The following is a 72,089-nucleotide window of genomic DNA, read 5'->3' on the forward strand; positions in this document are numbered from 1 at the left end:
ATTTGCTTGTTTTAAGTTAATGCCATATATGCTTTGAGATAAAGACACTTGCAATTGCAAAATTTGCTTTGTTGGAATGAGGAAGCAACAGTTGTGAAAGACAGCTTTACAAGCTAATGCTATGAAATCAACCACAAAGTTTGACAAGAGAGCCCACAGGGGTGAAGAGAACGTTTCAACACCATCATGAGGTAATGCAGAGGAAGGCCATAAAGAAGAAACGGAAGAGTGCGAGACGCAGACAGCAACGTAAGCGACAGAGGAAAGACCACCACTTTATGAGTCACAGAGACTGAGACACCTACAACAGGAAGACTGGATCATACAAGACACTGAGGAATGTGATGATTACAGGTTACCCAAAAAGTAGTATAAAAGGTCTGAGTAAACCACTCTTCAGATGCTGTCTGCATTATGTGTGAAGGACACTCCAATATTGCTGCTTAGAGTTTGATGATAGAACTTGTAATTTAGCTTATTGTTGCTATTGCCTCCCGTGAGACTTTACTTTTATCTACAAACTGAGCCACAAGGGAGTCTTCTACACCATTCCTGAAGGTGAGAGCTTTATGGATTAACCTGAATAATCATAGGGTTAAAGGTGTACGATAATAGGACACACCGAGTAACAACTAGGAAGCATTTTTAGTGTACTCGGGTAGTTGTGCCAGAACATTTTTTCCAGCTTAAACTACCCTTTTTTGACATTGATTGAGTAAACCTTTGAGTGTTTAATTATTGGAGCTGAACTCTTGTCTGAGTTAGACCCTCACAAACGTTTACTCACTTTTGATTATATCTCAGCTATGTTCTCCATCAGATCAACAGCGTTTGGAGTGTTTTTACGGTGGAGTTGATGGCCGTGGGAAACGTTCTCCTTTGACTTCTCTGTGGAAAAAGAGACACAAAGCAACGGGCCAAGTTCTGTCATAAATGTGAGTTGTTCAGTATTTATCGCTTGTTTATTGAACTATTTTATTAAAGCAATGTCATACTAGCAGTTGTGCTGTGATACTGAATATTAAGAACAACAGCATACTTATGATATTGTTTAAATGAAAGATTTTATGGGCAGAGGAATTTCAATGTTTATTTTTAAAAAGTTCTTTAATATATGTGACCCTGGACCACAAAACCAGTCATAAGGGTTCATTTTTTCGAAATTGAGATTTATGCATCACCTGAAGCTGAATAAATAATCTCTCCATTGATGTATGGTTTGTTATGATCGGACAATATTTGGCCGAGACACAACTATTTGAAAATATGGAATCTGAGGGGAGCAAATCGCCTTTAAAGTTGTTCAAATTAAGTTCTTAGCAATGCATATTACTAATCAAAAATGAAGTTTTAATATATTTACCGTAAGAAATTCACTAAATATCTTCATGGAACATGATCTTTACTTAATATCCTAATCATTTTTGGCATAAAACAAAAATCGATCATTTTGACCCATACAATGTATTGTTGGCTATTGCTACAAATATACCCCAGTGACTTAAGACTGCTTTTGTGCTCCAGGGTCACATATGTGGTTTTTAATGAATAATGTATTTTAAGCAGTTTAGAGGGATAGTTCAACTAAAAATGCTTATTCTGTCATCATTCATTAAAGGATTAGTTCACTTTTAAAAAAACTTTTGCTGATAATTTACTCACCCCCATGTCATCCAAGATGTCCATGTCTTTCTTTCTTCAGTCGAAAAGAAATTAAGGTTTTTGATGAAAACATTTCTCCATATAATGGACTTCAATGGGACCCAAACGGTTCAAGGTCCAAATGACAGTTTCAGTGCAGCTTCAAAGGGCTTTAAACGATACCAGATGATGAATAAGGGTCTTATCTAGCGAAACGATCAGTCATTTCAAAAATAAATAAAAAAGTTTAAGTTTTATAAGCACAAATGCTCGCCTTGCTCTGTTCTGTGATGCGCGTTCGTGACGTCACGTAATACGCAATGACGTTGAAAAGGTCACGGTTGACTTAGGCGGAAGTACCGAGTCAGTGTTTACAAATGTGCGGAAGAAGGACCATATACACATATTCAAATGTCTTTGTGTCAGTTTATGGTTTAAAATGCCCATTTCGTGTGCGTATCCTGGGTGTTTTAATATTAAAAAGCCTACTGACTCGGTACTTCCGCCTACCTCAACCGTGACCTTTTCAACGTAATTGCGTATTACGTGACGTCACGAACGCGCATCACAGAACAGAGCAAGGCGAGCATTTGTGCTTATAAAACTTAAACTTTTTTATTTATTTTTGAAAAGACCGATCGTTTCGCTAGATAAGAGCCTTATTCATCGTCTGGTATCGTTTAAAGCCCTTTGAAGCTGCACTGAAACTGTCATTTGGACCTTGAACCGTTTGGGTCCCATTGAAGTTCATTATATGGAGAAATATTTTCATCAAAAACCTTAATTTCTTTTCGACTGAAGAAAGAAAGACATGGACATCTTGGATGACATGGGGGTGAGTAAATTATCAGCAAAAGTTTTTTTTAAACTAATCCTTTAACCCTCAAACCTGTAAGACTTTCCTTCACATTCAGAACTCAACTGAAGACATATTTAATGAAATCTGAGAGATTTCTGTCCCTCCACTGACAGTCAACAGAGGTCATAAAGAAACCCAGATGGTTTAGTCTGCATCTTCTGAAGAGATTTGATTGATCATGTTTATGAATCAGCGCACACAGTAGTCATGGCAAACAGAAGCTCAAGCACACTTGCTTGTCATTGGAGAATCGATGAGGATCATTCTTGTTTGAGATCCGTAAGAACCAACGAGGTTCTGTTTGTGTTCGCTGATCAGTGTAAATATGGGAATAAAAGCCTAAATTAAATGTTCATCATATAAAGGGATCAAATCTCTTCTGAAAACTTGGACTAAACCTCTCCATTCATATGAATAAGTTTTTGAAGCATCAAACTGGCGTTGCGTTGACTGTCCGTGGAGGGACAGAAGTCTCAGAATTCATTCAAATATCTTCATCTGTGTTCAGAAGATGGACAATTGTTCAGGTTTGAAACAACATGAGGTGAGTAAATGATGACACAATGTTCATTTTTGGGTGAACTATCCCACATGCCCCATTTGAATGGCAACATTTAGACAGAAGAAACATGTCAGGGCATCTGCTTTTACAAATAATACAATTTTATAATGAGAAATTGAAGCATTTCTTACCTATTGAAACTAATGATTGGTTTGTTATTTAGTGCTTCCTCAGGAATTTGTGAAGCAATGGCACAACATAACATCAGCATCAATGACTCAACTGGATCAGAAGAGGATTTTCGCTTTAGGGAGTCGATGGAATTAAGTTGGAAAAACGATTATGCAGAACTTGTGTTTATCCGTGTCCTTTCAGTCATTGAGATTCCAATCATGATCTTAACTCTGATTGGCTTGTGTTTCCTCATCAAATCTCGGCCTGTTGCTTCAGTTTTTGTTGGTAATTTGATACTTTCAGATCTCATACAGATCATTTGTTTGTTAATAGCAGCAGCAACGACCTCTTCGACGCTTCATCTGAGTGCTGCATATTACTGTTCTTTGATTGTGGGTCTGTATTTTATGGCATGTGTGGCTTTTGAACGATATCTTCTGGTTTCTCATCCTATCTGGTACAGATCTCACCATTCACTCAAACTGTCCTGTTTTATTTCTGTGATCGTCTGGTTTGTTCCTCTGATCCTTGCAATAACATGCCGCAGTTTTTTTGATTTTAATACTCTACACATGTGTATAGCGTGTTTCATTCCCTGCCCCATAATCATTCTCTGTTTTGTTGGCACTTGGCGAGGTCTTTCTCGCTCAATATCACTGACTGCTCTTCAGCGCAAATTCATTTTGGGCAGTTTGTTCCTGGTGCTGTTGACATACACATTTCTCATTCTCCCTTTTGTGATTATGGTATTTCTGCCATATGTTCATATAAAATCTAACAACTATGCACGATTGCCCCTGTATGTGAATCCACTTGCTGACTGTATGCTGTACATGTTCATAAGGCCTGATGTTCGTAATATGATGAAGTCTTTTCGCAGCTGTTTTAGACTTCAGAGTTTGAATCACAACCAGGATGAACCGCTGTAGTGAATCCACAGAACAACTGCACTGCTTTAGTGTGCTGTATTTCAGTGTCAATTTTTACATCGCAAGAACAATTAATTTCTAGTTTAATGCTATTATGATATTTACGCTTGTTCGCTGATTTTCCCTATGCATGTACATTTCCCGTGCTCATTTTAGAGAAAAAATTGCAATATTAAAGGGATAGTTCACTCAAAATGAAAATGTAATTTATGTCAATAATCGAAACATTTTTGGGGGTAAACTATCCCTGTCTCAGGTCTCCTGATGTTAAGTGCATGATTAAAGAGGAGTATATTAGAGGTGTACTAAGTGAACTTTATAAAAGTATAAAATATTAAGCAGCACTAGAAAATGACATGGCAATCTGAAGAGTTTGATAAGCAGGTAGCTGTAATACTACTGTGTGTTTTTGTAGAAGTGTGTTGTATAGATGACTGTATTGTTTTTGTATATTAAAGAGCTTACTGTTGATAGTATGAAGTGTGTGAACACACGTACAGTTCACCATGTATTTTTCTCAAGTCAGGTATGCATCTTACTCTTAGATTCATCTTTGAGATTTTGATGTTTTGATGTCTTTGAATTGGCTGTATAATTGGCATAATACATATTTACCTGACTGATAATAAATTGTTTCATTTGTGTTTATTCTGACTTACTCTGAGATTATTGACTCTAGTTAATTAAATCTATAACACTACAAATCTGTGCTCAGGTTAGTAACAGACTAAAGTTATGTTTTAGAGCTCTGGCTAACACGTTGGCATTAGTTATGTATACTGAGACTGTAAAGGCTATTTGGTTCTTCCGTTTAGAACAGTGGTTCTCAAACCTGTCCTGGGGACTCTACTAATGAGCTGATGAGTTGAATCAGGTGTGTTCAATGAGGGAGACGTACAAAATATATTGTGGTTGGGGGTCCCCAGGGGCCTGTACCATGAAGCCGGATTAGGTGGCTAGCCAGCTATGTTTCAGCTTAGTTTCCGCCAACCCTGGGTTTTAGGTACTATGAAAGTAGCTCGGCTTTAATCGGTGTTCGTTGCCATGGTATCTTACGCTGCACGGCTAACCTGCTCCGGGGCAGGTTATGTTCTGGATTCGAGATCTCAGACTGAAGTTTGACCAATCAGCTTGTGAGCAAAGAAACATATAGGTGACGTAACTAATTCCCAGCGTCTGTTCTCTGTTGCAATGGCTTCACCTTTTCTCCCAAATCCTGTGGACATCTCCGCGCAAATTGTTAGACGAGCACCTCGTAGAGAAAGAGTTTTTAGGGACAGACAAAATCCATTTGACTTTCCTGATCCTTACTTGTATGAAAGATACAGATTTTCCGCGGAAGGAATGTCTTATCTTTGTGAACTTCTTGAGCCGCACATAACAAATGTGACTCGTCGAAGCCATGCCCTTACTGTACCGCAAATGGTATGTATTGCGTTGCGGTTTTTTGCAAGTGGTACATACTTGTATGCGGTCGGGGATGCAGAGAATCTAGGGAAAAACACAGTCTGTCGAACCATTCGAAAGGTGGTCCTCGCTCTTCAGGGGTACATAAATAGCTTCATTGTGTTCCCTGGACATTTATCGACCATGTCCATAAAAGAGGGCTTTTATAAAATTGCCGGTAAGATATCTTGATAGGGTGACATCACATGAACAAATTTAACATTTCACACTCATTTTTTTTCTTCTTCAAAAAAGCATATTTCACTCTTAGAAATCTATTATACAGTAGTCTGCAGTAGCTACCTGTTAAGAATGATTTTAAATATATATTTTTAATTCCTATGATAGGATTCCCTAGAGTCATAGGAGCAATAGACTGCACACATGTTGCAATCTCCACAGTTTTTGGAGAACATGAGGCAGATTATGTGAACAGAAAGTCCTTTCACAGCCTTAATGTTCAGGTAGGGCTACTATATAGCCTATGTGAAGTGATTTTTATTTGCATTGAGATCAATCTTTAAATAAATAGTAACTAACAGGACAATTATTTACTGTACATTTCATCTGCAGATGACTTGTGATCATGAATGCATGATCACAAGTTTGGATGCCAAATGGCCTGGCTCAGTGCATGACTCACGAATTTTCCATGAGTCTATTTTGTGTCAGCGCTTTGAGGAAGGCAAGTTCTATTTGGTACAGTACACTTTAAAGTTTTAATTTTAATAGCAAAACTTACACAATTTTCCCCTTTTCTGTTCTATGACAGGGCTTTTTGATGGCCTGTTGGTAGGAGATCGAGGTTATGCATGCCAGAGGTTTTTGCTAACCCCCTATCCTGACCCTCAGACAGGGCCACAAAACCGCTTCGATGTGGCCCTCAGTAAAACCAGGGTCAAGATCGAGATGACCTTTGGCATCCTAAAGGCACGTTTCAACTGCCTTAGGCGCTTAAGAGTGTCACCAGAGCGGGCATCACAGATAGTCGCTGCATGTGCCATTCTGCATAATATAGCCACTATCAGAAAGGAGCGATTACCACCACAAAACCAGCTTCTCCCTGATGAAATTGACCCCATCACACTTGACCATCCAGCTGGCACAGCTGTCAGAGATGCAATCACAACACAATATTTTACTTAATAAAAGCACACTGACACTGCAGATATGTCTCAAACTGTTTTATTGGTCATCATGTGGCTAGGGGGAAAGAAAGAGAGCAAGAAAAATTACATTAATAAACATTCATAGTGTTCATACTAAAGGGTTACTTGGTTAAAAAAAGTTCACATACTGAGATCTGTTTTTTCCAGCTGTTTGATCTCCAATTTAATTTTTTTAATTTGGAGCCTCCTCAGCTCACAGTCCAGCTCCTTCAGTGTGCAGTCTAGTTCGAGGCTCCTTTTGTACAGGGCCCTGACTGAGTCTGTTTCCACCTGAAACAATTCCACCACAAACAATCATTACACGTTTTCTGGAGGTTGATCAAATCACAAAAAGTGGCATGACTTTCTACAAACACAGGACTGACTGTAAATTATGTCAAGGGTTTAAAGCATTACCTTGTTCACATTCCTTCTATAGCCCATTGAGGTAGAGGCCTCAGTTTCTGGGGCAGGTTGTGAAAAATCCTACAAAAGAGATGTGCAAGGGCCAGTCACTTAATTATGACATTCAAATGTGTGCCATAATAAAAAGCTCAGTGCATTCACCTCAGCAACGGTCTCAGAACACACAGACAGAGTGTCTTCATCGTTTGGTTCACCCTAATAAATAAAAGGCCAATGTAAAGCATAACTGTTATAAAGAAGGTTATGTTTGGTGTTCTGTCTGCTGCATACTGACCTCTGTGTGGGAGACTGTGTGCATGTGTGCTGGCTTCAACAGGGACACTGTATTTCCCTCTACTGCAGAACAGAGTCAGCCATATTTAACTTTTTTAAAACATTAGTAATGCATTGTGCACACATACCCAGTGTCACTTGCTTAGAGGAGCCAGCACCAGGGTCAGACTGTACAGCACATGCAATCCCATCCATAATCGGCCGCCCCTTATTGTTGCTCAGAGCCAACTCCTCCGCCAGTGTAATCTTGAGGAGGTGGCCCTCCCCCAGTTTTCCTAATTTCACATTTTTTTCTGTTTGCTGCAAACAAGTGTTTGTGATTAAATGTTCAAAAAAATAATAAAAGGTTATGGTAAATACTCACCACTTTGAATTATATTTTTATATTTTGTCTTGATCTGCTGCCAAGAACGTTTGGAGTTGGGGTTGCATCTAAAAATCAATGAATATCAATGTTTCTTAGGATGTAATAGCCTATACATTCACATTTTACATACATCTACAATATATATATATATATATATCTCAACACGAATACATTTTCATTTTAGCATTTAATATATTTTTAATATGATTAGCCTACATAAATGTACATTAATTGTTTAACCTACGCATTAACGCAATCAGCAATCTTCCTCCAAGATTGTTCTCTTGCTTTGGCAGCAGATACAGTGTTACTGCGTGCTTGAAAAATACTTCTATATTCTTCATATTTCTGAAGAATTATCTCTTGCTCCTCCGCTGAAAAGTATATAGCTCTCGCTCTATCCATATCGAACGCGATTGGTTGTTCAGTGTCGACGTCACTCTTTTATGTGCACGCGCGTGTGCATTAATCATAGCTTAAGGATCAAAGCCTGAGTTGACAGAGAAAGTTGAGGATCAGCTTCATGGTACCAACAAAGCCGGATTGGACTGGTTTGGTTTTGTCGACTCAAAACTAATCCTGTAACCCTGAGTTTGTTCAGCCACCATCATGGTACAGGCCCCAGGACAGGTTTGGGAACCACTAGTTTAGGACAACAGTGTGTTGTTGTTGAACCTAAATTCGGGTCAACCTCAACCTCTGATTATTGTAAAATTATTCTAGCTAAGTGTACGTGGGCAATCGCAGCATGATTATATAAAGTCACAATAGAGGAAGTTAAGTTGGTCAGCTTGGTTCTATAGTAATGGTCATGACCTCTGCTTAGATATTGTTTGAACTTAATGAACTAGATCTATGGGGACTAATAAAAGTATTTTACAATGAGCTAAGTATTGCACGAGCCGTCTAGGATATTAGTCAATTGCCTCTGTCTAATGACCAAGACTGACGAGTTTGTGAATGAGATCCGTATGTATGAGACTCAAGTGTTATAGGAATAAGATTAATGAGAGAAATAGAATAATCAAAAATAATTCAAAATGAACAAACTAATTGACATTTCAACCTAAATTTGAGGTCATAATAAAATGAAGTCAGATTATAATTGAACCTAAATTGAATAACTTTGCACACTGAAAAGACCGAACACACAGGAAGCCTTCCTCCACGATTCGTGTAGACTTTACACGATATTAATAAACAAATGAATGATTAATTAGGTGAAGCTGTGCTCTTGAATTTGTCATCGCATCTTACATCCTATGCAGTGTGGTGTGGTTAATTATTATTCCTCATTATTGTCTATACATTATTTTATTAATTTAAATAACATATTATCTTAATATAGTTTTAAAACGTATTATAATATTACACCACCCAATTATGTATTTATTCTCGTCCATCTAATTCTCGTTTTCAGTGCAGGCTTGTTTAGCTTATATTGACCGTTATGAAAAGTGATTAGAGCGGATTGAATGTAAAACAACAGGACAAAAATATAGTTCATGACTAGACATAATCACTTCATGACTCTAGACACTTCTTCGTGAACACAGTGGCATAATACAGAGAAATAATATGTTCGTTAGCCATATCAAAACCGTAGGCATGTGCGTGGGTAAGATTTACCCGCTGGAGGTTTTAGGTATACTGCGACCCCTAGCAGTGAAATGATAAAGAAACAATGGTCCTTATATACTTTGTGTGTCTCCCTGCCGCATCATAGAGTCTGTTTCCGAGAACTTGAGCTTTCTTTGATAGAGTGCAGCCTTCCAGCTCCATGACTATCTTCTGCAGTACCTCGAAGCTATATTTCATTTCAGGTGGTTAGCTGAGATTCAGAGCATACATTAAACCAGAAAGCATTGCCATAGCTAATGCAAAGTTATCCAAGCTTTGCGAGATATTCTGGCCTTCAAGGACAATCCTGACATTCTCCGATCTGTCATGAAGTTTGAGAATGTAGATTCCCAAGGTGGTCTCCTCAGTGGATTTGTCGGAGGAAGGCTATCAGCAGCCTGCAGAATGCACAGGCAAAATAAGATTCAACAGAACACTGGGCACGGCTCTGGGAATATCACAACAGGTGTAATTTCAGTCATTTAATAATGTAGATACAGTACCATGAAAATATCGACTTCTATATAACGAGAACCAGACAAGTCAAAAACAGTCCAAGAAAGAAGATGGCTGATCACAGATTGCTGTCAGACCTCAGTTCTAGGACTTTGAGTGGCAGTCCTACAATTTTAGATCCAAGATATTCAATTGTTCAATTTATGGCATGCAGAGGATAATCACAGAATGGTTTGCTTGATCTGTGGTCTAGCACAGTTTAAAGGGAGAGATCAATTCTCATGTGCTTCTGTGTGAGCACTCGGTGAATTGCATGAAGTGATGATCACTGTAGTGTAGCCAATCACAGACGTATCTGTTGAGCCCGTGAACACAGTGGCCAATCAGCGGTGTTTATCTGCTCAAATCTTAGAGGGAAATGGACATATTTCAGTACCGACTGGTACTTCTGACAACACATTAGTTTGTTGACTGGTCTGACTGAGTAGCTGCTGGACTTTTCTAGTGCTTTCTCTCCAGCGCTGTAATGAAAATTGAGCTTGCAACCTTAAGGCTTATTGTAATTACTACAAAAATGTTTTTTAAAGGGATAATTCATCCCAAAAATTTAAATTTGCTGTTGATGTACTCGCCCTCAGGCCATCTGAGAGTGTTCAGTTGATCAGTAAAGAAAATTGAGCTCAAACCATGTTTTTTTCCCTGGTTCATATAATGCAAGTCAGGTCAAGTCATGTTCTTTTCAAGAGTCAAAAAACATACAGACAAAACACAATTAATAAATGGATAAATAAATTAGAGTTTCCTTATTTTTAATTAATCATTATTTGTTTAATATTGGCCAAAAAAAAACTAAAAATTGTCATTCATTCAATTTGTTCAAACATCTGGACCTTGAGTGTATAAGTTGCATAAGAGTTGTATAAGTGTGTAAGAGTACTGACTTAAACTACTGTATGTTTGGAGTGGGTTTTTTTTGTTTTGTTTTTTTGTAATACCTGTATGCTATTTGTTGAAGGTGATGGACGATTCAAGATGGCTGTGGATCAGGAAATTGATAATGATCACATCTCACCGATTGTGGCCCTGAGCTACACCTTCTCTTTGTGTTTTAAACATCAAATACTCCAAAGAGATTTCACTTTCCCTGGAATTTATTCAAAGTTAAGCCACACATTGGTATGAAATGTTGAGTATAGAGTATGTTGTTGTGTTGCTATTTTACAAGTGATATTGAATCTTGCTTCTCTCAGGGTTAAATCTTAAGCATTATTAAGCAAGGCAATTGATCATTTAATCAGTGCTTGACATTACAGTGATGGTTCACCCAAAAAATAAGATTTTCATCATTTGCTCTCATTCATGTTGTCCCAAGCCTGTACGAGTTTCTTTCTTCTGAGCACAAAAGATGATATTTTGAAGAATGCTGATAACTGATGGCAGCCATTGACTTCCATCCAACTGTTTGCAACATTCTTAAAAATATTTTTTTGTTTTCAACAGAAGAATGAAATTCAGGTTTCAAATAACATGAGAGAGAATAAATGATTGCAGAATTTAGATTTTTAGGTGAACTACACCTTCAAGCCTTAAAACAGTGTTTCTCAACTGGTGGACCGTTCTTAGCGGGTCACGGAGTGTACAGAGAAACATCAACAACTAAAAATTCTAAATATTTCTCACGTGAGACTTTTATTTTGAAAGACCTTTCAAGTTATATTTCAACATCATACAATAACTTGTGCTGTATATCTTTTCTTTCTCTTTTTTTTGTCTTAGCATCACCCAGCAACCTGAGGAAACTTCTGAAATTCTGGGTTGGATGGGAAGTTGTGCCATGCATCCTCAAGCTGGAAGCTGTTCAGTCCACTGGACCAAACCAGTTACCAAAGGCATACCCTTGTGAAGAGCGCATCCGCCTGCCAGATCACTATACCTCCCTCTCAGCTCTCACAGCTGACATGATGGTACATCTGCAATAACTTTAACTAGTGCCCACTCACTTATAAACAAGATGTCTGAACTTGTAGCCTTAATGAGATATAATCGAGACTTCAAGAGGACGAACTTGTTTTGTATTACTGAAACATTGCTAACGGAGGAGATTGATGACATAAACCTTGAGGGATATTCGTTAATTCGACTGGACCGTGACAGCCAGAAATCATTTAAAACCATCAGAGGAGGACTATGTATGTTTGTCAATGACAGTTGGACAACCAATACTACGGTACATGGAACCTACTGTTCAGCCGATTACAAATTATTATCCGTCTCATTCAGACCATACTATTTGCCTCGAGGGTTCGGACAAATCACTGTTATTGTGGTCTATGTATTATAGTACATAATACTATGTATTATGCTTTGATAATGCAGGAAGGTTTCTTGAAGCATCTTGGAGAAGTTGCCACAGTTCTTCTGGATTTAGTCTGTCTCGGTTTGTTCTGTTTCTTCATGTCATTCCAGACAGACTGATGATGATCAGATCACATCTCTGTGTGGAGCACAAAAATCTCACTGGATTATTACAATTAATGGAAAAAAAGAATGTTTGGAAACATAAACTGATATGTCCTACTGACACACTACAGCAAAAGAAAGAAATAACTGACTTAAAACTATTTTTTTGTTGGTGAAAATACTAGTGGCCTTAAGGCTGATGATACTGATAAAACTTTGGGTAATATTGCTGTCAACAGGCAACCAGGTGAGACACAGGGCCCACAACGGATCTAAATTATCCAGATAGAAATGTTACCCATTCTCAATAGAAAAGTGTCCCAAGCAACATTGAGCAATTTTGCCGGGCAACTTTTTTTTAAGCAAAGTTGCCCCGTGTATCATCAGCCTAAGGCTTTTGCACAGTACTATATATATATGTATATGTGTGTGTATATGTATATAATGTATGTGTTGTGTTTCAGATGTAAACGTGGATGGTGAAGGTTCAGATGAAGACAGCCAGAGTGTCAGTGATGGGATCATGATCCTGATGAGTCCCCAAACAGCTCTTCCCTCCCATAGGACCTGATGGTATGCTGCTGTTTCCATACTGCAGTTGTATTGAATATAATCCAAATCATAGACATTTGGATGAATGATTAGAAAGTTACTGTTTGCATGTCTTGATGACAGTGGGTTTATGAAAGTGTATTAGGTGGCCATCACAAAAGTATTATTATTTTTTTTATCTGTTTCTTTCCAGACATTTTCAAGTGTCTTCTGCTCCCCTAGGACCTGATGGTATGCCTTTGTTTCATTCATTGATTAAGCATGTAATGGCATCAAATTTTCATATCGTGATAATTGATAATTGCTTTTATTACAATATACTGTATTATCTGTATTGTCATATGAAATTGCATTACAAAAACATGTTCATCATTCATCACCAGACTCTCAGCAACCTGGTGAAATATACTTACATTAGTTGTTCTCATACACATTCATCCATCTATGAATCCTGTCCAGCTTCCAAGTTGACTCATCTCAGCCGGTCCCGTCTGGCCTCCAACCTCCTTAGTCTCTGCTGGTCCCGTCCAGCCTCCTCACTCCTTCATTTCCACCATGGGCCATTGTTCTGGCTCCACCAGGCTCCCTTGTCTCTCCAACTCAATCTTGGTCAGTCATTGCTCTGCCTTTGCTGTGAACTTCTTGGCTGCTTGCTTTGCTCTGTGAGTCTATGCATCCCTGACAGTGACAATTGGGTGTTAGAAACAGAAAGTTTGTGTACGGTTGCTAACAGTGTCAGAGAGTATCTGCATTTTTGTTCAGCCTTTACACAGCAAACACCCAGTGTTGTAGAATTACCCATGGTATTTCAAGTACCCACAATAACAATACTGTGAATGTTTAGTACCACAATATACTGTTATAAACAATATACATTTCTGAATACTGGCATATCTAGTTGTGATTATTGGTTATATTATGTAATTGAAGGGCATTCACCCTTAAGTAGGAGTCATGAGTCTTATTTTATTTGCTTCTCTCCAGACTTTTCCCGGTCCAGAGCAGAGGGTCCTGTGCAGCCTCAACTCAAGGTCTTCCCCAAGACACAGCATGGGAATAGAAAGAGAGCATTCAATGCTTCATGGTATATGAACAACTCATGGATAGAATACTCTATTAGTAAAGACTCTGTTTTTTGCTATGCCTGCAGGCATTACTCCCTTCCAAGTGCTCCATCATCCATATTCACATCAGAAACGGGCTTTTCTAACAGGAAAAAAGCCTTGTGCAAGGAAGGTGGCTTTAAACGCAAGTGATCAAAACGACTGTAGATTGAAGTGAAATCATATCCACATTGACTCTCTGGGAATGCTGATGTCAAACGGTACCTCTGATAGTAGTCTCCAGAGCTCTCGTCAGATGACGGCTCACTTGGAGCACCTTCTCCAGAGCTTTGAGGCACAGATGATGTAGAAGATCCAGGAGGACTGGAGGTAGGTTATTGATCACCGAAGGAACATAAAATAAGGTCAAATAAACAATACAAAAAATGAATGTTTGGCCAGAGGAGAACTGGTCCCCCGACTGAGCCTGGTTTCTCCCAAGGTTTTTTCTCCATTCTGTCACCGATGGAGTTTTGGTTCCTTGCCGCTGTCGCCTCTGGCTTGCTCAGTTGGGGAAACTTAATTTCTAGCGATTATCGTCAATTTGATTTCTCTGATGTCTCTATAGTGGTTAAACATGATGTAACTTGTTTTGGGTCAATCTCACAGGCAGTCTTTGCTCTCATTAATCTATTATTTCTTCCAGAGCAAATAGATTTGGCAAAATCTCATGTTTATGTAACTTCAATGCTATATATCAGAGCGCTGCCTTGCAACATTTATGATGGCTGTTGTTGTTGTTTATTAAATATTATTATTCAATAAATAATATTTTATATAAGTAATAATAATATTTTGTATTAAGAAACAGTGCATGTGTGTTTGTGATGGTGATTTTAGTTACACTGTTCCGCCATTAGATGGCGACAAGAGACTGTTTTACGAGTCAGCAGTAAAGACTTTTACATTGGAAAGGATAATGCAAGCCTGTCGGACATTCAAACTAATGTTTTATTGTGAATATGAGATTGATCTGAAGAATGAATCTTCAGATCAATACGTCTACGAGTGTGATATTACTTATTGAGTCAAAAACTCAAAACACAAACACAAAACAGATACCATGCAATAAAACCATAAAACTAAGGGATCAACACCTCTCTCCTTGCTCATTTACAACCCCCTTCTCCCCCCTGCCCTCTCCCTCTTTTCCCTCAAAAGGCTTCACTCAAAGTTCATTAGGAAGGGGTATATCCCACATATCATGTATCCTGTGAACCTGTTGTTTTTCCCCTTCATGTTTGGTATCGTTCTAAAGGTCTCTGTGCGATTGGTAAACTGGTCTCAGTTTCACAGTAGTCACTTGATGAACACATTATTATTATTTTTTTAAATCATTACGCTGTAGGTTGTCTAACCATGTATTTCTATGTCTTTGGAAGGCTTTTGTCTTTCAAACAGTAAAATGCACAAATTCAAAAACTTTTTTGTCATTTGATCCTCTTTCACCTAATATGCAGGTAAACAAATAAAATATATAAGTTTTTTAAATTGATTTTAAAATGCTTTATTTTTAATATTTTTTAACATTTAATATATTTTTTTAAGTTGTGATTTAAATCATTATTAGCCCCCTGCATTTCCTTCACAAACACCAGTTTGGGAAACCTTGATATAATATAATGTTTAATGCACTTCATGCTGTTAATAACAACAACTAAAATATATTTACTGAATCTTTGTATTTTTATGTCCATCTGGTACTTTGATTATCCTATTATAATCAATGTAATAGACGAGTTAGGTCAAAAGTACACTAAACAAATATGGTCCTTTAAAGGTCCTTTACATGCAGTAATGGTTTTATTTAGAACCATAGCATTCTGAAGAACCCTTTTATGCCAAAATGGTTCTTTGTTGGAGTTTAGGGCAGAGTCCTGCACGCGAGACTATTTCGACTTACTCCAGTACACGCTGCTAGGCAGCTCCTTTCAAATTGTCCCGTGTTTGTGTTCGCGCGCTCTCTCTGAAGACCGGGCTTCTACAGCAGGATTTGCAAACACTGAGCACTGTAGCCAATCCACAGCTGTATTGACACTGATTGACAGCTGTATTGACATTGATTGGCAGCTGTATTGACACTGATTGACAGCTGTATTGGCACTGATTGACAGCTGTATTGACACTGATTGACAGCTGTATTGACACTGATTGGCAGCTGTATTGACACTGATTGACAGCTGTATTGGCACTGATTGACAGCTGTATTGGCACTGATTGGCAGCTGTATTGACACTGATTGGCAGCTGTATTGGCACTGATTGGCAGCTGTATTGACACTGATTGGCAGCTGTATTGGCACTGATTGACAGCTGTATTGACACTGATTGACAGCTGTATTGACACTGATTGACAGCTGTATTGACACTGATTGACAGCTGTATTGACACTGATTGACAGCTGTATTGACACTGATTGACAGCTGTATTGACATTGATTGGCAGCTGTATTGACACTGATTGGCAGCTGTATTGACACTGATTGACAGCTGTATTGACACTGATTGACAGCTGTATTGACACTGATTGGCAGCTGTATTGACACTGATTGACAGCTGTATTGACACTGATTGACAGCTGTATTGACACTGATTGACAGCTGTATTGACACTGATTGGCAGCTGTATTGACACTGATTGACAGCTGTATTGACACTGATTGGCAGCTGTATTGACACTGATTGACAGCTGTATTGACACTGATTGGCAGCTGTATTGACACTGATTGGCAGCTGTATTGACACTGATTGACAGCTGTATTGACACTGATTGACAGCTGTATTGACACTGATTGACAGCTGTATTGACACTGATTGTATTGACACTGATTGACAGCTGTATTGACACTGATTGACAGCTGTATTGACACTGATTGGCAGCTGTATTGACACTGATTGGCAGCTGTATTGACACTGATTGACAGCTGTATTGACACTGATTGGCAGCTGTATTGACACTGATTGGCAGCTGTATTGACACTGATTGACAGCTGTATTGACACTGATTGACAGCTGTATTGACACTGATTGACAGCTGTATTGACACTGATTGGCAGCTGTATTGACACTGATTGACAGCTGCAGGTCTAGTGATTATATTAAAGGGAAAGCTCTTTGCTCGCGTTTCTGTAGCCTAGTTAATCTATTCACAGTTTGAATAAAATCTTCTATTTCTCATTCTAAAATAGGCCTAACGCTGTTCTGTTAGCTTATTTAATGCAATGTGTAATTAACTGAAAAATGCTTGAGGCTTATTTAGTCTTATATAAATTACAACATTGCAGAGATGTTTGACTGGAACGGGAGGTTTCTCGTTGCTATAAGTTATGATAAGAAAGATGTTTTTATTAGCGCACATTAAGAAGCCTTACGCATTTGATATGTCATCTATGTTGTATTCTGAATAAAATATTGAAACTTCCACATCATTGCATTCTGTTTTTATTCACAATTTGTACAGTGTCCCAACTTTTTAGGACTCGGGTTTGTAAATAGAACCTTTTTTATAGGGTTCCATACAGAACCATGCTTTGAAAATTGATTATCTTATAATATACTTGTAATATCTTATAATAGAAGTGTCTATTAGGGTTTTACATAAAAACAACAACAACGTGTCAATTCCTTGAATCTGACCAGCCCAGTATTTAAAGTAGACGTAATATAAAATGATTAATATTCGACTCAGGCTGTCTCCCCACTAATGTTTTAATGTTGGGAGTCACACTAAAAGAACCTGAAACCGATTACATGAGAGACAATAGCATAGCGAAGTTTAAAGTTTTTATGACTGAAGCAGAATTTCAGCACCACTGGAAATGAACAGCGACCAATCAATTTGAAAGCACATACATGAATATGTTATATTACATCCTAAAACGCTGACAAGCATTATAATCGGTGTAACTGCAGCTGTCATCAATAGCAGTAAATATGTCTAAAATGTCTAATTACGAATGACGTCTATGCTATGTAAATTAGACGTAACATTCTAATATTTAACGTCTATAATACGTCCACCAGATGCCCTTGGAACGTCGAGAAAGGACGTCTCTGCGACGTATTCCAGTTGAGCAAACGCCCTTAAAAATACGTCTCCCACATGCAAACGCACAGACGTCCCCGCGAAGCATGGGAAGCATGTGAGGAAAATGTGCTAAGTTCGTTGTGTTTGGTTGTTTGATGTTTTCTTTACTACTGAATGTCTCGTGATCTGTGAGTGGAATTGATACAAACCGATCCAAGCTGCTCTGATTTGATTTCTAACGCTATTTCTCTTTTGAGATTTCTCTGTGGCAGATTTGTTATAGTCGCTTTTATAGCGTGATAAAGTTAGTTTTAGGTTCGATATTCGCTGGACAATTGCTTATGTTGTTTTAAGGGATCATCTAAAAAAACTGTGGAAAAGTGGGAGTGTAGAGGGTGGGAATACAACCAATAAAACACATACCTATAAACACACTCATTATACAGACAGATGAATATTAAAATATATTTAAAACAGAAAGAATAAAGGCACAGTTACTTTTTTGAGTCTTCTTTTGATTTTAAGTCTATATCATTGTTTGCCGTGGATCACAATAGTCCATCTTGTCATGGCGTTCATGATCAGACAGCCCTTACTCGTGCATATTTCATTTGAAGAAGACATATGTGAGCGAGCTGGTTCACGTGTGGAGCACGAGAGAATATGAAATAGCTGTACTCACAAACACTTGAAACACGCTTGCTCTGGTCCGGATATGAATGATCCGCGCAGTGATTGTTATTAAACCCATTTCTCCTGTAAGACTTCCTCATGCATAATACAGCGCAGTGATTGGATGGTAAGAGTTCATTCTCATTAATAATACCGAGAATAGTTTGGAAAACTGATGAAGTAGACGCCTACTCATTAACCATGGCAGCCAATCACCACTCCAGATTAACACATGCAGGCTCAACGTTTGTTTTTGAACCATAAGATTGAAATTGCTCCAAAAAACGTTTCTATGTTCATATGTTAACATCTCAAAAAATGTGTTTTAGGGTTAAAAAAAAATACAAATCTTACTACGTGTACTGTTAAGCTAACTGAGACTTGTTATAGCAAATTCAAATTCAATAAAACAAGAACATAAAAACAATTAAATGTACAAAATACAGATATTACAAGAAAAATTAAATGCTGACAATGAATGTACAGAAAGCTGTCACATTAAGATTAATTACATGTGTGTTGTGTGACCATTTAATTACTTTCATTCCATGTATTACTATTTATCTCTGTTTGTGGACAATACATTATTACACAAGATGTTTTACAGTTCACAAAGAAAGCAGCCGCAGGGAAGTAAGCAGAAGTGCTTTAAAAGTCTACACGAAGACATTTCTGTCAGTGTATTTAGAATGAAAATCATTGTCTTTGATGAATATGAATGTAGTGAATTAAAGGCAGTTTTGATTTCCAGAGTATTAATGTTCCCTACTACAACGACCTGTAAATAAAACATGTTTGTTTATTACACCACATGGTTTGTATAATGGTTCTTTATTTCATAAGTTATTGTACAGTTGTGAGAACAGACTCACCTTTAGCATACACGTTTTGTATCACCTGTTTAGGGGTTAGAGACCAACGTAGAGTCACGTTTGTGAATCCTCTAGCAGCTAGAGCAGATCCCAACTGAAAATAACATGTAAAATCAATCAATACATTTTAAATTAACTACAACAACCCTTAAAATTTCCACAAAGACATTTAAGACTTTCACTGCATATGCATCTCAACTTCAAGACTATGAAGTCTGTTTAAAAAAAGGCAGGAAACTAAATGATAGCTGCTGGAATTTTACAGAAATAGGCTATATCTATAGAAAGTTTAAAATGTCTACTTTTAAACGAACCAATTCAAAAACAAACATTTCCTGATTATTGTAATCTGTATGAGGGTTGCATTTCTCTCTAACGGCGTGTCCAGTACTCTGGAGCATAGGCTAGCATAGCCTACCTGTCAATCCTCCCGTTTTTCCCGGGATTCTCCCGTATTTTACCATTCTATCCCGCTGTCATCCCTTTTAAATATTTTCCCTTATTTCTCCCGTTTTTTTAATGTTTCTATAAAGAAAGAAAGAAAGAAAGAAATCCCACTGGGAGTATTTTATATGTTTGCTACATTCGCCTCCGTTAAAACTCCCGTAATTTGTATGGCCCAAACTTCATTATATGAATAATCGCGTCAACATATTCCAACGTTGTCCAGTTGCCAGATCTTGTATGCTTCTCACACAATCGACACAAATTTCAACCCTTTTGTCCCCTCAACTTGGCAACCTACAACCCAGTGCTGCTGTTGGGTCGCCGTGATTTTACCAAGTAAGACATGTTCCTGGATCAACATCTTTTGTTGATCCTGGATTAACATTACTGTCCAAAAATACAGATTTAACCAAATCCCTACCCCTAAACCTAACCCTACCCATAATTTATTCCTAAAATCCATGGGAAATGATAGCTGATTAACAAGGGTGTAGATGCACCTAACCCTGATCGTAAGCCTAAAACAGATATTTCCTGAAAAGTTATCTCTGGGTTCTGATTGGTTGATTGGAATGTTGATCCAGGAACATGTTGTACTTGGTGAAATCACGCTCACCCTGCTGTTGATGTCTGCGCAGTAGTGATGTGTGGATGGTGGTTATATCCACGGGAGCTGTGGATAATCCGCGGGTCGGGTAATAAAAAAATGCATTCTGATTATTTGCGGGTGGACACGATAAATCATTAATTATGCAAATATTAACTACATTTTCTAAAATATGAATGTGTTTTAAATACATTTTTTCATCTGGCATACAATTTTGTGTGTGTGTTCGCCTGTTCGGGAAGTTGCAGTGACAGAAACGGGTCACTGGTATGGGAGGAGAATAGGCCCTTTTCACAGTGACGTCAGATAACTTGCATGTATTAAATTATAAAATTACAGTGCCTTACAATTCATTTGGTTGTATAAAAATATGTGGATAAAAAATGAATGTATGGAGGTTGAGGATTGAGCATATTTAGCATTTTTACACAGCTTGCATTAGTCCTTACAAAGTATATTAAATCATCGTGTTGCCTTTCAAATTGTCATTAGGTGTTGTTGCATTTATGATGGTGTGTAAATTTTCGGGGCTGAGAAATGGTTATCAAATATCTATAACAATCATGTGTATACATTTATTTCACATCTCTAGGAAGAGGCTTACAAGCTCGAGAGTCAGTTTACCAGAGAGCGCAGAAGAAGTAGCCAGGAGATGGCGTAATGGCCGACAACGGGTTCCAGATTGAGAAGATGCTGACAGAGTTGGGAGCAACGCTTATCATTCCTCCGATAAAAAAATCGAATCAGCTCAGCTTGGAGGATACCGAGAAGACCCAGGCTATTGCTCGACTAAGAATTGTAGTTGAGAGGGCCATACGCAGAGTGAAGGAGTACCATATTTGGGATGGGCTTGTTCCTCTGTCTATGGTAGGTTCAGTCAATCAGCTGTGGGTCATCTGTTGCCTCATGTCAAACTATCAGGGACCTCTTGATATCAAAGTACACAGACCAGTCTTGACGGGTTTCCTCCAAAACATTTCTTGGATGAGCAAAATTATTCTTATTTTTGTTTTTTTATTTACACATGCAAGTATGGTTATAGAAATGAATGGAAAAAGCCTCCATAGAAGCTCAAAGCAGTCTACAAACAAGGTTGGAGGCATTTGCAGCCATGGAACATAAACACATAGACATGAATGACAGACAGAAAAGGCCATATATAGTTACATACAATGCAACGTTGACTGAGAAACGCAAAGATAACTGTGTTTACAGGAACAAAGTATTTACAACAGTAATTACAAGAAGTCGTTACTTGTATTGCCTCTAGATGTGCATAAAAACTATTTACATGTTAAAATTCTGCCTCAACGCAACAATAAATCCATGTAAATGTTATGATAAAAATAATCTAGATTCTTTTGCATTGAGCTGATGAACTCCTCATCCCGAAATATTCTTTCAACTGTGAAGTCAGTGTGCGTATCTGTAATGAAATCGCACCACTGAAGTCCACTTAAGGCCAGCTGGCCTTGAACCTGGTAATAATACTTGTGGCTCTTCTTAAGGCAGGCCTGGCCTCGAACTGTGATCAGGTGTCTCACCTGAGAAACATCTTCAACATCGCAAGTCTTTACCTCTGCCAAACCAAATGGTGGCGTTTCTCTTGGGTTCAATACTTTAGCATCAGGGCTTGCTGCAAGGGTGAGGTGCATCAGGGTGGATGATGATCCCACACTGCATCACAGAGATATCACAAAAATCAGAATACTGTCTTAAAATATCTGGTTCCAGATCCAGCCCTCTTTTCATTGCAGCTGTCTGGGGAGTTCCTCTGAGAATGCGAGCTGCTAAGGCTTTGGCAGAAGACTCTCCGCGAACATGGCATATTTCACCAAATCTGCTTGCTGTAAGTCAGGGTTTCCGTACTTGGGTCCACAGCTGGCATTCTGACTGTAGTTTTGTTTCTGCCTCAATAGCACCAGAGATGTGCCTTGACACCTTAAGGCTCTCTAAGTGGCACTGTTGCTTGTAGTTGGGCTCAAAGTTGCATTGAAATTTAAAATTGTAACCTTCAACAGGCAACTGAGGAAATTCTGGGGCACCAGGGTGTTTTGTAATGTCTCTTCCTATCTCAGGAGGGCACTGGTATGAGAGCACAGACCCAAAAGGCACAGGGCCAAACTTCCGCCTAAGTCAACCGTGACCTTTTCCACGTAATTGCGTATTACGTGACGTCACGAACGCGCATCACAGAACAGAGCAAGGCGAGCATTTGTGCTTATAAAACTTAAACTTTTTTATTTATTTTTGAAATGACCGATCGTTTCTCTAGATAAGACCCTTATTCATCGTCTGGTATCGTTTAAAGCCCGTTGAAGCTGCACTGAAACTGTCATTTGGGCCTTGAACCATTTGGGTCCCATTGAAGTCCATTATATGGAGAAATGTTTTCATCAAAAAACCTTAATTTCTTTTCGACTGAAGAAAGAAAGACATGGACATCTTGGATGACATGGGGGTGAGTAAATTATCAGCAAAAGTTTTTTTAAAAGTGAACTAATCCTTTAAGGCACCCCTGATAAGGACACACAAGGGTTCAAAAATCATAGAAAAACTAAAAAAAATGTTCATATAAACGCTGTTCTTTTGAACTTTGTTCATCAAAGAATCCTGGAAAATAAAATGTATCAGTTTCCACAAAAAATATGAATCAGCACAACTGTTTTCAACATTGATAATAACCAGAAAAGTTCCTTGAGCAACAAATGAGTATATTATTATGATTTCTGAAGGAACATGTGACACTGAAGACTGGAGTAATGATGCTGAAAATGTATTCACAGAAATAAAATACATTTGACTATGTATACAGCAGAAAACAGATTAAAATGTAATATAATATTTCACAATATTGCTTTAGTAGTATAACAAATAAATAAATGTGTTTACCTTTCGTGAGAACCCATCTATCCCACCAAATATGATGGTTTTACTTTGAAGGTACAACATCATGTTAAACGTAATATTGCATAACATTACACTTTCGTAGGTAAAATATAAGACAATACCTTATGAGCTTGTGATTCGTGTCAATATGGACTAAGGACAGTGGACTTTGAACAAAATATGATCTCCTGACAATACACCCCAGCTGTCATCCTTTCCAAAATCCCAGGGGCATCCACTCTGTGCATGGATTCTTTTATGCGGTTCCATTGAACTCTTATGTCCGTCTGCTTGCAGGCAGCCTTTTATCATCCTATATCCAGCATGTGGTAGTCTTCTTTTGATGGCCAAAATGGCATTATCCAATTCATTGTCAGATATGGTGCTATACGTAGTTTTTACAGAAAAACCGAAGTCACGCATTTGGCGGAAGATTGTTGACTGGCTTACTCCTAAAATGTTCGCAATACAAGAAACTGGTAAAGACATCTCTATGAGACGGGACAGCATTTCCTCGGAAACAATAGTCGACCTCGTCCACCACCACATTCCCTCGTAAGAACTGGGGCCACCTCTTGGGAAAGGGCTGCATGAATTTTTCGTTGTAAATCCATGAAGGTCTCCAAAATATCATTTGGCACATCAAAGATAGTGGAGGCTGATGACAAAATAAACACTTCTTGATTGATACATACTAAAAATAGTCCAAGTCCAGATGATGGCCATCTAAAACTGCACTTATTCGTGACCTGAGGCGTTCTAGTAAGTGCGTCATCAGCGGTCCCTGTAAGTCAAATTACTCGGACATTAATATTACTTAGACAAAATTCTATCTTTTATTAGTGATAATGAAATATGTGATAGTTTAATATTCCTGTTCATGGTCTTCTATAGATCAGCAAAATGTTGTTGGAATTTTGTTAATCAAGATCAAAGGCAAAAGCACTTTTTTAATGTGTAAGAACAAAATGGGTATATGCAAACATGTTAATATAAATGAATGCATTTCATTAAGGTCAGTAACAGTGCAATTTCAAGCATTAGACTTTAAACATTAAATCTCAATCAAAAGACGGTTTGACTGGGCCATCATGTCCCACTCTTTATTTACATTTCCTTTTATCCAAAGCGACTTACATTGCATTCAAGTTACAGTTTTTACATTTTATCAGCTCTTGCTTTCCCTGGGAATCGAACCCATGACCTTAGCATTGCTAGCACCATGCTCTACTATTTGAGCTACAGGAAATTATTTTCTCATTCATGCATGTTTCTTCATCACTCTTTGGTGTGTATAACTTAAGTAGTACTCTACTACATTAATATATTTGCTTTAACAATAGGCACTTAATACCGTGGCAACAATATATTCAATCTTACCACCCAGCCCTACTGTCTATTTATGAACTTGAAGCACAACACTATGTCATGACATCAGTATGTTCAGCCAATCAGATTGGTGTGTTTAGACATGCATGTAAGACACTGGTTCACACAGTGGAGTTCCCAGAATGTCAACACCAAAATAATATATTTGTGTTACTGTTAGACTTCTATAGAAGATTTCCAACCTCAGATGTCAAATCCTGTCAGAAAATATCAAACCAGTAAAATCTATCAACAGCAAATCTTGTCTGGTAACCAAAAAGGTGTATTATCAGTCTTCTATCAGCCTGAGAATTTGACCAAGAAAGCTAAGAGCAGAAAGTCATGGTAACAATGAGCAGAGTTGGTTTATTGAATATCTTAGTTGCACGTGTTTCAATGCTCAGACTTCATTTAATCAGTACAAATCCAACAAGAGTTATTATGTTATGAAACCCCACTATCATAAGATTAAACAACAATAGAAATGAAATAAGTCATATGTAATATAAAACCATAAAATGACACAAATGAAAAATAATAAAATGAGGAACAAATGATTAATGTAATAAAATGAAGGTAACACTTTAGTATAGGGACCAATTCTCACTATTAACTAGTTGCTTACTAGCATGCCTACTATTATCAAATTGGCTGTTTATTAGTAGTTATAAAGCACATATTCTACATCCCTCATCCTACCCAATACCTAACAACTATCTTACTAACTATCAATAAGCAGCAAATTAGGAGTTAATTGTGATAAAAGTCATTGTTAATGGTTTGTTAATAGCCAGAATTGGACATTAAAATAAAGTGTGACCAAAATTAATACATGATTAAATGATCAAATCATAACTACATTGGTGAGTAATGATTATTGACTTTTTATAAAAATGAAATTGAATAGAAAATAAAACAACACAACACAGATGCTTCTCTCTTGAAGTAACACATTAACGCACACAACTGTGGCTGATGAAAATCCATAAATAAACCACATTTCAAGTACTGTGAATGCTGACAGCACATTTATTTGTTTTTATTTTGTATAGACATTTTGTATTTTTTTAGAATAATTTGTATTAATCTTTTTTTTTTACCCAGATTACCATTTTCACTAAAATCCTTACAGTTACTGTAACAATGATTTTGTTGATGGAGTTATGTTGTGATGTGGATCCAGATAGCCCAGTTAAAACTGTGCTCGCCAAGCTTTTCTACATATTTTCTGTGCTATGCATATACTGGTTAAAATCAAATGAGGTTTGGAATGTTTCCCACAGATGCTCTCTCAGATGGCCACACTGTTAGGGATTCTGTTTGGAGACAGATACCAATAGGGCAATTTCAATTTTTCATTTCGCCTCTTGATGATGTTGTTCACTTCAGCTAATTTCTTGCGGAAAGTCTTAGTGGCTTCTATGAGCGGTTGTTCAGTGAAGTGCATATCTGGATACACGCCTAAATACAGCTGGGGAGAAGATTTGGACAACAACCATTTACATTTTTCAGCAATTTTGCAGGAAGCAAGAATATTCAAACTAGTTATGAATGATAAGTCATCAAACCTCTTCGTCCTGGAACTGACTAAGGGCCCAAACTGCTCCTAGATGCCAACTGGAACGTCCACGGTCCGGCAGACTCTCCATGATATAATTCATATCCACCTGTCCCTTCTGTGTGGGAGGAGGCTTCCTCATGGTGCAAGGACAGTTGGGGATCCAGGCAAACCAGTCATACTGGAACACAGTACAGATATCAGCCTATAGATATTAACCAAGCCATAGTTTATATTTATCCAGTAAAACATGTCTAATCCCACCTGTCCAAAGTTGACAGCAGCATGTTGTGCTGAAGCTGTGAAAATCACAACAGTCAAGTACTCGACCAACTGCTCCCGAGTTTTCAGGGAATTCGGAAACTCTGTGAACATTGGCAACATTTTACCTCATGTATACAATTAAAGGCATCTCGCCTGCCATGTTATCATAATACATATGTAATCATACAAACATTCACTCTTGCACAGATATAAACATACTTACATTTTAGTAAATTTATCCTGTACTCACCACAACTCTCGGGACAATTCTTCATACCAGAGAAAGAAACATCATGAACAAAAGCTTGGATCTCCTCGTCCTCCTGAACGGTCTCATCACTGCTGTAGTAGATCCTGACCACATCAGAAACAAAACTGGAGGAAGATCAAATTAAATGATGAATCACCAAATTCAAAAATAAATTCTGGTGTCAAATGCTTTACTAATTACTTCATTGTTACATTTTTGTGTAATTTATCAACTACCTTTTCACTGCCTCCCAGACCATCATGCCATCATCTCTGTAGTAATAGTTGGGCAGATCTTCCTTGTTGTCCACTCCTCGAGCTTTCATGGCCTCAGGGAAGCACAGGGACTTGTAGGTTAAAGTTTTCATGGCCTTTTGAATCACTTCAACAATTCCATTTCCACCGACGCCATTAGCCTTTGAAGTAGAAGGACATCATAGAGTGTACGGAAGTTTCTGTAACTAGGTGTTTTACATTTTCAAAGGCCTCCTCAGCACATAGAGCCAGTTTTATCAAGATATCACACTACAGAAACTGTGTCTGTCCCCCGAACTAGCAAATACAAAAAACATCCAATCCAACTTAAGAGTAACAATTTACTTGGTGTTCAACAAATAATTTTTTTTTTAAATACAGAGAAACAAATGATAAAGCTTGGCTTATTGAGTATTAGTTCCCTTTATATTGAGGGTGACCCCGAATAGTCAAAGATTCAGCGCTTTGATAGGAGGAGCCTGATTTGGGTACCAATCTCACAGTTGAATATTCACAGAGGTGTTATGAAACAACAGGATTGTGATATTTTGGCTATAATGGGGTGCTTAATGTAGAACTTCCAGTTCTCTATTGAACGTTCACTTCATGTTGAAGTGGGTTACACTCCTGTTTACCCTGTTACTGAAGCCTGATTTGTTAAACAAGTAACTGATGTTGTTGGCTCCCATCATTTTATCATGTTATATCGCTGTTTAGAAACTGGCATTACTCCTGATTTGCTAAAACATGCAACAGTTCACCCTTTGCTTAAAAAACCAAACTTAGACCCCACAGTGTTAGGTAATTTTAGATCTCCAACCTGTCTTTTATTGTGAAGATTTTGCCGAAAATAGTCCTCTAGCAGATAATGATGTTTTTTCAATTTTTCAATCTGGTTTTAGAAGAAATCATTCTACTGAGACCGCTTTGTTGAAGGTTTTTAACGATGTACTAATAACGTGATTCTGGTGAATATGCTGTTCTTGTGCTTTTAGATTTAACATCTGCTTTTGATCCAGCAGATCATGCTGTTCTTGTTGCCCAGTTGGAGCATTGTGCATACATTACAGGCAGTGCACTGGAGTGTTTTAAATCTTGTTTTTTTAATAGAAGCTTTTCAGTTAAGTTTGGAGAGTATACCTCAAGTAATGCTGTATTATCGTGTGGGGTTCCTCAGGGTTCCATCTTGGCCCCAATTATTTTTTCTCTTTACATGCTGTCACTTGGTTCTATTATTAGAAAATAACACATCATTCCATTGTTACGCTGATGACACACAAATTTATCTGCCCCTCAAGCGAAATTCAGATGGTTTGGATAACCTCTTGGCCTGTTTGACTGAAGTAAAGGCATGGCTTTCTTTAAACTTTCTGAATTTCATTGAGAGTAAAACAGAAATTATTATATTTACTCCCTCTGATTCCTCTGCTACTCCTAAAATAAATTTGGATGGGTTGTCCTCCGCCATGAAACTGTGGGTAAAAAACTTGGGCGTTGTGTTTGATGAATCTTTGAAATTTGACAGGCAGATTAATTATGTGGTGAAATCTTGCTTTTTCCAGCTACGACTTTTATCGAAAGTAAAGACTTTTCTTTCATTTAAACATTTTGAAAAAGTAATCTATGCCTTTATTTCTTCAATGTTGGACTACTGCAATTCTCTTTACATTGGGAATAGCCATTTAGCTATGTCCCGATTACAATTAGTCCAAGACTTTTAATGGGTGCTCATAAACGGGATCATATTACTCCGGTTTTACGTTCATTACACTGGTTGCCGGTGCGCTACAGAGTGGATTATAAATGTTACTTTTTGTTTACAAATCATTAAATGGTATGGCTCCATCTTACTTTCTGTTCTACAGACTGAGCACCATTCAACCAGATTACTCGGGTCATTAAAACAGAGATTTTTGTCGATTCCCAAGTCAAGGTTTAAATGTAGGGGTGACCGTGCTTTTTCTGTAATTGCCCCCAGACTTTGGAATGATTTGCCCATCTCGATTAGACTGGCATCATCTTTATCTGTTTTTAAATCTAAGTTATAAAGTTGATAAAACATTTAATACATGAAGCATCTTCAATTGTGTTGTATATTACTGCTTTATTATGTTGAAGCACTTTTCTTTTATGGTACTCTATTACTATTTTGATTGTTTTGTCTTTTTGTCAGGGAACTGTTGTGTGTGTGTCATGTGTTCCTGCCTCTTGTGCCCATATTTGGTTTGTTTCCTGTCATGTCATTAGTTAATTCTTGTCCAGCCGTGTTCGTCTCATTATCTATGATTTGTGTGTGTATTTATAGTTCTGTCTGTTCAGTTTCGTGTCGTGTCGTCTGGTCTACTCGTTACTCCCCGGTGTTCCTGTTGATGTCTGTGTCTTACCCTGCCTTGTCTTGCCCTGCCTTGATGTCAGTAAAGTGTGTTATTTGAGTTTATATCCTCGTCTGCGTGTTCCTGGTTCCTCCCTCGTGTGTGCACCGTGACAGAAGACCAGACCAAAACAGTAAGCGGCGTCCCTTCACCTCGTTTTGTTTTCCGTTTTTCAAAAGTCTTGTTTTGTTCCTGTTTTGTTTGTCCCTCGCGGCATGGAAGTCGCCACTCGTCCTTCTGCCCTAGCCCACGACATGTCGGCGTGGGAGTTCGGCAGGATTGCCACGAGTGCCGCGAGTCCGCTGGCCGCGAGCCCTGAAGTCAAGCCCTCGGGATCGCCGCTGAGTCAAGCCCGCCGATCGCGGGAGATATCCGCCGCTGCCCGCGGCTATCCCAAGCCTGCCGCTCACTCCAGCCCGCCGTTCGCGGGAGTTCACGCCGCCATCCGCGGCACACCGAGCCCGCCGTTCGCGGGAGTTCACGCCGCCGTCCGCGGCACACCGAGCCCGCCGTTCGCGGGAGTTCACGCCGCCGTCCGCGGCACACCGAGCCCGCCGTCCGCGGGGAAAGCCAACCCGCCGTCGGTGGCTCCCCCTATTCACGCCGCTACCCGCGGCTCACCGACCCCGCCATTCGCGGGAGATCACGTCGCCGTCCGTGGGGAAAGCCCACCCACCGTCTGCGTTTTCCCTGTTCACGCCGCCGTCCGCGGCTCCCCTGTGCACGCCGCCGATCCGCCTCTGACTCAATGCCCGCCGGCCAGCCTCTGACTCAAGGCCCACTGGATTGCCGCTGACTCAAGCCCGCCGGATTGCCGCTGACTCATGCCCATCGGCCGCCATGACCCTCTCCGTGGATGAAGTCCACACGTCACGGCCAGGAGTGCCGTATGTATGTCTCGTTGTGCCCACAGGAACATTTTAACTTACCATGTCTTGTCTTGTCCATGGAGACTCGTCTGGGGCAGGCGGCTCCTTGAGTTGTGGCCATGGAGGCCAGTCGCAGCCGCTTGCCCCCCCTGTCGCAGAAGTGGAGGAGGTCGCTGAGGGACCCTGTGAGGGCCCCTGACTCCTCGTCATGCCCAGAGGAAGACTCAGCTTCCTAGCCAGCCCAGGAGGGCTTCTGGTTCCTGTGGGATGTCCTGTCCTGTTTGTCTGACCCTGGAGGGTTTCTGTCGTGTCTTGTCGTGTTTTGTCTGTCTAGCCCCGGAGGGCTCCTGATACCCCCTGGATTCCCCATGGAAATTTTGGGGGGGGGTAGTAGAGCTCTGGGTGGAGTGGGCGGGCCGTAGGAGGCCACGGCCACGAAGACCACCTGCCATGGCTTCCTGAGCTCCCAGCTCCGCCGGGGCCTCCGTCTGTTCTGCTCTGGAGGTCCCCGTCCTGTGTTTCTGTGGATGTCTGTCCTGAGGGGCCTCCAGAGCGCCCCCCCCCTCCCTGATGGAACTGTTAAGGCTCGGGACGAGCCTTTCGGGAGGGGGGAGTTATGTCAGGGAACTGTTGTGTGTGTGTCATGTGTTCCTGCCTCTTGTGCCCATATTTGGTTTGTTTCCTGTCATGTCATTAGTTAATTCTTGTCCAGCCGTGTTCGTCTCATTATCTATGATTTGCGTGTGTATCTATAGTTCTGTCTGTTCAGTTTCGTGTCGTGTCGTCTGGTCTACTCGTTACTCCCCGGTGTTCCTGTTGATGTCTGTGTCTTACCCTGCCTTGTCTTGCCCTGCCTTGATGTCAGTAAAGTGTGTTATTTGAGTTTATATCCTCGTCTGCGTGTTCCTGGTTCCTCCCTCGTGTGTGCACCGTGACACTTTTGTTTTTATTCTTGTAGTATCTGGTTTTAGTTACTGTAAAGCACATTGGTCAGTGTGGGTTGTTTTTAATTGTGCTATATAAATAAATTGTCATTGTTATTGGTAAAAAGACTGCATAATTTTAATTGTTAAATGTCCCTGAGATTAAAAATTTCAGGTTTAAATGGTCTTGATTGTAACTATTTTGTGTACCTAATATAAAATAAATAATATAGAAAAAATAAAGGAAATACAGCTGAAATATTACAATTCTAATAAATATACACACTTGTGCCCAAATGTATGCAGTTGGCATTAACACAAGCAAAATTATATAAAATAATAATAATCCTGAAAAATTCAAAAATGTCCATAGGACAGCCAAGTATTAAAGACAGGTTAAAACTGTTTGCATCTTTAGACCTTAAAGTCATGTTAACGAAGCAGAGACATCAGAGATAAACATGAATGCAAAAGTTGTGTTCCAGTTAAAGATACCTTATCAAAGAGCCCAGATTTACAGATGAGTTTTTCACGAGCTGCAGCATTGATGGCAATGGTGAAACGGACATGAGGTATCAGCAACTGTATGAGAAAATGAAGCATATTAAAAAAGACTGGCCTTCAATAAACAAACTACTCTAGGTTACTACGTGACACGGTCACACAAGACACATTTTCTACCTGCTCAATATATTATTGTGTTTTTATACATATTGGAGTTTTAATAGGTATTAATGTTTTCTTAGCCATTTTATTCCTCTTTTCAATTTTATGTGTGTAGGTCTTCTGATGTCATCTCGTTATTAATTACAACAATGACAAATAAATAATAAGACTCATTAACAATTATAAGAAGATGAATAAGCAATTCCTTCACCAGAAAAGCAAGCTCTTTACAGTTGGCAAGCATTTTGGTGCATTAATATAGAAGAGTCACAGGTATGCATTTATAATCATTTTACAATGATTTGAACACACTTCATCCAATCAGAATTTAGACGTAATTCTGAAACTGGAAAATGTATGTTTCATGTTATACCCTAGAGACACTTTTATTAATCAAGGGCACAAAAACCATGATGAATCCTTTCCCCATCATTTACTCACCCCCATATCATCCAAGATATTCAGGTCTTTCTTTCTTCAGTTGATTTTTGAGAAAAACATTCCAGGATTTTTCTCCATATAGTGGACTTCAATGGTGCTCAAAGGATTGAAGGTTAAAAATGCAATTAAATTTATGTACTTGATATACTTTTTAACCACAAACGATCATCTCACACCAACCTCACGCATTATGTAATCACGTTGGAAAGGTCCCGTGTGACGTAGGCAGAAGTTCCAAACCAGTGTTTGCAAAGTGAATATGTGAAGAAAGTCAAACATCCGGTCACACTTATATTAGGTGGCCTTAATTACTATGTACTTACATCAAAAAATAAGTAAAATATACTTATTGTGGTCATATTGTATTGTAAAACACTTTTGCTGCTATTGAGGTGGGATACGGGTAAGGTTAGGGACAAGTTTGGTGGTATGGGTAGGTTTAAGTTTGGGGTAAGGTGTAAGTGATGGGTCATTAGTGTAATTATAAATGTAATTACAGATGTGATTAAGTTTTTCGCCATACCCTACGTTTTTGAACCAAAATACACAGACAAAGAGTTAACTGCATGTAACGTTTCCAACATGATTATGTAATGTGCGAAGACACGCATGTGCAAGCAGAGTGAGAGCAAGACGAGCATTTGGGGTTAAAAAGTATATGAATTTAATTAGTTTTTTTAGAAAATGACAGATTGTTTGCCCTTATTCCTCAGCTGTGATCTTGTAGAGATCTTTGAAGCTGCACTGAAACTTCATTTTTAACCTTTAATCCACTGAGCACCACTGAAGTCCTCTATATGGAGAAAAATCCTGGAAAGTTTTCTTCAAAAACCTTAATTTCTTTTCAACTGAAGAAAGAAACAAATGAACATGTTGTAAATTACAGGGACATTTTTATTCTGGAAGTGAACTAATCCTTGAACTAAGACATGCTTTCTCTGGACATTAAATAATTTTATGTCTGAAAGGGAAATTTCTACAAATGCATACATAATAAGGGTAGTCGCCAAATTAAAATGCATCCTTTCCTTTTTGTCACTAATGTTTCATTGCATGTCTTTGGTAAAACCTGACAGTGATTTTTTTTAACATCAAAAGAGGGTTTGCACTGGTGCAAGGTGTTAGTAATTCTGGTCCTAAATCTGATAGCAATGAAAGCATTAAAGGATGGCTACCTTGAATACAGGATGGACTGCAACGAGCTGTCTGTACATGGCTATGGCAAAAACCTCCGATATCAGATGTGTCCTGAGAAGGTGTGTGACCAGCTGGTGTACACTGTAGTCAGCGTATTTCACCCACATCTTGGCTAGCATCCAGTCGTACTGATTATCGCTTGGGAGAAAGACTGTGTTCCCCACTCCTAAAGTGGTCTGACGACTGAGCTGTTTTAGATAGCAAAATAAGACCAAAATTAGTATTTGGTAAAAACTCAAAAATAAAAAGTTGGTGCTTAACCTACTTAATGTTAAAGTAGTGTTTTACAAAATGATTTCTACAGGCACCTGAATAGCAATTGGTAGGATTTCATTCTGGCTGTTCTTGTACATCAGGCAGAAGGGAGCAGCCACATACTGCTTGGTATCTGGGTCTGAGGCATTGGCTTGCACTCCCTCCAGTATTTCATAGTCTGCTATGTAGATGTTTCCTGCCTGTAATAGAAAGGTATTTAGTATTGGAGCCATAGTTACACTGGAGAATTTTTACTCCATTCTATATAATTCATACGAACTCTGTCCATGTTTAAAACTTGACTAAAAATGCATCTTTTAAGGATTGCTTTTAATTTGGGATTATGTTGTGCTCTACAAGTTTTATTGTACTATTTTTTATAAATATTTCTAACTCGTGTAAAGTGTCTCTGAGTACCCTGATAAGTGCCGTATAATTTTTTTTTTAAAATATTATATTATTTTCTTTTTATTAGTGTGGTGTCATTTTTTCTGACCTTTAACTCCTCTTGTAGTGTGAGACCTCTGTCCAGGGAACCCTCCACCATCTCCTGTGTGACTGCAAACTTGTCTGGAAGATTCATGCACTTCCTGATCATCACAGGATTGCAGCCATTCAAAAACTGATAGCCAAAAAAGTAGTCCTTATTCCAGTTCTGCATCACATACTCTGAAGTTCTAGGATCGACCCTGTTTTTTGGGACAGTGCCATCTATTCCAACAGAGGAGACCTGATTCAAACATCAAACATCAAACAAACAGATGCAAAGACTAGATCCATGGAAACTATTCATTTGTTATCTTTAATGTAAGAGCTAGCGTGAACTGTTTGAGGGGGAGTCAGCAATGAACAGTTCATTGTGCTGTCAAAGGGAATAATAAAGTCAGCTGCCAGTGAGTTTAGGAGTATGCAAATGATGTGTGCCTTAGCCTGTTAATTTTTGCATTCTCACAATAATTTATACTCAGTCAGTGGACAGATTGTTTTACTATTAGAGTAAAGTAGATAAAAGAAAAGAAACAATCCAAACCTGACACAGGGTTCTTGATTTTCATAAATATTTTTTCAAAATCTGCAATATCTTTCCAAGAGGACTGGAAAAAGGTCATGCCCATAAATTTATTAAGACCAAGATTCTTAATCCTGAAAGAGAAGATCATGGAAAAATACAGCTGAATGCAGATTTTCAGTTTCTGGTTCAATTTAAGCTACGCTCGTTTCTCCATTTATTTTGAGATATTTCCTAGCAACAGTCAAACGGTGTCACAGGAAATCTATAACATGCATATTTGTTGGGAGATACATGCAAAGGGATGAACACAACCTACGCTTTAATGTAATTCGAAGAGAAGTCCACAGATTTTTCCCTTTCAAACTGAACGTCCAAAGGAAGTTCATTGCTTGAGTTGGCATCGATGCTCATGGGGAAACCAGAGCGCCATTCCTTCCACCTTCAAGAAAGAGCAAAATGAATCTTTCAGTTATTTGGACCGAGAATTATTTTAGGTGATATGAAAATTTTAATAAGCATGATTTTTTTTGTCTGGTTCCATGTGCCTTGGTATTATCCAACCAATTGAAAAAATCTGCAGTGAATTCATTGCACTATCCATTTTGTCCCTGAGCAATCCTGTTTCGAACAAAGATGTGTTCCTCCACTAGGTTTTTTATGGACGTAGTGTCCGTGACATCACCCGTAGGTTTCTGAAGAGCATTTTTGAAGCTCAAGGTGCGCAGAGTCAGCCGTAGCCATCTTGGCAGCGCATCACTCATGGATAATTGAAAGTGGGCAAAAAGGTGGGACGTGGGTGGAGCTGGTTGCTGAAGCCACACCCTCGTAGCATGACGGTGGTGACAACAGTGGCAATCCACCTGTCACTCAAGTGGCCTTAATTATGCAGAACTTTAAGGCTTAATATAATTTATGAAACAATTCACCCCCCTCTCACAGTTGTCATGAAGGGCAAAATTAGCTATATAGACCAAAACCACTTTTTGTACCAGTCTGTAAACATACTTTTTTTCTGCTGTAAAGTTGGGCATTTTAACATGGAGCCAGCCTCTAGCGGCCAGTCGATGAATTGCAGTCTAAGTCACTTCCGTGTTGGTTTCAAGACAGAGAGCTGGAGGTTGTCGCTCGGTTTTTATTCTGACTTGTGTTTGGTGTTTGTAGAGTTAAGCAGTCTGATCAGTGTCTCATGCATTGTGGGCAAGTTTTTATTCACCCACAACACAAGACTCGATGTAGGAGCCATGCTTATTTAATTTTCATAAACTGATTTGTTTAAAAACCTTTTGGCTATAGTATTGTTAATGTTTATTTTTTAGAGTTGTCACCTGGAAAAGGTGAGAGGGGAAATGATTAAAAAGGATATACCACCCCTGACAGGAAGAAAGTGGTGCGAGGACACAGTATTTTGACCGTACACATGGAGGCAGGATGGCTTCGTGTAAGAAACTTGCAAGCTGAAAAACATTTTCCCCACCACATGATTGAATATTTACACAGGACTGTAACTGTGGCATCAAACCTGAACAGCAGTTGTCTGGATTCCAGTTCCTTGCGCCTGTAGTCTTTCATATCATCATCCTGAGGCAATTGATCTAAACAAACGTGTATATATACAGACACATAAACAAGAGTTTTTATGACATGCTTCATTCAGGATTGGATAGTGAACAGATCGAAATAGGACTCACCCTTGCGATCTCGAAGAATCACTTCCTTTTCATCGGCTATCCAGCGATAACAGGGGAACTCAAAGCTGTCTCCAGAGGGTGTCGTCACACTGATGCATTTGCAGTACCAGTGATCATTGAACAAGATTTTCTCCTTCTCAACTTTCACCAGCACTATGTCTCCAAGAAGCTTCTTCACACTGATGTCAACAGATACCACCTTTAACAACAACTTCTGTTAGGCATAACTGAATCACACAGGCTGTGTGCAAAAATTACTGCAAAAATGATCACTGGATGTCATACAATATCGTTCTTTTCTTTATGAAACATGTATTTTCCTCAAACATCCTTTTTAAATTTGATTATATGACAATGCTTTTAATTGCTGTGAATACGTGAGGAAATTTGTGGAAGCTTTGAAAGTGAAAAGTGGGGTTATAATAATGCACGATTTCCCACATTTTGTGAGGAAACAAGAGTATTTGACAACACCCACAATTAAATCAGAGTGATATATATATATATATATATATTTATATAATTTACCTGAGTACAAGTTTTTCCGGGTTTTTTTTTCATATTCATCATACTTTCTAATCAAAATGTATGCTACGATATCTTGTATGTTGTGTTTAACTTGAAAACCCCAATAAACATAATAATAATAAAAAAATAAAAAATGCATGCTACGGATGCAAAAACACAGAAAATCGAAACTGATCCAAAAAATTGTATGACGGACGAAGGTTTCGGAGGCAGTTTGTAAACATGATTGACACAACATATTTATTTTTTAACGTGCGAAAATTTCGGTCTCAGTGTGCAATGGCCTAAAAGAGTTGATAAGTAGTTGACGTAGCTGAAAAACTACTCAAGTTACTGTGGTAAAACGTACTTTAGTATTATTTTTCAATTTTATCCAAAATGAGGCGATGTGGAGCATTAAAAACTCATGTAATGTCAGTTTCACAAGGGAGACTCATAAAAGTATTCGACTTCCAGGGAATCCCTTTTATGGACAAATGCATCAGATATCACTAAAGCTGAATAACATGCAGAAAGAGATGCTGTCACAGATGAAACATGAACACACACATAAACTATAACACCGATGATATATATGTGTTTATTTGTGTTCATTTCATAAGAATGATGTATATTTATAATGCAACGGTGTGAATAGTTAGTTGGCAGTAAAAAAATAATGTGGGGTGTGGGCAAGGTGGTCCTTAGAGCGGTGCAACCACACCAGGCTCGGCACTTGATTCTAAGTCATACTGCAAAATATTTCATTGTTCCTGAATATTATGAATGAAAATATAATTATGTAAATTTCAAGCATTATTAAAAACAAGTAAACACTCAGCAATTTAAAAAGTACAAATAAACAAGTTAGCAATCACAAAAAAAATTCAATTGAACAAATTAATTACGATTGAAATAAACAGTGTTTTAAGATTGTCAGGTATTCAGGTGCAGAAACTGTAATAAACATACAATATAAATGTAGTTACAAAGGTTAGTCAGGCAAGAACAGCGAGTGAATTTTCAGTCTTTTGTTTGATTAATGTTATTATAGAGAAAGCAGCAGGAATATTTGGCTGCTGTCACTTTAGGAGCTGCACAGATCCAATATACTGTTACACATGCGTTTTCTTTCTCAACTGTTTACGTTCATTTAAGACAAAACTGACATTTAACGGACATTTTGACATATTTGTGTGTGTATTTGTCTTTTCAAATGCAAAAAGACACTTACAGTTTGCGTGCAGAAGAGAAAACAGTGAGTCTTCTTGCGCTTTAATGGTTTAACGTCATATTAAAGAATTGATAAGCAGAATCGAAATCATGGTTTATTAGTTAAACGTACATAAAAATGCATGCTCTCTTATTGCAATGTTGAGGTTATTTCAGCTTTGTACTAAGTTTGCTTCATTCATTTAGCACTGATAAAGAGGGTCAGCTTTACTTAAACTGCTGAGCGCTCTGGTAATATCAATGGTATGACCCATTTTGGTAATCTGGTAATATCATTGGCATGAACCATGATTTAAATTCTGCTTATCAATCTTTTTATGTGTCTTTAAACAATTCAAGCGCAAGAAGACTCGCTGTTTTCTCTGCTGCACCATCTCTCAGGACCTGAAATGGACACTCACATCGACTCCATTGTAAAAAAGGCCCAACAAAGCTGTACTTCCGTCGCCATCTGAGGAAGTTCAACCTGCCACAGGAGCTACTGAATCAGTTCTACTCAGCCATCATTCAAGTCTGTCCTGTGCACATCAATAACTGTTTGGAGAACGGTTCGGATTGCCGAGAGGATTATTGGTGCTCCCCTGGTCACCCTCCAAGAACTGGCTGGAGCTTCAGAGCCTGAAATACCAGGACAGCCAGGCACAAGAACAGTTTCTTCCCCCAGGCAATCTACCTCATGAACAGTTAAATGTGTGTTGTTGTCTCTGTGTGCTGGAAGCGTGTGACAAACAAATTCCTTGTATGCACAAGCAAACTTGGCAATAAAGCTCTTTCTGATTCTGATTTCAGGAGCTGTCAAAATTTCTATTTAAAATCATAGCTTAGAGTATAGCTTTCTTACAATCAACTTAAATATTGAAACATTAACATTACTGTTTCAAAACAGCAACACTAGTGATTGACTGTCAAAGCAAAGCACGGTTTGAACGCTCCGCCCGCCAGCTGGACTGGAAGTTTTGATTGGTTTTGAGCCCTGAGTCAGACCTATCTGTTATTGCCTGAAGCACAGGGCTCCACCCAAGTAGTTTGAAAAGTGCCTGTCAAACACCAGCTCGCCCTTTTCTTCATCATCACCTTTTTGTACTTTTTACTTTTGGTGAAAAATCAAGGTAGCGAAGTTGATTATTTTTATTCAACTCAAGTAAAAGTACCACATTTTAATTATACTCAAGAAAGTAGAAAAAAATTAAAAATGCACTCAAGTACTGTAACAAACGTATTTGTAATTAGTTACTTTCCACCTCTGACATCAGTAAATAAATGAAATAATTTCATGTTTAAAAAATTAACAACCTGTACTATTTAATGCGTTATATTTCATTCATTCAATACATGACACAGCTGTTTCTATTGCTGAATTTGTGAGGGAAAAAATCATTCTTACCGTTCCTCTTGCAAAATGGTCAACAACGGATTTGTCCAGTAGAGTTCTGTCACTGGAACTCTCCGTGCCCACCAGCGTCAGGTATATGCCATTTATTGTCTCAGCAAACTCCTGTCTGCCAGTGGTGACAGACACCTTGTACTTGAACATCTTGCTCAAATGAGAGGAGAAGTACAGCACTGTCTTGTTTCACTGCTGTTTTAGGGGTGTGGTCTATCAATCTAACTTGTGATGACAACTCTGTGTTCTTTAATTAGAGATGATAGCACCAACAATATACCATTTTTTAACCAATTCCTTCATATTTGTTTTCTTTAAAAAGTTTTATATTCTAAAGCCTGATTCAGACAAATGCAGTGGCTGGTAAGATATGAAAATTAAATTCAACATTAACATTCACTGTCTTTATTCTAATTTGAAGGGCTACATATTTTTGAAAATAAAAGACTTAACGGGGTCATGGCAGGAGAAATCAAATTAGCCTTGATCTTTTGGCATATACGTGATCTTTATACCATTAAAACATCCTCCAAGTTTCATAGCTTAAAATATCCTCTCCAAAAATGCCTCATTTGGGTCTGAGGTGCATAATGACGTAACGGGGAACAAACATTTGTATAAACTCTGCCTCTAGAGAAAGACATTGATGAATAGTCTTCTTCTCAACATAGTCATAGATATTTGGCTAATGGAATGGATTTTAGTGTCTGAGCAAATTGAGAAAAACTGCAAATCTTGATTTATACATACATTTGCCACATGAACTCACTTGCCCAGTGAAACATGTATGTTATTAAAAGTACAGAACACTTCGTCCAGGCCCCCAAGTATTATATGCTCATGAAAAGAAAGTTATCAACAAGTTATTCAAGTTGTCAACAGCCAGAAAGATCAAAACTTTATATAACCTGCAATCTCTCCTGCACATAAAAAGGGAGATCTAATTACTTGAATGGAATTGCTTAAATTCACCCCACCTCAAAGTGCAGTTTTGTCCTTGCACGTTAAAGGAAAATGCATTCTTGGCTGCTGGTATTGTGTAATGATGCCAGATGTCCCACCCTGTCAGAGACCTTTTCTTCTAAACATAATAACCATGTCATCACCTCCAAAGAAATCAACCTTTTCTCTGTCTGAAATGTCAGTAAATTTACATTTATTCTTGTTAATACACTGTTTAAAAAAATTATTTATTAAAAAAAAAGACAACAGTAATTTCCTTTCTCAGGGAACTGGGATACATACGTAACCTGAGACGTTCCCTTTTGGAGCGGAACTTTAACGTTGCATCATGGTGTTGATGTGATAGGAATGTTAAAGACTTAAGAGGGCAGGTGAACACTTGCATGGTATTTATTCCAGAAAGAATTACTAATTTACTTTAAAAATCACATTTTAAATCACAAATCGCAATTTTATCTAGAAAATATTCAGAATTCAATGTAATTTCGGTAACACTTTAGAATACGGTTCCATTATTAATTAATAACTACACAAGAGCACATGAGTAACGAAATATTAGCACTCTAGTACGTAATAGTGCTTATTTGAATGTGGTAGTTCACTATTAGCTAATCAGTAGCTATTATTTTTTCATACCTTCCTACAAACTACTAAGAGCTACTGTATACAGGTTCATAATTAATATGAGTAATGCATAATCTATAATTAATTCTAAAGTGAAGGTCATGGTAACCCACTAGTAATGACTCAAGCATTACCAAATTCTTCAGAAGGAATTACTAATTATTTGAATCAGTGTTCTAAAGTGAATAACAAGTAACGACTGAAATCATTGTAAACTTTTGAGGGTTTTGTAAAGTATTGTATAGTAATTATGCAGATATTACAAGATCCTTCTAAGGGAATTACACATTTTTTGGATCAGTATTCTAAAGTGAAGATCGTGATAACTCCCTAGTAACGACTAAAATCATTGTAAATTCATTAGTAATTAATTTTGTTAGATTTGGTAACACTTAAAACATTACTAGTGGGTTACCGTGATCTTACACAGACGAATGTAGTAACACTTGAGTCATTACTATCCAAAACCTTACAATGACGTCAGTCAATTTTAGTTTTTATTTTAATAGTGCATTAGTCATAAGTTCCTGTGTAGTTATTCATTAACAATGGAACAGTATTCTAAGTTTAACCATAATTTCTTACTATAATGCAGCCATCTGACACAGTATTTTTGAGAAAATGCTTCTATGTACTTAATTTAGGTTACTGAAATAAAAATAACATTGTTATTGCAATGCTAAATTTGAGCAGTTTTGCACTTTGACTTTTCACAGATATTTTAATATTGTGTGTAATAATAGTCTTTGACATCATAATTGTATAGCATTGTAGTTTTAAATAAAAAAATAATAATTAAAACATTCCTCGTGAATGCTTATTCACTTATTTGTAATATACAACAAACTATATACAATAAACTTCCTCCGTATGACTGCTCCTGGTCCATTAACAGTTTATAGGGGGACGAGTTATCCGTTAGTTTTCACTGTGAGAAATACAAGGTGTGGTGTGTGAACTGGTTACAGTGTGTGTCTCACAGCGTAAGCCCTGGCCAAATCACTATTAGTCATACAGGTAACTCTTTCAAAACAAAATCCACACCCCCAACAAACAATTCATGTATTAAAAAAGTTAAAAACTAAACAGAGACTGCACATGAATACACCAACAACACATTGATATACTACTCAAATCACCCACACTTGACCTAAATCAGTGGTTAAGATTTTAATCTCTGTGTTCTCATGTTGTTGATCTTATTATCTGTAATGTTGAATGTGGTGGGTGTGTATGTGGTTTCGCTGAGATAAATCATCGTTTTAGTAATGATGCGTGTCCTCTAAATACACCTCCCAAACCAGCTCCGTACACAACACCGCCCCTGGCATATCATGGCTGGTTTTAACATGAATGTGTGCATCCTATCCTTTTGTTTTTATGACATCTGTACATCAACAAGATCTTTCTGGTTAACCCTTAACAAGAAATTTGCAGGCTATTTGAGCCACTATAAAAGCAGTGATGTTTGCACCCTTGTTTTTTCACCTTCTGACCCTGCCGTCAGCTGGGCCCAGCAGCAGTCTCAGGTTCAGGTGGCTGAAAGAAAGGAGGAATGTAGCGCTCAGACGCCACTGACTTAACCATCGTGCCTCCCTGAACTTACAGACTACCATCTCAGCAGCAGTTCTGAAAAGTCTGGCAGGCAAAACCGGGCCATCAAGGACAAAGGGACCTGTCCTTTTCAATTAGCTCTGACAGGTTAAGCCACTATATGCCTGCAATAGGGAAATGGTTTGCCGGGTATCACCGGCTTGCCCGGCCGCCGCATATGAGTCACCTAGATGTAAATTGGCACGCTTCAAGTGCAAGGTAAGAGGAGCCTTCCATGAAGATGCCTGGGAAGCTGCAAGGTAATCCGCAAGGGATTCCTCCATCTGAAGCATCTTCGTGCACCCGCTGTCTTCCAACCCCTTCACATTATCGTAGTTGGACTTGCTGGGGGGGAAGATGCAGGCAGAAAAAGGATTCATTCCTCCATGACCTCAACAGCTCGCTGTGAAGCTCAAGGAGGAATGGCAGGCTCATCCAGATGACTGCTGGGAACACGTTCCTGCGTTTCCGCCGACCAGTCCAGGCTCAGCCAGGTGGTGGCACGGGTCATGACGTACAAAAGTTCCCCATACGCGGATGACGAGGAGAATTTAATACTAAATTCTAACAATAAATACCATTTTGGCATAAATCATAAAATGTTGCTCTTCAGTTAAAGCTAGAGCCATTGAAAAACAGTTGCGAGAGAGCTCTCCTAACAAACCAGCGGTTGCAATACATTTGAATGGGTTAAAGTAGGATAGACGACAGCTTCATTATACAGGTCTCTGCAGCAGTTTTTGGTAACCATTACAGCATATTATGCATTAATTATTACGTCGATGACATTTACAGTATCATTTTATTTTTGAGAGTGATGGAGATCACATTAATATGTATTGCTTACTTATAATGTGACCATATAGCTGAACAATTTTTCAGTTAAATAAGTGTTGTATATTTTAGTTCAATAATATTTATTTTATATTTTGAGGAGATCTTTTGGTACTAAATACTATTTGTGCAATAATTATGGTCCATTAATGGAATTTTTTTTATTACTTATATTACAATTAGTGTAGTATTTAAGGTTAAAATAGAGAAAAGGGTTATAAATTCCAATGCAAAGAGGCAAATTAGAATAAATTTGTAGTCAGAAAAAAATAATAATAATTGTAATGCCATGGTTTACCCACTAGGTCCCTGTATGGCTCTTTATTAAATATATCAAGAATATACCTGCTTAACCTTTTTAAGTTCTTTATTTGAATTGAATTTTGACATTATGAAACACTTAATTTTTTAATGAGAAATTTGAAAAGTTAAAAACTTAGCCCTACATCCTTTTTTTATGATACTTGCATGCAAAATTACACACAATTAATGCAAGCAAATACTGAATTTAAACCAAGTTTAAAATGTTGCTAAAAAGGCAGTCAGCTGGATTCAGCAGAATATTTTTATCACCTTATTTTTACAGTATATACACATGAATTGATATTGAATCGAGATCGAAATCCCTCCCTCCCTCCAAAAAAATCTTACTCCAAGCTGAACTTAAAAGTTGGCAACCCTGCATAACCACAATACACATTTAAATTGGATTTAAAGTCTTTATTTCAGATTAGATTACACAATATAACAAATAATTCACCTGCTTGTGATACGCCAGTGACCAAACCTGAATGGTTTTAAACTCAATGGGCCTCAGTCATGAAACACAAGCAGAATGAATTTTTGTGTAAATCGTTCGTAAAGTCCAGATTCATGAAAATGTTCGTATTTTCAAAAATGTTAGTTGGTATGAAAGAAATGTACGCCTGCTCCATACCACATGTACAGGTACATCTCCAAAAACTTGAATATCGTGAAAAACTGCATTTTTTTTGTAACTTATTTCAAAAAGTGAAACTTTCATATATATTTTAGATTCATTACATGCAACGTAAGACATTTCAATTTTTTTTTGGTTGTTGGTACAATAATGCGTCGTTCACTTGAAGAACGCAAGCTTCTAGAGGCACATAAGTCTGAATTAATGAATTTAGGTAAAGGGGAGCAGAGCCAGAGGTGGTTCTGTAGGCAAACATTAATGCCTTGAATTTAATGCGAGCAGCTATTGGTAGCCAGTGCAAATAGATGAACAGAGGCATGTCGTGCGTTCTTTTCAGCTCATTAAAGATTAATCTTGCAGCGGCATTTTGGATTAATTGTAGAGGTTTAATAGAATTGGCTGGAAGACCTGCCAAGAGAGCATTGCAATAGTCAAGTCTGGACAGAACAAGAGCCTGAACAAGGAGTTGTGTTGCATGTTCCGAGAGAAACGGCCTGATCTTCTTAATATTGTATAATGCAAATCTGCAGGACCGGGCAGTTTTAGCAATGTGGTCTGAGAAATTCAGCTTATCATCAATCACAACTCCAAGGTTTCTGGCTGTTTTTGAAGGAGTTATGGTAGATGAGCCTAACTAGAAGGTGAGATTGTGATGAAGCGATGGGTTAGCTGAAACCACAAGCACTAATACTAAGACTTCATCTGTCTATTATAATAAAAATTAGCTGATGTGTAGCTGTATCCTTCTGGTCCAGGGACAATCATTTAAAATAATAATAATTTAAAAATAATGTTGTGTAGTCTATAATACTATAGACACAGCCAGTTTTACTCATTGAAAGATTTATTAGTGATGAAATTACTACTTTATAATTGTATTGGAGTCTTACACACGTTATACTGTTAATCTGAGCCGTGCATTAATTTGAGTGGTCACAGATATTATGGGAGTGGCTTGATGGAGCGCAGGAGAAACAAATCTGCTTCAAAGATCAAATTCAATTAATTTCTAGTTACAACATTGAAATAAAAATGTAAAGCCTGTACAAATACTATAAATCATGAATAGAAATAATTGTGAATCATGTAAAAAACAAAATTACAATAAATTAAAAACATTGCACATTTAATTTATCTATTATTGCATTAATGTAGTTTTGTTAGCTTGGCTGTTTCCTTATAAAGGTCCAGAATCAGGTGTCTTTTAATTATATGATGTCATTACGTTGTTGTCTTGCCACCAGCCAATCGCTACGTTGCTGATCGTTGTTTCGAGTATCCATACATCTGCCTTTCTCAGGGAACACGAGAACACACAGTAATCTTAGACAATTTAATCCAGATATTTTAATCTAATACGCAAATACGTTTGAAGAACCAAATTATCCAGAGATCAGTTATCAGGATTAGAAGATCTGGCATCTTTCAAATCATCTCTGATGTAATAAGAGATGTATGAAGAACAGTCCCTTAATCCTGGTTTAATCTAAGCCCTGTCTGTAAAACCGGCCATAGGTTAGCAGGACAGATCTCACTTAAGGTTTGAGGTATAAGCATCAAAATGAACTATTACTGTTTTTGATGATTTCTTTTCTTTGTGTAATTACAGAAGCTACCTCGGATTCAGACCCCAGGGCCTCCCGGTGGACAACACCAGATGTTTAGCTCTCATTCATATCGTTTATGTGATTCTTTGCATTAATATTGGAGTATCTGTCTGTAAATAATAATAATTCATTACATTTATATATGTCACAGAACGGTCCGTCTCCAGCGTCTCGATCACGTTCACCTGCATCCTGTTAATTATCACACTCACCCGTCCACACGAAGACGGGTTTCTCTGTATACGCATAATTTTTTTACCGTATAGGCGTTTCGTCCACACGAAACCGGCGTTTTCGAAGAGTGAAACCGATCATTTTTGAAACCGGGTCCCAGGGTGGATAAATTTGAAAACGCCGTTTTCATGATTTCGTGTGGACGGCTAATCCGTCTAGTTTCTGAAACGATGACGTCATCAGCCCACATCTCGCCCCTAATCAGACACCGCTACGTCACATAACAGCGACAACAACAACAACAACGTCAGACTACGTGCCTGTGTTCGTGCTGCAGAACCTACTGAGCTCATTAGTTTTATTAAAGCAAAATCTTCTGCTTTGTGTGTTAGTTTGTATTCAGCGCGCAAGGTTTACGCACATGCTCCAAGTCTTCTTCTCTGTTTTTTTGTGTATCTCTGTGGCAGAATTACAGCGCCACATATTGGTCTGGCATGTGTACTAGATCGTTTTCAGTGATTCCGTGTGGACGCAGATATTTCCTGAGATGACTCCGTGTTTACGGAATTTGAGGCAAAAAAAAAGATGGGATACGGAGAAACCCGTCTTCGTGTGGACGTAGCCTAAGTACACTCTACATTCACTCCAGCGTCCGATCTCGTACACAACGAAGTGGACTTCTCTCCAGACATCATCTCGTTGAGTATATACTTATGAAACTTACCCTCTGCTACTTACCTCCTGTGTGTTCCTCTCCTGCCAGATTGGGCGTCTCCGTGATCTGTGTGCTCCAGAAATCTCCCCCGTGCTGTCTGAACTCTATACCTGTGGAAGAAAGGAACAGGCTCATTAGACCACTCACCTCTATCAAGCAACGTCTTCAGTATTCAACCACTCACCTCCAATCACCACTGCACTGCCTAAGTTACTCACCTGTTCAATAAACACCAACTCTTTTATTAACATCTGTGTCCGGGAGCTTATGTTACAATATAGCGCTTTTCTGCTTTTTCTAAGCACTCAAAGCGCTCTACATTGTGAGGAGTAGCGTCTCCTCGTCCACCACCAGTGTGCAGCATCCACCTGGATGATGCGATGGCAGCCATACCTTTTACCCATTTTTATGGCCCTTATTTGACCTATTTGTGCTAATGCAGATGAATGAGGTTATTTCAGGATGAGACCACCCTGATTGTAAAGCGAAACGGGATTGGCTATAGTGAGACCGTGTTATGATTGGTCAGCAAAATGTTGCTGTTATCTGATTGGCTTGAGTAGATGGTGGGTGGAGTCCATGTATTTGTGGATTGTCAGCACGTCTTGACGCAAGCAATGTTTCACAATTCACATTAGTTGTAATTGTGACATAAATATATTTTTTGCAAATCTCTCTTTATTTATTTGTGAATTCATGTTTGTGAAACTCTACGATTTATTTGTGGATCTCATTTTAATTATTTGTCAATATGTTTAATTTCTGTTCATCTCATTTGTTTGTGGATCATAATCTATTTATTTGGAATCAAGCAACAATTTTATCTCCATTCGTTATGGTCTGTCTGTGACCTCTGTTCCAGATTGGCCAGAGATAACATCAATATTTTCGTACACAACATCAGTCCTTTTTCCATCTCCTTTTCTTTAAATTTAGGTGTTGTCAAGAACACTAGGGCTGCGTTCCACTTCACTTTTAGACACGCACTCGCAAACTTCCACACGCTTTACCATCTACGCCACTGAAAATGATGTTGAATGAGCATCTTTTTGCAGTGTTGACTATCCCAATCACACATTAGTGGGTGAAGTTAGTGTAAATAGCCTTTGCCAACAAGGCATGCTATTTGCACTCAGTCTAAATAGACACTCTGTAAATGGAATGTGATCTGCGATGATGCTCCATAGCATTGTGGTCTATGGAGTGGCCTGAAGTGTGCATATGAAGCAGACTAGCTCCCTCGGTCAAAATCGAGGGGTCGAGGGTATGTCCATATAAGCTTATCTAGCCTCTATCGCTATTTACACTTCACGCAAATAGCCGCTGCCTTTAATTTATCCCCACCCTAAAAAACTCCCCAGCCCCAGCATACCTATACATACAGAATGCTGCAGCAAACAAATAAGTAAGAGGAAAAATGCAAACAATAAACCAACTCCATAGCAGATTCTAAGTAATCAAGGGCTTAGGACGTTCCAGTTCAGCCTATTGCAAGGGTTCCGGGCACTCATGCTACATAATCAATGATATATATCCAAGTAAACATGACGGAGGGAAGTTCGGAGTGGACTGAGTTCTGGTAAAGGAAGATTGAATATTATCACACAATCCATCACTTCCCTCAGGTATAACCTATACTGATCCTACATTTCCCCCAAAAAAGCAATGACCGTTAATAAATGTGAAAAAACAATCATTACCACAGTTTGCATGTTAATGTGTAAAGCCACCAAGGGCTTGTTCATTTTGAAAGTATGTGGTGTTGAAAACCTTTAATGTTTGATGATCTTCAGTTGTTAAATCAGAGGTTCAGGTGGCAGAACAGTTGATGAGACATTTACTCTTCCTTCAGTCTGATTATTCAATGACTTTTAGGGGGCTTGATTTTAAAGGAACTGTCAGTCATTTGGGGGGTACAATCTTGGCTTGTTTGGCAAAGCAAGTTTTGGTATCCCTAGCAGAGTTAGCTGACTATCAACAGTTATAAAAATATTTTATACTCGGGGTAATTGTTTATATAAGGATAATTAATGACTCTATTTATATTTTTTTTGATCATACTCAAATACATTTATATTATATGTCACAACAGACTTTTAATAAGAAAAACAAAAGGGAATACAAAGTAACATGGGGTAATGACATAAACTACTATCTAAGAGTGTCCTCACCTTCCATTCATAGGGAAAACACTCAAACGAGTTGTCTTCAACCAGCTCTCGCGGTTTCTTTCACAGTACAACAAACTGGATGCTAAACAGTCAGGCTTCAGGAGTGGCCATTCAACAGAGACTGCGCTACTCTCAGCCACTGAAGCCCTGCGAACTGTAAAGGCTGATTCCAAATCATCAGTCGTCATTCTGCTGGATCTCTCTGCTGCTTTTGACACTGTCAATCATCAGATTCTCCGGTCTACCCTCTCATCACTGGGCATCACTGGGATTCCACTTCGCTGGTTTGAATCCTATCTCACCGGTAGATCCTTCAGGGTGGCCTGGGGAGGGGAGGTATCCAAACCACATCAACTGGTCACTGGAGTTCTTCAGGGATCGGTTCTTGGACCCCTCCTCTTCTCCACATACACTACATCGCTGGGTCCCATCATACATGCACATGGCTTCTCCTATCACTGCTACGCCGATGACACACAGCTCTATCTCTCTTTTCAACCAGATGACCCAACGGTAGCTGCACGGATCTCAGGCTGCCTGGCGGACATCTCGGCATGGATGAAAGAACATCACCTACAGCTCAACCTGGCAAAGACGGAACTTCTGGTCTTCTCTGCCACTCCGACTCTACGGCATGACTTCACGATTCAGTTAGGCTCATCAATGATTACCCCATCAACTTCGGTCAGAAATCTTGGTGTAATCTTTGATGACCAGCTGACCTTCAAAGAGCACATTGCAAAGACTGCTCGTTCCTGCAGGTTTGCACTACACAACATCAGAAAGATCAGGCCCTTTCTGACAGAACATGCTGCGCAACTTCTTGTCCAGGCCCTTGTTTCTAGACTGGACTACTGCAATGCTCTTATGGCTGGTCTGCCATCAAACACAATCAAACCTCTACAAATGATTCAGAATGCAGCGGCACGACTGATCATCAACGAGCCCAAAAGAGTGCATGTTACACCTCTCTTCATCTCCTTGCACTGGCTACCAGTGGCAGCTCGCATCCAGTTCAAGACACTGATGCTTGCGTACAGAACTACCACAGGCTCAGCACCCTCCTACTTCCACTCACTATTACGAACCTACATCCCCTCCAGAAGTCTGAGATCTGCTAGTGAGCGACGCCTTGTGGTACCATCACAGAGAGGCTCAAAATCACTCTCCAGAACATTCTCGTTCACCATTCCTGGCTGGTGGAATAATCTTCCCACCTCTATCCGGAACGCCGGATCCCTGGCAATCTTCAAGCAACAACTGAAAACTCATCTCTTTCGGCACTACTTGACTTCATCCTAAACTAAAAAAAAAAAAAAAAAAACTTACTCTTTCCCTCTATCTTTCTCTCCACTTACTATCTTGTACTTATTTGAACAATGACTGAGACTTGGTGTTACGAGCACTTCCTCTGTCTGATTGCCTCTTCAAGATGAATCGCTTTTTGTATTCCCCAATTGTAAGTCGCTTTGGATAAAAGCGTCTGCCAAATGACTAAATGTAAATGTAAAATATTTAACTAAACGAGGAACTAAAATTATGAGACACACCTAGAATCAATGAAACACAGTGGAAACAGGAAGAGGAAGAACCAAATATGGGCAGGGAAACACAGGGGAAAACTAGGTCACGGGGCACAAGTGAAGCACACACAAACACAACAGACCGTCCACGTGTGTGACAATATCAGTGTATTGTTGATATTATTACAGTCCGTAGAAACATTGCTGTTGTTTTTCATATACATATTTTAGTTTAAATCTTAGGATGATATAGAATTTGACTGGACATTAAAAAGTTAAATTTAAAGATTAATATGAAAGTCGAAATATATATATATATATATATATATATACATACACACACAAAGGTTTTTATTTTTAAGTTTATTTTTTATTATTCTTTTGCATAACCTAATTAAAGTGCTATTGAAATAAAACCTGATAAAATGTCTAAACACAAGACTTGATGTTTAACAGACATATTGTAACATGGCTGCTTCAAAATAAGGGACAGCCACAAACATTTATTCAAACAAGCAAGATAAACAAATCCAGACAAGATAAATCCAAAGATGGGCAAGGAAAACAACAGATGGGATCATAACATGTTCAAAATGCACTATATACATGCATGTTTATCATAATGAGTCATTTAAAAATACTCTTCTCACAGATCCATTTAAATGTATAATCACATGGATAATCAGCCCATCCTGATGAGTGAGTTAGAGCACAGTCTTCCTCTGGTGTCGGGGGTTTATTCGGTTGTCCAGGCTCCCAGAACCTGTATCAACAGATCAGCATTAGATGTTCAGAGCTGCTTTCTGTGTGATATGATACTGACTGTGAATCAGGGGCGTCATGCACTCATTATTTTTGAGGGGGCACGGGTGGGTGTGGGTGTGTTCTTATGTTTTATTTTTTTTCCTTTTTATTCGAAACATTCCCAAACGCATTAACTATATCATGAAATATCTAAATTCTCACTTTATAGATTATGTTAGTTGATCTAGTGGGCGAGGGTCAAAGTAGCCTAATAATGTAATTGTCACGGTGCACACAAGAGGGAGGAACCAGGAACACGCAGACGAGGATATAAACTCAAATAACATACTTTACTGAGGACATCAAGGCAGGGCAAGACACAGACATCAAACACCGGGGAGTAACGAGTAGACCAGACAGCACGAAACTCAACAGGCAGGAACTTAAATACACACGCTAATGAGACAAACACACCTGAACAGAATGAACTAATAAGTCACATGAAACAAGGACAGGAAACAAACCAAATATGGACACAAGGGGCAGGAACACATGACACACACGACAGAACCCTGACAGTAATCTATTAACTGTGCATAAAAACCTGTCTGTTTACTTAATTATCAGATCGCTGTTATGTCATAATATATTTTAATATGACTGACTTTATATTTAATGTGAATTAACATTTGAAAGTTAATATGAATAAAAACATTGTAAGTTAGGCTACTTATCATAACACTTTCATCGTACAGAAAGAGAGCAAAGAGCATTACATTATCAAAGAACATTTTCACTGATAGTCTAGAGTTCAAGCACTCTCAAAAACTCCCATTAAATCACTGAAGCTGTTTACACCGTGAAATGAGTCTCTTACTTACAGATTCATACACACATCTGCACTTTGTTTCTGATGAGAGAATTTGCCAGAGGCATTCAGTCAGCGAGTCAGTGAAGAAAACAACAGCATTTTAGCGATGACTCATCTGAACACCTCTGATACCCCTTTTCCACCAAAGCAGTTCCAGTGCTGGTTCGGAGCCAGAGCCTAGTTTCGAACCGGTTCTTTGTTTTTCGACATCCAAAGAACCAGCTCCGAACCAGGAAAAGCGATTCGTAAGTAGCACCAAAACATTGCTGGGCTAGAAGGAAGAACCGCTTGCGTCAGGAGCTGGGGGCGGGGTTACCGTGACCAACAAGACGAACAGAAACTTGGACCGCCATATTTGAAATAGCAGCTAAACGCTAACACGTTTGATTCGCCGTGTTTGGATGCCGATGTAGGTTCGCAAAGCCATGAACATCAAATAGAACCGCAATGTCCGCCATTGCTGATAGTTTGTTTAGGCTTGTCCGGGATAGATCGGCGCTGCGCAGACCATTCGATGCGAGGCATATCGGGGTGCTGCGGGAGCGACTGGAAAGCAGACGGCTCTTTATGCTTTTGGATCGCTCTCGCGGTGCTTTAGTGTGTTGTGTGCCGATCGATCGATCTGCGTGGCGCTGATGTACATCGAACAAGCCTGTTGTGCTGCGCTAGTGAACCGAAACATGAAACGTATTCAGTGACGTAAGACTCTGTATTGGCTCTCTAGCATGTGGAAAAGCAACCGGTTCTTAAAGGGTTCGCCAGTCGAACTAACTAAGAACCAGCTATAGCACTGGCTCTGAACTAGCACCTGGAACTGCTTAGGTGGAAAAGGGGTATGATTGGTCATTGCATTCATAAGCTCAACAGCATGGCGTGTGATTGGTTATAATGCAGCACTGTACAAACGCATCTGTCTCTGGCTCAGCGCCAGCCAGCGAATGCAGATTTGAATTTAGCAGCTGATGATAGATGCACTGAAAGATCTAATCAAGCCGGTGTGATTGTATCAAATATAGAAAATATTATTCGCTATTTTTTGTCTTTTGGAAGCTGCATTAAAAATCCACTTGCCTCAAAAATCTGAGGGGGCATGTGCCCCTCACTTTGAGTGGGCATGACGCCTCTGCTGTGAATCCTTTATTAAATAATAATCAGTTCAGTTCAGTGATTTCTCACCCAGAGGTCACACTGCTGCCATCAACCCATTTCCATGTGCCCTCCACATCTCTGTCAGTCAGACCAATCCAGACTAAATTACCACCAGACATGCTCTTCACAAAATCCTGAGAAGTGAACAATAACACAATTTATCAAATGAGCACAGACCCATTTCAGCAGATTATCTTTCATTTAAAACTAAACACCATGATTACACACACACTCACACACACACATTGGTTTTTGTGGTTTATGGGGACTCTCCATAGGCGTAATGGTTTTTATACTGAACAAACTGTGTGTGCTATTGCCCTACACCAACCCTACACCTAAATTTAGCCCTCACAGGAGACTTTGTGCATTTTTAGATTTTCAAAAAAACACCATTTAGTATGTTTTTAAGCCTTTTGAATTACGGGGACATAGGCAGTGTCCTCATAAACCACCTTCATATTGTAATACCTCTGTCATACCCATGTCATTATACAAATTTGTGTCCTCATAAACCACATAAACACACACACACACACACACACTGACTTGTTCCTCTCTGTTGTTTATGATGATCAGATCTGCTCCTCTGTCTGTACAGTATGTTCTGCTGTCAGTCCAGCTCTTTGTCTCAGAGGAAATGAAGTAAAGACTGGACTGATGGCACTTCCATCCACCTATGAACACAACCAGAGCCATGAAGTAAATTCTGATCCACACCATGCTAAAAAGGTTATGTTAGTTGTAGTAGTACTGTATATATTATTGTAGTTGTCTACAGGAGTCTGCTTATGTCTTTATTAATCATGTCTTGTTGATTGCTAGTCTTTTTTCCGGTCACTGGATGAGTTACTGTAATTGTTATAGGATCATTAATTCATTCACAATGCCATACAGAAACTTAATGCATATTCATGCTCCCTGTCCCATATGCAAGTTCTTTAATGACCAGTAATGAAATGCTTATGCTCGATGATATAAAGCCAGTTGTTGCAACATATATTTAACTGTTTACTCATCTGCTACAATAATGTAATGTTTTAAATTCTCTATTAATATTTACACTCACTTGGCATCCCTAAATTATTATTAATCATTATATTCATGGACCTAAGGCAAGTTCATTACGAGCATTAAACACATGAGTCTGCTTTAAAGCAAGTTACCATTTAGACTGAAGAACTGGCAAACACCAGCAGAAAGCTTCTGAAGTTCACTTTTTTCTGATTTCAGCAGGTCTCTCTCTTCTGTGAGGTTCATATTGTTGGTTAGTAGCTGGTCTCTCTCTTCTGTGAGGTTGGTGATCTTGGTTAATATCTGTTGTCTCTCTTGAGTGAAGGTGACACACAGCACTATGACTGCGGTCAGCAGAAGAACACACAGCAGCACCAAACACACCACAGCTGCTCTGGAGCTCCTGTTCTTCACACCATCACTTCCTGAAGATCAACAAACATGACTTTATTCTCTTTATTCATCCACTTAACACAGCACACAGCAACTGAAAGCATGCAAACTGAGCAAATGTTTGGGATTTTCAGTGATTGGTCAAATTTGTGCTATTATGTCTGTGCTATTATGTCTGTGATGAAATATGAATTAATCTCAGTACCTGTGAGTTCAGATGACTGGATTTTCTTTGTGTGACTGTCCGTGGTCCTTTTTCCAAATGTACCTTCTGTAGTAAAGTCATTTTCATAGATAGCACTGATGCCTTTCTGATGTTCTCTGTTCATTTCTATATTTTAGTTATTTTTCTGACAGTTTCCGTGTCGTCAAGATGCAAGCGCTAGATTCTCTCCTGTGTGCATTTCCTCTTCTGTGTTTGTGTAGCCACTATTTATGCAGAAAGGAACTCTTTTTGGAAATGTTTCAAATATTTATGCAAAAAGGAACTTTAACTCACCGCAGAACATCACATACATGTTTCAACAGCGTTGACTGTGTTCCCTAGTGAAAGAAAGTATACTTTATTGTATTTGTAATATATTCCCTTTTTTAATAGTACATTGCAAATATACTAACAAAACATTTACTATCTTTAAATACATAAAAAGTATATTAGCATCGTGCTTTTGTCCATTTTCACAATACAACTTTTAACACACTTTGAAATAATAGTAATTTAGTATATTTTCTAAAAAATATATATATTTTACAAAAATATACTTGAATTGAAAGTTCAATAAAGTATATTTATTTGCACTTTACTCTAATTAATTTTTTTAACTGTGCTGAAAATGATCATTGAACAATTAGGGATGCACGATATTGGATCTTTGCCGATATCCGATATATATCAACTAATTTTGACCGATGTCCGATACCGATATAAGTCTATATATTTCATTTTTCGTCTTATGTACTGGAATCATGGATTTTTTAAAGTAAAAACTATATTTGTTCATAGGCCTATATTTATTGTTCGTTTGTTTCAGTTTCAGAGTCTTGTTTTGAAAAGTATATGGATTCCAATTAAATAAAATAACAATTAATAATGTTTTTTAAGGAGAGAACACTGTTCAAATTAACCTTAAAAATAACACTGAATCAGTCCTTACTGAATTTCAGAGACAGATGGAATTATAATCTGATATTTTATGTATTAATAATTTTAAATGCACTACCGCAACAGAGCCGTGAACACGGGAAGCACGGCCGGAGTCCATTTAGTTTGTGCATGCTGCTTTCATCCTCAGATTACGATTGTAAAATTACAAAAGAGCTCCTTGAATTCAGCTTTATTTTCCTCAGCTGTTTAGAATATTTATTTTTCTTAATATTATTAATAAATTCGATTTTTTTAATATTTAGCCTATTTACAATTATCATTGTGATTTTTATTCGTTATAGCTTCATTAAACCAAGACTGACACCTTTGATAACATTAATTACTGCTTAATTAGAAACGAAAGTAACTATGTTATTGCTTTTCGTTTTATTTTAGCCTACAGCAAAAGTCAATCTGCTATTCAAATGAGCCATAAAGACGGGAAATAGATATTCAAGACGCTACATTTTTTCTTATCCTTTTATAAACAGCTATCAATTGTTAAATTGTATATATATTAAAATTATTTACAAGTGTCATGTTTGCGATTTTTATGTAGGCTATGTAGACTATATAGTATATAAATAAACCATCAGAAATGGGTGCAATTAAGGCCTATACTTTTTCTGTTTTTAGAATATCAGACAGGCTACATCAATATATGTATAGCCTATTATTTTTTAATGAACAATGTTGCGCGATAAAAGAAAACATGAAATCAAGATGTGTAAACGAAAGAATATTTGACGTATCCGTGCAATGCACTTGTTTTAAATGAACTGTTAACTAAATGGCTTCTAGTTATTCCTTTAATTTACCCTTATCATAATAACCTACCTGTTGCAGAGAAAGACGGAAAAAAACTCACAATTCAGCCTAAAATTTATTTAAATTCACTGAAAAATTAGGAAAGTGCTGAGCAAGATCTGAAACATGACATTTTGGATTTAATGTTTCACTTGGAACATTGAGCTCTCTTAGCCAATAAGCTGCATGACTTAGTTAAGCTAGATCAACAACAGCAATTTAAACTGTATTGTAAATTTACACTGTAAAAAAATGACTCTAAGAACATTAAATTAATATAGAAATAGGAGCATACTGTGGCTATTTCAGCTGCTAAAACTGAAACCAACGAATGAGGTTACAAAACCACCACCTATTTCTTATTAAGCAGGGGAAGATTTCTCTGAACAAAAATCAGCATTTCTGCTTTTTCGCCATCAATGCGATTTATTTTTTCGTCCATTACATTGGAGACTGCGCTAAACAACCGTTCGCTTTCAACGGTTGTGCAGGGCGCGCTGAGGTATCAACAGCGGGGAAACGGGCCTGGTTGGATTTCCAGTATTCCAGTGGACTGTCTCTCCGGGGAATCGTGGCTTCAGCTAGGTATGCGTTTACCTACAAAGTAGCAAATAAATATTTTCTTTTATTTTTTCTTTTCTTTATTTTTTTAATTTATTTGTCGGAAATTATAATAACGAACCTGAGATGAGGTCTCGGTACTGATTTGCTCTTCCAACAAGACATTTTCCTCCAAAATGTCTTCATACATGTCCAGCAGCGATCCTGTTCGTGGCTTCTTCTCTGGCGGACCCTCTTTGCTGACATCTCGTTGATCATCACTGCCCATCATTTCATCCACGACTTTAAGCAGCAGGTCGCGGGCACACATCTTCTTATCTTCGTCAAAATACCGGTCTTTGTATCGGGCATCAAGCATGGTTGCAACTAAATACAGTGGTTCGCTCTGCACACCACTGAATCGAACACTGACCGCTTTCAGCAAGATTTCTTTGGCTGTCCGGACACCTCGGTCCGCGTCACTGCTTTTGCCAAGCAGCCGTGTCAGTGCCATAACAGCGGGAATTACATCAGCTACAGAGGCCTCTGCAGAACTGATATCTCTGGTCAGCTGCTCAAAGGGTGCAAGTAGTGTGATCATATTTTCAAGAATTCCCCATTGATTTGCTGTCAAAGATGCTGGAAGTTCAAATTCAGCAGCATATGCGGCTAGTGCCCTCTTCTGCTCGACCAAACTTTCCATCATATAAAACGTTGAATTCCACCTAGTCGCGACATCTTGGGACAGACGTTTTATTGGCATCCCGAGCTCCTGTATACTTTGTAGGCGGCTGCACGCAAGCTGTGAGTGCTTGAAATGTCCCACTATTCTCTTTCCTAAGGCCACAACAGCGTGTGTGCCATGCATGGTAAACTTGAAACTCCAAACTCCTCCGTCGCTTTGCTCATGTTGCGCGCGTTGTCTCATAGCACTACGTGCACATTTGGTTTGGGGATTTTCCACTTTTCAGTCATCCCTTCACAATCGCTGCAGCTGTGTGAGAACCGGGACACTCTTGCGAGTGTAGAATCGTCTTTTTAAGGACGAAATCCTGGTCAATCCAATGGGCAGTGAGGCTTAACATACTGACAGGGCTTACACTCGATGTCCAGATATCAGTCGTAAAGCTCACAGAAGTGGCATCAGCGCGGAGCTTTTCTATGTGGACATAGATGACACCATACAGTTCAGGTAAGGCCACATCTGAGAAGTAGCGACGGCTGGGCATAGCATACCGTGGCTCTAAGTAGTTAATCAGTTGGCGAAATCCTTCGTCCTCCACAACGCTAAAAGGCTGATTATCAATTATCGATTATTTTTCTGTTCAAAGTTTTTACCTTTTGGTGGTCGTTGCTGAATGTTTTTGCCTTTTCAAATGATTGAATGATATGCTCCTGACGACGAGTTTTCGTTGGCGCGGTTTTTTCTTTTTGCTTCATAAACAGCTCATAGAGATCATGATGGCGATTTTTAAGATGAGCTATTAGATTTGTTGTGTTGAAAGAATGTGGCTTGTCTCCTCCCCGCAAGACTGATGCCTTGCAATTGTTGCAAATGGCAATTTTGCAGTCAGTCTGACTTACTTTGAAGTATGTCCACACAGCTGACATAATGGCTTTAGCACTCCTTACAAAAACATGCAAGTGCGCCTGCGCATAATCTACGCTCTTGTATCGGCGAAGCATATCTGCGTCATTTTCCTTATTGGGCCGATGCCGATAATTAATTTATATGCTAATATCGGCCGATTCCGATTGCATGCTGATAATATCGTGCATCCCTAGTAACAATGCATTGAAAGTATACTTTCTAAAGCACATTATTAAATAACCTGAAGATGTAGTATGTTTTAAGTCACATTTTTGAGTAATTTTTAAGTTTACTTCTTCATGCTTGGAATTCACTTCATTACTTGGACATGCATTGCATTCAGTAATAAAACAAAGAAATAAAGTGAATGCATTATAAAGTGTACAGTCAAGGCTCACTCACTCTGCATTAATATTATATAATTGCATTATTATAACATATCATTAAAAATTGTAAGGAGAAATAAAGCTGAAAAAAACAACAATTGGCATTGATATCTGAATAAAGCTGCAGAAGTAGTCCCCCAGGAATTAGTTTTTAGTCTTTTTCAATATTGTTTGGAAGTGGAATGACATGCAGTGTGTCCTTTGACCTAATAATTACACATTATGTAATTACAGCAAATACATTATGAGACACTGTAAGTGTTCAGGATATATTTAGCTGAACACTGACCTCTTTTCCTTTAACAGATGCTGTTCTTGCGGAGTACACAAGTACATCTGATGTGTGAGCGGTCATCAGAGAGCAATTCTTTATAGAATTTCAATATTTTTTGGACATGCATCATTTAAATTTTTTTTTTATTGTTTTATTGTATTTATTTTACGTTTGAAATAAAGTCTTAAAAAAATCAAAATCAAATTCAGCAAAAAAGTGAAGTTTGTGTTGCTGCTGTTTCAAAATGATTTTTTTAATGTTTGTTTCTTTCATCGCTCTTTTTATTTAAAACCATAGTTGGTGCATTTTATGTTTTGCAATGCTAAAACCATTTGAGGTTTAAATAAACACTGTTTGAATTGTTAATTAATAATGTGTCTCTGTCTTACACAAAACTTTAATATAGTGATAGAGTTGACCTATAAAGCCCGAGACACAATGCAGGATTTTTGGCTGTCCCAGACGAAAGACTGGCATCATGAAACAATCGTGGTCAATCAGAAATGGGACAGCCGAAAATCCTGCATTGCGTCTCGGGATTAAGAAAATATTTATGCTCATCGAAATCTCAGACAATGAAGAAATGATCACCCATTTACTGGGAGACATTTGATTTTGAATATAGTATTTTAATTGAGCAAGATCGATTTAAATCATGCGCTCATCAAGACCGCATGCTTTTTAGGGAGAATAAAACCCTTGTGGTAAAATTAAGCATTGGAATGAGAGACAATGAAAGAATCTACGGAGCCTCTTAGAGCTCATGGTGCTGGAAAGATTTAGGTTTTTCCTCCCGTCCCGAAATCTTTCCGCCACCATGAGCTCTAAGGGGCTAAGAATCACATATAATGTAAAAGATTCACATATTTAAGGCTAAGAATCACATATTTAATGTAAAAGATTCGACGTACAGTGAAAAAGTATTTTATTTAATAAGACAAAGACAAATTTTATTGAGTAAATCAGGGACTCGCCCTCTTGATAACATTAGAAAACTCGTTTTCGTTGTTATAAATTATTAGACAATGAAGAAATTATTACATATTTAATGGGAGAGATGGAATTTAACAAACAAAAAAAAAAACTTTAATTAAGCTAAATTGATTTTACTTACGCACCCGTTCATCACTCATACAGGGTAGCTCAAATTTATGGGCGGGTCTTCAGACAGAGTAGTGGGGTACTGCGCATGCGCATTGTGTATGGGTAGCTCATTCTGAGAGGTCGCACCGCACAGATGTTTGCTGAGAGTGACGAATGGCTGTTCAGTTGCTTTTAAATAACACATTTTTTCTGGCTTCCACCTCCGACAGCAAAACCTCACGTTCATTATCGTTAAAGTTATTTTTCTTTGTCTTTTGTTTCGATGCCTCTAGACGAGTGCCGCTTTGCGGAAAGCCCTTATATGGAGCTTGTGTGGGCGTGTATTATGCTAATCACTAACCTCGTGCACGCGGGAAACTCCAGATTCACAAACAGAAGAACCAGTTTAAGAACAAGCTCATGTGCGCACGCACCTGTTGTGAATTAGGCGGAAAGTTTTCGTGAGAAGTTCAAATGTGCTTATAAATACGAAAAACGTACGCACTTATTAGTGAACGAGACCCAGTGTTATTTTGCAACATCTACCATTTTAGAAGACTCAGTTTCTTCTTTCTATTTCTCTCTTACTTCTTTTGTTTGAATATGAAATTCAGATTTTATATTAAATATACAACAAATGTTGATAAATAAAGATGTGACAGTTAATGTGGTTACTTTCTTTCGTTATTTTTGGCTAGTAGAAGTTCTGAATGGCTGGTAACTTAATGTAATTGGCTGGTGACTGAAAACGTTCATTTCAAACCCTGTTTGTGTGTCTTTCTCTGCGGGTTAGTGATTTTAGAGAGCAGTGTGTAAGAGGGACTTTTATTGTGGTTTTGTGGCATGACGTCATAGGGCTGCGCTCCTGCATCTGTTGTGATTGGAATGAAGACAGGTTTGTGTTTTTAATCATTTAAAGGGTGTAAATAGATGTGAATCATTCAGTCAGTTTGGCAGCAACTGTAAAATGAATTAGTTGTTATTGCGTGTAGCATTGTAATGATTTATCTAACATTAACAATGGATATGTCGTGCTTGTAAAGCTCATGAAGAACAGAAAATGTGCTGCTCATTTCGCTGCATATCTCGTGAATCAGTTGATCATGAAGACGAATTGAGATGATAGAGAACCGAATCTTTTCCAAACTACGAGTCACTGAATCAAATGATTCTCGAAATGATTCAGTGATTCGAATCAGCGCGCGCTGACGACTCCTGCTGCTCAAAACAACAAACATCTTTTACAAACAATATCTAATATTTTTATGAAAGTTGAATGCGAACTACAAATCAATAGATACAGAATATAAACCATAAATGCCTTAATTTGTTTTATTTGATTAAATTGTAGCTAGTTTGAGTGTTTTGGTTCTGACTCCCTCACTAGTGTGCTGACTACTGAACTAGGGAGCTGATTGAGACACAACCAGAGATTTAGTTTGCTTTTATTTTTCTTTCTGTTAATTATTCTCATGTTAAACAGGAGAAAGTGTCCAGACACACAGAAAAACTCCTGAAGAAACAGCTCAGATCCATGACACACTGTTATAAAGATGGCGTTTATTAAAGAGGAGAGTGAAGACATGAAGATTGAAGAAACATTCAGAGTCAAACATGAAGATCCTGAGGAAGGTTGGTTTTCATTCTCAAAGCTGAACTCAGGCATCCCACCCTGCAAAAACTCAATTCAGGGAGGTATCACAAGCAACAAATCAGGAAATGTAGTCGAATGTGTTTTCAGCTTTGGCATCATTACAAACTGAATAACTTCATTGACTTTCTGTGGTCCATAAGACTGTGCACTTCTGACTAAATTGATGCCAGAAGACATGTTAAACAACTTAGAACTTATTTGTTGACCCTGCAGCATTTCTAACATGTAAAAAGGATGTTATACAAAATCAGAATTGAGAATTTAAAATTTTCCATAGAATTAATTACATGAAAATTACTAGACGTCCCATATTTGATATTTTTAATGCACGCTGTTACCTTGGAGAATTGTGTTGTTTCCTCAGGTTGAGAGGAAATAATAAAACTGTGTTACTGGTGTGATAGTGAAATCTGATGAGAATGTCTATCAGAGGACCTGTATATAAATGAAAAACAGAGGACCTAATACTGAGCCCTGTGGCATTTCATACTTGTTTTTGTTTAGATGTTTCTTTGTTTACACTGAGTGGTAGCAGTTGGATAGATAGGACACAAATAATACTAATTCTTGTCCAGAAATGCCTACACAATTCTAAAGTTATCCAAGAGAATGTTGTGGTCTATGTTTTTGAAGATGCAATTAGTTACTTTAATGAGTAGTTTCCATTTTAAAATTGGGCTTAATTCTGACTGATATTGTTCACAAATATAGTTTCTCTGCAAAACTGAACACACCTGAATCAAGGTCTTCATTACTTGAAAACTAAAGTAGGTGTTGGTAAGCGATGCAGCAGGTAGGATCTAAACTCCGCAGGACTGTGACCCTCCACAAGCTGAGTTTGGCCCCGTTTTAGACATTAACGGCTAATTATGGCATAACTAGTAATGGCATTGTTGCTTACTGCTCTACTGTTGCTTATAAACAGGGGTTAACTTGTATTTGTCGTTTTTCATCCTAGACATGATGGTGCTGAAAGAGGAAAGTGGAGAACTTAATGACATGCGAGATAAGAAGCATGATTTTATAACTGGACAAAAATCATTTAGTTGTTCACAGACTGAAAAAACTTCCTCACAAAAAAGAGCTCAAAACACTGCATCTAGAGGACATTTCACCTGCCAAGAGTGTGGACAGAGTTTCGATCAACGAGGAAACCTTGACATCCACATGAGAATCCACACCGGAGAGAGGCCTTACACCTGTGAACTGTGTGGATATAGCTTCAGTATAAAAGGAAGCCTTACCAGGCACATGAAGATTCACATTGGAGAGAAGCCATACACCTGCAAACTGTGTGGAAATAGTTTCATTCGAAAAGGAGACCTTAAAAGCCACATGAGAATCCACTCCGGAGAGCACTCTTACACCTGCCCTCAATGTGGAAGGAGTTTTACACACAGACAAACTCTTAATGCCCACATCAGAATTCACACAGGAGAGAAGCCTTTCACCTGCCAACAGTGTGGAAAGAGTTTCACTCAAATTGGAAACCTTAAAGTCCACAAGAGGATTCACGATGGAGAGAAGCCTTTCACCTGTCAACAGTGTGGAAAATGTTTCATTGAACATGGTAATCTTAAAGTCCACATGAGGATTCACACTGGAGAGAAGCCTTTCACCTGTCAACAGTGTGGAAAATGCTTTTCAGTAAAAGGAACCCTTAAAAGCCACATGAGTGTCCACACCGGTGAGAAGCCTTACACATGCTCTCAGTGTGGAATCGGTTTCACTCAGCAAGGAAGCTTTAAAAGGCACATGAGAAGTCACACCGGAGAGAAGACATACACCTGCTAATCCAAACCGTGCTCCCTCAGAGTTTTGAGCCAAGTGGATTCTTCCAAAGAATAATGTTTTTTATATTTGATACGAGCACGCCATCGTTATCAGAACGTTCAGTGTGTTCACAAGATTCTAAAGAGAGAATCGCCAGAGACAGATGTGTTTTTACAGTGTTGTGTGTTATAACCAGTCTCACGATTCTGTTAAGTTTAAGAATGTAATGGCCAATCAGAGTCGTTCAGATGAGTCATCGCCGAAGCGCTGGTGTTGTGCTCGCTGACTGAATTCTGCTCTGGCGAATTTTCTCATCAGAAACAACAAAGTGCATACGATGTAAGTAAGAGATTCATTTCACAATGTAAACGGCTTCGGTGATTATAATGGGAGTTTTTCAGTGATTGACTGAAGTCAGTGATAATGTTCTTTCTTAATGTAATGAACAGTTGCTAGTGAGAAGATGTTTATATGTGGTTGACGATGACTGCACACATTCAACAGAGGTTTCCTGCCTCTCCCTTTATAGACAGATTTCTCCAGATTTCTTGAATCTTTCCATAATACAGTAGATGTGAAAGATCTGTATTCTTTAAAATCTTGCATTGAGAAGTTAGAAATTTTTGCATGGTTTGAATATTATTACAATATGTCAGAAAGTGGTAAGCTATGATCCATCTTTGCTTGCAAAGACTGGGACTGTGGTGGATGCCTGTTTATTTACCAAATCATAATACCCTCACCTATTAACACGGGCCTGTTTCATAAAACAAGTTTACCAAATAAGCCAAGCTTATTGCAGTTAGTCTGACTTATTTTGAACCAAATCAACTGGCAATAAGTCAGATTAAAGACTGTGTTATACTTTCCGCGTTTGCAATCCGGACGCGGACACAGACTATTTGTATTTATACTACCAAAAGCATGCGCTGGTGGTCCGCTCTGCAGACGCGTTCCATATATGCACAGTAGATCGGCTTGAACAGTAAACAAACATGTGAGCAAACAATTACCCAGAGTTATTGCACATCTGGCTGTCTTTATATTGTTTTATCGACAGATTGTAGAAGTGCGGGTAGCAACGAGCGTCTTCACACAGCCTGCGCATGCGCAGTTGGTGCTTTTGTAGCCTACTGACCACGCATACGTTTCCGCGCGGTCACAAAAAATGGGAGGCACATGGATGTCCGCGCACACCCTCCAATGACGATTTTAACGTCACGCATACCATAGCGGACCCTAGAGGACTCGCGCACGCGGAAGGTATAACAGAGGCTTAACTGAAATAAACCTGGCTTATTTGGTAAACTTGTTTCATGAAACAGGCCCCAGGTCATCTGCTTATTGTGGAATGTTGTAAAACTGGGATAATATTCTATAATTATGTATCTTTGATTTTGTTTCTGTCCCAACCTTTTCCTTTGTAGTTCCAGCAGTAAAATAAAGGTTAAAGAGATTTAAAAAAAAATTAAAATAAAATCACAGGTTCTTGTTTTTATTGCATTTTACCAAATGTACCAACATATAGCCTATCTTCTGCTGAATGCAAAAGAAGATATTTTGAATAATGTGCAGTTTCTGGTCCCCCATTGACTTGCTTTGTATTTTTGTCCATACTGTTGGGAATATAAATACTGTTGGGAATAGAAAAAATATTTTCTTTTGCATTCAGCAGAAGAAAGGAACTTACAGGTTTGGAACAATTTGATGGTGAGAAAATGACAGAATTTTCCTTTTTGTGTGAACTAGCCATTTAATGCACAATCTACACGTTCGCTCCCATTCCACACTCTGTCCTGCAAATCTGGATGACAAGAAGATACATGACTAACAGTAACCTCTACAAATGATTCAGAATGCAGCGGCACGACTGATCTTCAACGAGCCCAAAAGAGCGCATGTTACACCTCTCTTCATCTCCTTGCACTGGCTACCAGTGGCAGCTCGCATCCAGTTCAAGACACTGATGCTTGCGTACAGAACTACCACAGACTCAGCACCCTCCTACTTCCACTCACTATTATGAATCTACATCCCCTCCAGAAGTCTGAGATCTGCTAATGAGCGACACCTTGTGGTACCATCACAGAGAGGCTCAAAATCACTCTCCAGAACATTCTCGTTCACCATTCCTGGCTGGTGGAATAATCTTCCCACCCCCACCCGGAACGCCGGATCCCTGGCAACCTTCAAGCAACAACTGAAAACTCATCTCTTTCGGCACTACTTGACTTCATCCTAAACTCAAAAAAAAAAACCTCTCTTTCTCTCCGCTTACTAGCTTGTACTTATTTGAACAATGACTGAGACTTGGTGTTAAGAGCACTTCCTCTATCTGATTGCCTCTTCAAGATGAATCGCTTTTTGTATTCCCCAATTGTAAGTCGCTTTGGATAAAAGTGTCTGCCAAATGACTAAAATGTAAATGTAACAGGAGATAATAGGAGGCTTAATACAAAAACCTTTCAAAGTTGCATATTTTCATTGTAATGGTAAAAAAAAGTATATTTTAATATTTTGCATATTGTAATTTTTTATTATACTCTTACAAACCCTCATACATTCATACGTGACTCTAGCTTTAATAAATCACTTCAGGGCTCAGAAACAATATGGACTGAATGGTCCTGAGAGCGTTACACGAGCTCGCGGCACCATCTGCACGACAGTTAAAAGCATTCAAATGATACAAAACGCCAGCAGAATCAACGCTGAAGCATGTTACTCGACGTTTTATGAATGCCGGTGAGAATTTGAGATTGCGTTTGTGATGTAATTATATAATAGGCTGTAGTCTGACATTTGAATCATTGCATTTGGGAACGCAACATTCGTCATTAGAAACGTTTATAAATCTGTTATTGTTGACAAAGAGAAGTTTCAGTGTCACATAATCCTTCCGAAATCATTCTAATATGCGGATTTGCTGTTCAAGAAACATTTCTCATTATTATCAATGTTAAAAACAGTTTTGCTGCTTAATATTTTTTGTGGAAACAATGATACCATTACAAACATACAACATCTTATACAAACATTTGTATAAGATTTAAAAAAAGAGAAATTAATCATTTTATACATCATGCATGAAAGTGAGTGAAGACTTTTAAAATGTTTTCTATTTAATAAATACATTAACAAATTTTTAACAAACAAATTAAAAAAATTAATTAATATATTTAATAAATGCAAATACATGCAGTTCATTAAAATTTATATTTATCAAAAAATCCTGAAAAATAAAGTGTATCACCTTTTCCACACAAAATATGAAGCAGCAAAATTCTTTTCAACATTGATAATAATCAGAAATGTTTCTTGAGCGTCAAATAAATTGTAATGATTTCTAAACGATCACGTGACACTGAAAACTGGAGTAATGATGAAGAAAATTCTGCTTTGTATCACAGGAAAAACATTACATATTAAAATTGAAAACTTTTTATTTATTTGTAATATTACACAATATTTCGTTTTTTTTTTTACTTTATTTTGATCAAATAAATTCAGCCTTGATGAGCAGCAGATAGTTATTTCAAAATCATTAATAATTATATTTCTAAACTTTTGGCAGGTAATTTAATAATGATAACAATTCAATATAATATATTATTATTATAATATATTGTATTGTTATCATTAATATTAAATTCTGCTTTTTATTTTTTACTGGACAATATGTATGTTTACAATGAAAGATATATATTTTAATGTGTTAAAATATGTATTTTTAATAATAAGTTATTGGGGTGTGGTCAGATTTTCCTTCTATTTTTGTCTGTAGCTGATCACATGCCTGAGGACACTTCGGGGAACGCCCTCAGCGTGACCGGTGTCTGAAGTGCATGTGGAAATAGGACATTGAACTTGACACTGGCCTATGACATGCTACTGGTGCAACCATGGGTATATAAGGGCACCTGTAGAACACATAATCAGCTTCTTGTCTTCAGGAGCCGTTTGTTTGTGTGTGCTTGTGTGGAAGGACGTGAAAAAAAGAAAGCATGAGTGAGCACAGATTTAAAAAATGTGCCCCGCCATGTGAAAGAGTCATCAAACCCAGTGATTCCCATGAGCTGTGTGTTATGTGTCTGGTGGTGCAGCATGCACGGTTGGCTCTCGAGGAAGTGCTCACTGTGATTCTTTTCACAGTAAAACAGCTGCGCTCCCGTTTGGCTCTGTTTGCAGAGGACTGAAGCCAAGCGTCTGCGCCCCGCAGTGCTGGACCCACTGCTGCTTAGATCTAGTTGACGAGCTTGGGATGGGTCTTTCCCTTTCCCTATCCTCGGTCGCCAATTCTGTTGCTCTAGAGCCGGATCTGGAAGCCCCGGTCTCCGGGTTCTTCTGATCCTGTGGAAAGCATGTTACTCGGCTGGTCTCACTCTGAGGGGCTAGACATGACAGGAGTCGAGGGTTACATCACAACCCGCCTCCTCGTTATTTGCGCATGGGAACCTTTTGGACGTCCTGACCCACACCACCACCTGGCTGAGCCTGGACTGGTTGGCATATATGTTGAAGCAGAAATATAATAATGTGAGCTAGCCTATTTCTGCTTCAACATAGGTAACAGTGAGAGGTGGTTTCAGACAATGTTATTAAAGTGCGATATTCTGCGCCGCATTCATACTGACTTTTCTTCTGCCTGAGAGAATTTAAAGCCTGTACTGAAGGCGGAGCGATTTGGCAAATCAGATGAAAGGGGCGTTTCAGCGCCGCCCACGTGTGCAAACAAAATATCAAAGCTATAAACCGATTTATGAAGCGCAAACGAAACATCAGAAATCAAGCCACAATTTCGTTTTCCGTTTATTCTAAAATCTGTTATTTAGAAAAAAATAATTTTCTTGCAGAATAGAAAAACATAGTTTTAAGTATATATCTGAACAAGGCAAAACATGATAAATGAAAAAATTATCCGTTTTTTCGTTTTCCGTTTTTTGCTTTGAAAACAGATATGGAATGGACGGAAGATACCCTGATTAAGTTGGTCAGTCACTGACTGCTGCTGTTCAGCTGCTTCTTTTGTGTCCCTGTTTTCCTGTCCTTCCTTGTACGGCTTTAAATGGTTTATTAAACTGTTGCTTTGTCTGGGATTTCACTACATTTTCACTTGCCTTTTCTTTCACAAGTTCTGTTTGTTCTGCTCTCGTTTCAACAAATTTTTCGTACGTGTGGGGGAGAACAATTTGTGAAAGCTAAAAGGTAGAACAACTTTCATGTTAGACCTCTCAACACTGCAAATTGTTTCTAAATTTTTTTTTAAATAGGATTTGTGGTTGCTAATTACATCTTATACTCTTGCATTACCAATATCAAGGCAATTTTATTTATATTCCAAAGAGCTCTGTTATTAACCCCGCTGTGTGCTATGATCAGTGTTGGGGGTAATGCATTACAAGTAATGCAAGATATGTAATCAGATTACTTTTTTAAAGTAGATAGTAACGTAATGCATTACTTTTTAATTTAGATAGAAGGAAATATCTGAGTTACTTTTTCAACTCCAGTTACTTTGTTTCCCATGTATTGACTGACAGAAATCGTGACTAAGTGCAGAGGTGTTGTGTAAACATGATCTTACTGTAGTTCTAGACTAAAAATGCAATAGGGGTAACACAATATTGTAATGCATTACTTTTAAAAGTAACTTTCCCCAACACTGGTTATGATTGGCCTATCATGCTGTTCACGCAATAAATCCTGACTCTGTTAGCATTCTGCATAAACAAATTGATCTAAAACAAACTAGGGGGGCCCCAAAATGGATCGATGGGGGCCACGTTTCAAGCTGATGTAAATGCATAGACTACTAAAGTAAGAAGAGTATTAGCTTAAATGGTCAAGCTAAAGACAAAAATAACACTTGCTGGCAATTCTTCTGGTACTTCAGATGGAAATCTTGCCTCTCTTCCATACATCAAGATGAAGGGACTGTATTTAGAAGTTGTGTGGATTTTTGAACGCAACGAATACAAAACTGCATCAAGAAAAACATCCCAATTATCCTGATGTTCTTCGACCAGCTTTCTGAGGGCCCTAAAATGGATTGTAAAAAAAAATATTAACTAATTGTATAACACATGACATACATAAGCTTTTAAAATATTTAACCCTCAGGTTGTGTTAAAAAATCACTAAGTGTGGAAAAACAGTGCAGCTTTTATTATGCCACCGTCAACCACTTCCACTTCTTCCAGTCATGCGTATGCATGCAAATTTTAACAGTGTAGGCCAGATTAGACTATGTGTAGACAACTCTGCTCGTAGTAAAATACATTCCACAGTGTTTAGCTCCACCTCCAATCAAAACACACCTGAGCCAACTCATCAATTTCCTTTGTCTATTATAGAGTTGCTTTTTGCCACTTTGCCCAAGAATAACATTTGTATGCTGTAAAGGTTGAATGCAATCTGCCTATAGTCCTACTGTCACGGTGCAAACATCGGGGAGGAACGAGGAACACGACGAGGATGAAACTCAAATTATCAGTCTTTAATGTAATCCAATAAGGCAAGACGAGGCAGGGCTGACACACAGGGACACTGGGGAGTAACGAGTAGACCAGAACAAAACTAACTGAACAGACAGGACTATAAATACACAGGATAATTACACAAACACAGCTGGAACAGAATTATTTTTACTGACATAACTCCCCCTTCCCGGAAGGAGCAACCCGTGCCGTAACAGTTCCACCGGAGAGGGGGCGTGGGCGCTCTGGACAGATCAGATCTGATCGTTTCCTATCAGTGTTTTCTTGTCCACTCAGAAGAGAGATAATGACTAATTTAATCAAAAGGTCATTAGTCCTGGTTTTTTGTATCCAGGAATGCAAGGGTCTTTTTAGCAACCCATGGAGGACCCTCTGATCAGCATGTATGGATCATGAACTGATGCATTGATCCAACAGGAAACGGGATGATTAAGTTAACTGACTGCCCTCAGGCCTGCAAAACACGAGGTCTGCAACATGACCATCTCATGATGCCCGTGTGTTCATCTCCAACTTTTCTTTAATGGACAAGGAAATTCAAATTTGCACAAAGAATTCTCAAAAGGACAATAATTTTAAATCATTTAAAGTAAGCAATATGATTACCAATAAGTGTGTTCTATGCCCGTTTATGTGTGATGTATTAGTTCTAATCTTTTTATTCTAGCAGTAAAAGCTATTAACCTGTGTGAAATATGTTGAGTTTGATTTGGTATGAATGGTCATGAGAAATGCAACCATTCGGTGTAAACTATCTGTCGATTTTCAACATTATACGAATGATGAATACTTTTATAAATTAAAAGAAATATTCCCCACATGAAGATCGCAGATTAAATTAAGATTTGTGTCCCAAAGAAGGACAGTGCGGGGCGGGGCTCCGCCATACAGGAACAATCCGATTGGGACAGTCGCCCGTGGGTGGACCCAAATCGGGCCGTTTAAAATGGACACAGAAGCTTTGCTTGCTTGCTCGCTGACTTTGGTTGATCGTGCTGCAAAGCGCCCTCAGCCATATACCATCTGGCGAGAATCCACACATGCCGTCGAAGTTACGACCATTCAACAATTACCAATAATTCGTCAAACTTCTGAAGAAACCCTTGAAAGCCTGAAGCTACGCAGAGGAAACTCAGAGAAGAACTTCAAGTGTCGCTTCTCTCAAGGAACCAGCCAATCACATGAGGGCTTCCCCAGTGACATCACGCAATGACGTCAACAGGTGATTTGAGAACTGAATCCACGGGACCATGCTCTGGGCTTGAGTCAGCAGCGGACGGCGGCGTGAATGAGTGAGCCGCGGACGGCAGCGTTGAT

At 38.4% G+C, this 72,089-nt stretch overlaps 4 protein-coding genes and 1 long non-coding RNA gene across 5 annotated transcripts; 3 read left to right on the top strand and 2 right to left on the bottom strand.

Annotated features, from left to right (window-relative positions):
- The first annotated feature begins 237 nt into the window (after positions 1 to 237).
- On the top strand, positions 238 to 4,758 carry LOC306858370. The gene is made up of 3 exons (XR_013783206.1): positions 238 to 558; positions 821 to 935; positions 3,226 to 4,758. It is a non-coding gene; the product is annotated as an uncharacterized lncRNA (long non-coding RNA).
- A 538-nt stretch (positions 4,759 to 5,296) lies between these two features.
- LOC306858504 (putative nuclease HARBI1) lies at positions 5,297 to 6,697 on the top strand (the record flags this gene model as incomplete). The annotated part of the gene is made up of 4 exons (XM_079399070.1): positions 5,297 to 5,729; positions 5,900 to 6,015; positions 6,125 to 6,236; positions 6,324 to 6,697. 4 exons carry the CDS (start codon positions 5,297 to 5,299, stop codon positions 6,695 to 6,697), a joined length of 1,035 nt encoding a protein of 344 aa, XP_079255196.1.
- A 17,841-nt stretch (positions 6,698 to 24,538) lies between these two features.
- Positions 24,539 to 39,867, bottom strand: LOC306859095 (polyunsaturated fatty acid 5-lipoxygenase-like). Its single transcript, XM_079399925.1, has 14 exons — positions 39,709 to 39,867; positions 36,585 to 36,783; positions 36,416 to 36,488; positions 35,213 to 35,335; positions 34,915 to 35,027; positions 34,381 to 34,595; positions 33,938 to 34,084; positions 33,608 to 33,817; positions 31,821 to 31,907; positions 27,144 to 27,322; positions 26,908 to 27,032; positions 26,658 to 26,758; positions 26,404 to 26,574; positions 24,539 to 26,306 (listed from the first exon to the last, which is right to left on the bottom strand). The coding sequence occupies exons 1-14, from the start codon at positions 39,856 to 39,858 to the stop codon at positions 26,127 to 26,129; spliced, it is 2,073 nt and encodes a 690-aa protein (XP_079256051.1). The 5' UTR covers positions 39,859 to 39,867; the 3' UTR covers positions 24,539 to 26,126.
- An 11,368-nt stretch (positions 39,868 to 51,235) lies between these two features.
- Positions 51,236 to 55,427, bottom strand: LOC306859075 (CD209 antigen-like protein A). Its single transcript, XM_079399881.1, has 5 exons — positions 55,229 to 55,427; positions 54,783 to 55,055; positions 54,166 to 54,293; positions 53,644 to 53,750; positions 51,236 to 51,615 (listed from the first exon to the last, which is right to left on the bottom strand). The coding sequence occupies exons 1-5, from the start codon at positions 55,350 to 55,352 to the stop codon at positions 51,480 to 51,482; spliced, it is 768 nt and encodes a 255-aa protein (XP_079256007.1). The 5' UTR covers positions 55,353 to 55,427; the 3' UTR covers positions 51,236 to 51,479.
- Positions 55,428 to 61,686: 6,259 nt separating this feature from the next.
- Positions 61,687 to 65,734, top strand: LOC306858660 (uncharacterized protein). Its single transcript, XM_079399291.1, has 3 exons — positions 61,687 to 61,743; positions 62,332 to 62,480; positions 63,461 to 65,734. Exons 2-3 carry the CDS (start codon positions 62,402 to 62,404, stop codon positions 64,294 to 64,296), a joined length of 915 nt encoding a protein of 304 aa, XP_079255417.1. The 5' UTR covers positions 61,687 to 61,743; positions 62,332 to 62,401; the 3' UTR covers positions 64,297 to 65,734.
- Positions 65,735 to 72,089: the final 6,355 nt, after the last annotated feature.

The sequence above is a fragment of the Barbus barbus genome (assembly GCF_936440315.1).
Source record: "Barbus barbus genome assembly, chromosome: 39".
Classification (NCBI taxonomy): Eukaryota; Metazoa; Chordata; class Actinopteri; order Cypriniformes; family Cyprinidae; genus Barbus; species Barbus barbus.

Coding starts and splice junctions, on each gene's coding strand:
- LOC306859075 (XM_079399881.1), bottom strand. CDS start 55,352: ATGAACAGAGAACATCAGAAAGGCATCAGTGCTATCTATGAAAATGAC. Junction 55,056..55,228: donor CCAGTCATCTGAACTCACAG/GTACTGAGATTA, acceptor GTTGATCTTCAG/GAAGTGATGGTGTGAAGAAC. Junction 54,294..54,782: donor CCAGTTCTTCAGTCTAAATG/GTAACTTGCTTT, acceptor TTGTGTTCATAG/GTGGATGGAAGTGCCATCAG.
- LOC306858660 (XM_079399291.1), top strand. CDS start 62,402: ATGGCGTTTATTAAAGAGGAGAGTGAAGACATGAAGATTGAAGAAACA. Junction 62,481..63,460: donor ACATGAAGATCCTGAGGAAG/GTTGGTTTTCAT, acceptor TTTTCATCCTAG/ACATGATGGTGCTGAAAGAG.
- LOC306859095 (XM_079399925.1), bottom strand. CDS start 39,858: ATGTTCAAGTACAAGGTGTCTGTCACCACTGGCAGACAGGAGTTTGCT. Junction 34,085..34,380: donor CACTACAAGAGGAGTTAAAG/GTCAGAAAAAAT, acceptor TTTCTATTACAG/GCAGGAAACATCTACATAGC. Junction 26,759..26,907: donor GAATTGTCCCGAGAGTTGTG/GTGAGTACAGGA, acceptor CAATGTTCACAG/AGTTTCCGAATTCCCTGAAA.